Source organism: Cajanus cajan, chromosome 2 (assembly GCF_000230855.2).
Source record: "Cajanus cajan strain Asha chromosome 2, NIPB_CcT2T_4, whole genome shotgun sequence".
NCBI classification, from domain to species: Eukaryota; Viridiplantae; Streptophyta; class Magnoliopsida; order Fabales; family Fabaceae; genus Cajanus; species Cajanus cajan.
The window spans coordinates 118,521-179,468 of record NC_138518.1 but is presented as its reverse complement, the minus strand read 5'-3'; the positions used below and the strand labels follow the sequence as shown (position 1 = coordinate 179,468).

The following is a 60,948-nucleotide window of genomic DNA, read 5'->3' as shown; positions in this document are numbered from 1 at the left end:
TAATAAAGGGAGAGTAACTAAAACAATTTAATCAATTTATACGGCTAAACTTGTGCAAATGTTGAGATCGATAGCAATCTGCCATTGAAATAATCCCGTGAGAAGAAAAAAAAAATTGAAAGGAAAAAAGTGGTAAATTTTCAACGCTTCATACATATAAGCCCATTTGTTTTCTGTTTTTTTATTTAATTTTTAACTCTAAAAAATTCAATTCTGAAATTTAGGCGATTTTCTGTTATTATAAATCAAACTCACGTGTACAAAATATTAGTCTGAATAACTTTAGAATGAGAGCCCGTTTTGTAAATACGTAAAATATAGGAACTCCCAACAATTCGTGCGTAGATAGTCCGTGAAATTGAATATACCATATCATTTGGCAAAGCTGTGTAGCTACAAGACACTAATCCATCGTCATATTTCCCCAAAAGCATTGAAAGAAAATCATACAAGAATATGCAACAAATAGAAATATGAACGGCGCCACTCACTATGCATAACGGCACTTAAAGCGCCATAACAAAAATCATGAAATTTTGAAATAAGATTAGACAGGCAGTAGTATGTTATGCCACATATTAGGTTAGTTGTCCAACGGACTGAGATCTTCACATTAAGCAGATGACGACAGGTTATAGTCAGCGCTGTGCAACCATCAGCAGAGGGTGACATGTCTCAAGCTTTGGCTTTCGTCTCGGAATTAGCAGTTATCAGTGCCTCCACTACCATGAATTTTAACACCAATAAATGTACATACAAGAAAAGGCTTCATTCGACGCCAAATGACATTGCACAAAACTATTCGATGGCTTGTGTAGAGGTTTAAATCTTTAAAATGCACAAAACCCCCCAAAAGCACCGGCAAAACATCAGCAGCAGAAATAATTGAATCAGGACAGGATCACGAAACATCCTGCAAAGCCAGATTTAACTCGTGTGCAGATTTTGCAATTGATCCTCCTCTTCTACAGGTCATGAGAAAACAAATAATGAGAAATTAGCACCAGAAATTCTAAATAACCCTAATATATCAACTCATTGAACCTCAGTTACTTGAAAGTGCCTTTTGAGCTTTCAAAATATTAATGTTTCTAGGTTACTTACGAGGATTTCATGCTAAAATATTTGAAACTGTTTTCTACTACTAGAATTGCCAAAAGCAGCTCAAATAAAAGGAAAATATTTTTTGGAAAAAGCCAAATAAATAATCTTGAATACCTTGAAAGAGAAGGCAAAAGACGTTTGACTTTTTCAAGCTCTATGAAGCAGAGGTTGCAACGTTCTAGCCTGAACCTCATTAACAAGCAAAAAATGAATGAGTACATAAGCAATGTATTAATATATATATATATATATATATATATATATGAAAAGCCTTGAAGATCTGACACCTTTTCTCTGCCTCAATATCGACACCAACGGGTTGCGTAGCTGATAGAGTTGAATAGATTACTGAACCAAATATTCTGACCAGTTTCAATAGCATTTCCAAGGATATTTCTAGATGTCTGCAGATATATAAATATCAAAATTGTCAACACCACTAAATCTATAAATGTAAATATATAAAAACACCAAAATTCCTCATGTTTTCTATATGGATATAATCACAACACTCATCAAAACTTCTTAACTGGAAAAAATTAAGGGACAATGACTCAAGTTGATCTAAACATAAAAAGCCCATGACACGCGTTACAGCAGAATTTATTAGAAAAATGGTCATATATTATTGTAGTTGCGCTATAAAACACGCAATAAAGAGCCAAAGAGCTTGTAGCTCAATAGACACAGCTCAAATAGACTTCGGTGCATGAAACACCAGCTCTCATCCCCAAAATAGGCGCTTATTCCTCCAATGTACCTCCCCCACCCTCAAAGGTTAAATTATTTGTTAGGTCTTTATAATTTTACCAAATTTTCAAATAGATTCCAATTTTTAAAGTTTTAACAGAGTCCTTGTATTTCTGTTCATTTTTAAATACGTCGTACTCACTGGCAGCCATTAAAACTTTCACTAAATTATAAATACCTATTAGAAAACACAGATAAAGTCTAACATTCATTAAATTGTGCTGAGTGTCAAATAAAACACCAATGTTATCTAAGTTTTCAAATAAGTCTTTATAATTTAGCAAATAAATTGTTAAATGGGTCTTAATGACCATTAGCTAATAAAGAATTATTTTTGAAAAATAAAAAAAAGGTTGAAGTACAGGGATTCTGTTAAAATCTTTCAATGGATTAAATGTTTATTCCTTAAACTTTTGTTGATTTTCACTTTCAGTCCTTGAAATTTTTTTTTAACAGTTTTAGTCCCTAAACTTTTGTCAATTTTCGTTGTTAATCCTTGAACTTTTCCTCTTGTTAACATGTTTGGACCTTGGCGTCAAGATTTTTTGTTTATGAAGAAAAATTTAGAGACTAAAATCAAATAAAATTAATTCATGACTAAAAGTGAAAATTGACAAAAGTTTGGAAACCAAAAAACATATTTAATCCATCTTTCAAAACTATAAGGATAAGGAATATATGGACTAATTTATCCTAGGAAGAAAACGATAGACAAGTCATAAGATCCATGAAAGAAATAATCATCATCAGAATCCAGCATTTCCTTCACTTGAGTGATTGATTTCTTTCAAATAATAGGTGTTAAAAATATGAAACATATTTAAAGCTAAAAATTCGAAATTACGGATCCTTTTCTTAATTTTCTTTCCTAATATCCTTGATTGTAATTCATTATAAATATAAATAAAGTAGAATATATGTGGATCATGAAACACAATTCCTGCAATTCTTCTTTATGGTATTAGTGATTTAGGTTTTTATTTGCCTTTGTGCACACACTTTCACAAGGTGAATAGTACCTATCGCACTGCAGACCTCCTTTAGCCACCGTCAAGTCTTTGTTTCATCAACATGACCATAATCAAGAGCCCCATCATCAACCACCACTCAGCATTACCCATCACTAGGGATGGCAAAAATACCCGCACCCGCGGGTATTTGCGGGTAAAACCCGTTACGAATAATAAATGGATAGGTTAATTGGATACCCGCAGAGAATGAGGACGGATATTTTTTTACCCGTTTATAAACAGGGCGGGGGTGGGTATGATGATATCCATACCCGCGGGTACCCTTTTAATAATATTTCTTAAATATCCTAATTATCCTTGTATCACATAACCCTAAAACTATACTCTCTCATCTTATTTTTTTTACAAAAGTGATATTGATGAAGTTACCAACATGTGTTAAGCATGTTGTAGAATTATGTTGGATGTAATTTGATTGATTTTCTAGCTTTGATTGGACCAATAAAATTTATGTATTGTAAGTTATTTACTTTCATTTGAAATTATGAGATTGAATTATTATAGCTTTGTGAAGAGGCTTTAACTTACTTGTGAGATTAATGTATATTAAGTTATTAATTATCTTGCATTTTTATTATTATTTCAACAAAATTAACGTTAAATACAAGTTCAAAATTAACAATGAATTTTTATTTTTTAATATTTTAATGACATTAAATATAAACTTAAAATTATTTATAATATAATTTTTTTAATTTATTAAAAAAATTATAAATATCCATGGATATCCATGAATATCCGTGGGTATTTAAGAAATTCATGGATACTCGCTTAATGGATACCCGCGCAGATATGGGGTAGGTATGGGACCAATTTTCATCTGGCAAGGCGGGGGCAGGTTTACTATTACCCGCCCCCACGAGGCCCCATTGCCATCCCTACCCATCACCGACTACCACTCCACGTGTCTCCACAAGCCAATTTTTTCCAGCGTGTCAAATTCACACACCTGCACAGATTCAGGATTACCCACTCGTTACTACCAGGCCCTGTTTGGCAAAATTTTCATGGCCTCCACTGGATTTGCTTCCAACCTTGACTTTGTTGCAACGTTTACGAATCTCCTGCTGATTTCATGTGAAAAGTTGACTGGAATAGCAAACTACAATACCTAGGAAGCACTGCCCAGCTATGGTTCCTAGGTCAAGGTCGTGTCACTACCAACCACTTGACCACCCGATCCACGGATATTCCATCCACGAATGGAACCTGTTGGCAGCAAATTTGCGCTTCTTTATGCAGCGTTCTTTGGTGTTCTATTGCTTCCATCCTTCAACCTCAATATCAAGTGATTCCAACATGCTAAGAGGTTTGGACAATGCCAAGAAGGTCTACTCCAATGATATCCATCGTCTCTTTAGCGTGGTAATTGCTATGATATCCACCAAACTTAAGAATATGGATCTTGGTAAGCTTGACCATTTGATTGTTGATTATGCCAATCTAGTGCCTTTTACTAGTAATGTAGAGACATTTTGCCAGCAGTGTAGCCAAATCTTCATGATTCTTTCTCTTGCTAGTCTCCCACCTTGATTCGATGTGTAATCAAATACTCTCATGCCCTATTGTTCCTTCCTATGACATGATTAGTGAACAACTATTGCACCTCTCTACTCCACATGCTTTTGGACAACCTTTTGCCTTTTCTACAGATTCCCAGCCCTTGTCTCACACTCCTCTCACCGTGGTTGACGCAACGGGGGACATGGTGGCAAAAGTCACCTTTGTTGCAATTATTGTAATCAATATAGCCACATTGGAGTGGAATGTTGTACCAAAATTAGAGAACAATCAAAATCAACTAATGTGGTCCAAGTCTTTGCTCCTGCCCCACCTAAGGAAGTTACTATTTAAGTCGTTGACTATGGTAATTTTCTCCAATTTCAGGTAGCTCAACAACTTGCCTTGCTTGTTACTTCCATGGCACAGTTTGGTAATCTTGTAGTCTTTATCTCTCAATCCTCCTCTCTTGGTTCCTAGATACTTGACTATGACGTCCTTGTTTCTGGTTGTCCTTTCAATTTAATTTCAATTAGCAAGCTCACTTGCTCACTTAACTTCTTTGTCTTGTTAGTTAATCATTTTGTTCTTGTTTAGGATCAACATATCGAACAAACAATTGGAGCAGGATATGAGTCTGGGAACTGTATCAACTTTCGACACAATTGTGTCTCCACTACCTCCACAAATATTGCCCATCAAATCTAGGTCATCCCAGTTTGGAAAAATTGCTTCTTTTGATTCCTAGTCTATCTACACTTGAGTCTTTATAGTGAGTTATATCAGTTAGGAAAACATATTCGTCATTCCTATAATCCTCGTGTCAATAAAAGTGTTGTGTAACTTTTACCTTAGTTCACTTTGATATTTGAGGCTCTGGTCATGTTTGTTCAACTTAAGGATATTACTATTTTGTTACATTTATTGATGATTTTTCTTGTTATACTCGGGTTTTCTTAATGAAAAATAGTTATGATGTTTTCTCTATTTTTCACAATTTCTCGCATGAAATTTCAAATTAGTTTGGGACTTCCATTAAAGTTTTATGAACTGATAATGCTAGAGAATATGTTTCTTCCCAATTTAATTCTTTTCTAACCTCGTAGGGAATTATCCATCAAACGCCATGTGCTCACACACAACAAATAGTGTTGTTAAAGGAAAAAGTCGTCACCTATTTGAAACAACTCATCATACCCTTCTTCACTATAATGTTCATCTTCGCTTTTAAGGTGATGTGCTTCTGATAGCATGTTATCTTATCAACCACATGTCCTTGCCTGTCCTCCAAAATCAAATTTTGTACTCCATTTTGTACCCTCTACAGGACCTTCACCATGTTTCTCCTCGAGACTTCAGATGCACTTATTTTATCCATGACCTAACTCTTGGTAAAAAAGAACTTTTTGCAGAGTCACTTAAATGTGTTTCTTGGTTACTCTCGCCTTCAAAAAGGATATTGTTGTTTTTGCCCTCAACTACAACAATATTTTGTCACTATTGATGACACTTTCTTTGAGTCAACTCCTTCCTTCTATGTCGACGACACTCCATTATTTTTTTTTGGATGATCCACATGTACCAACATCGATACCCCACTGCCACTACTTACATATCAATGATGATTCTAACCATTCATGTTGATTCCACCCACAAATCCCCCAGCATCACCTCTTGGTCCAAACACCCCTCCACCAATGTCTTCTGCCCTTGAGCTTCCCATCACTCTACGGAAAGGAATTCGGTCCTCTTGTAATCCTCACCCTTTATATGTTTGTACTCTTTCTTATGACTGGTTATTTTCATATTTCTCTTTTATCTCTTCTTTGGATTTTGTGTCTATTCCTAAGTCTACAAGTGAAACCATGGCCAATCCCCATTGGCAACAAGCAATGTTAGACCAAATGGTTGCCTTACATGCAAGTGAAACCTGGGAACTAGTTCCTTTGCCTCATGGCAAGAATACAATTGGTTGTCATTGGGTTTATACATTGAAGATTAGACTGAATAGAGATATTGATCAATTCAAAGCTCTTTTGGTGACTAAGGGCTATACTCAGATTTTTGGTCTCGATTATGGGGACACTTTTTCCCCAATGGCCAAGATCACATTTGTTTGTCTATTTCTTGCTATGGCTGCCATTCACCATTGGCCACTTCATCAGTTTGATATTAAAAAAGCATTTTTGCATGGTGAGTTGTAGGAAGAAGTTTATATGGATCAACCACCCAATTTCACTATTTCAGATGGCTCTCACCTTGTTTGTGGTCTTTCTCATTCTCTATGTTAAGATAATTCTATAAGATATAGTTTAGATATACTAGTTTATGTTAAGATAATTCTATAAGATATAGTTTAGATATACTAGTTTATCTTCTCTTGATTTATAGTCTAGTTTTCTTTAGTCAGATTTATCTTCATCCCTAAACTTTAGGGATTGATTATGTTACATGCCTATTTATTTGATTGTACCCATCAATTCAGAATAATAAGAAATTATTCAGATTTAAGTTGATACTAGAGCTTTCTGGTCCAAGAACCCTAATCCATAAGCCACCGAGGCATCTAGGGTTTTTCGACTTTGGTTAGCGGTTGTTGGAGTTGACGCTGCCTATGTGTTCAGAGGTCGCCGATCGGCCTCTCCGTCGCGAGCCACCTCTAGTTGGTGTCTCACACGTGGTTTTTGTCGGAGAAGCTCGCCGACACATGGTGTTCACACGCTGCCCTCCAGGCCTCCGTTTGCAACGTCGTTTGCTCCGTTGGACTTGTTGGCTCTCCCTCTTCTTGTTTTGACCCTTTTTAGGTGGTGGGTCACACTCTAGGTGGTCTCTTGGTGGTCGTTTGATTGCTGCCTCGGGATTCCATGGTTGTTTGGTTGCTACCGCGAAATTTCAAGATTATTTGGTTGCTATCTTGGAGGTCTTTCAGGATTGTTTGGAGATGTTTTTGCAGTTTTTCTCCTTTTTCTCTTCATGGCAAAGATTCCCAAGAATGGCACACCTTCTAAGGAGAATCCAAAAACTGAATCTTCCAAAAGGGGGCTAGCCTCCTTTGACTTTTCTGGATCACCTACTATCACATCTAAAAAATTGAACAATAAAAATTATTTGGATTGGTCCATTGCCATTGAGGTGTGGATTTTGGGCCAGAGTCTTTATGATCATCTTACTAAGAAGGCGTCCGAGGTTGATAAGGAGGTGAGAGATGAATGGTAGCGAGCAGATTATCAACCTGTATCTCTATTGTGGCAATCCATCGAGCATAAATTAATGTTGCACTTTCGTCCATACAAAACATGTTATGATATTTGGAAGAAGGCCCAAAATGTTTATGCCAATGATATTCAGAGATTGTATGAGTCTGTTCGTGGTCTGACAACCCTTCGTATGGTTGATAATGATTTGCCGTCGTATTTGAATCGTGCTCAATCCACTATTGATGAGCTCAAGCTAGTGTTAGTTAGTGATGATCTTTAGCAAATGTTAAGCAAGCTTGATAATATGTTTATGGTGTTTATCCTTCATGGCCTTCACAAAGATTACGGATCTGTTCGAGATCAAATTTTGACAAACCTTGTCATTCCTACAGTGGAAGAGCTCATAGATCAATTGATTTGAGTCCCTTCAACGGAGGCAAAACCTCACACAGAATCTGAGTCCTCTGCTTTTATCTCTAGTACAGCTAACCGTGGAAGTCGAGGGCGTGGTCGAGGTTTTGGTCATGGTAAAGGAGGTAAAGGAAACCTCCATTGTACCTACTACCAAAGAGATGGACATACACGAGACAGGTGTTATTCCTTGCATGACTTTCTGAGCAAGACAGTTAATGTGGCTCAATCCCCGACTTCGACTCTAGAAGTCAAGATTGAACCTGAGGGCAATCATCCAATCACATTATCTACCGATGATTACAAAGAGTATCTTCAACTGAAGGCAATTAAACAGGCCCCTTCCTCTGTCACTGTTGCTCACATTGGTAATTCTACAATCTGTCTCTCTCATTCTACATTTATTGGACCTTGGATTTTGGACTTCGGTGCTTCTAATCACCTAACTGGTAATGTCTCCATTTTTCCTAGCCTATCATCACCTAAAACTCCACATCATATCACTCTTGCAAATGGGTCAAAAGTCCAAGCCACTGGTATTGGCCAAATATCACCTCTCCCATAACTACCATTAAAATGTTTTACTAGTTCCTGGATGTCCCTTTAATTTGATTTCTATAAGTAAGTTGACTCGGTCACTAAACCGTGTCATAACCTTCACTTCTGACTCTTTCTCGATACAGTACCGGAGTCGGATCTGAATCACATGGTCTCTACTACCTTCAGCCTTCTACCTCTACCATATGTGCATCTATTGAGTCCCATGGTTTAATCCATTGTCGCCTGGGTCATCCAAGCTTGAATAAATTAAAGAAAATGGTATCTCATCTCTCACGGTTGGAGTCCTTTGAGTGTGAGTTGTGTCAATTAGGGAAGCATGTTAGAGCTTCTTTTCCTAATAGTATTAATAGTCGAGCTATGTCTCCTTGTGATGTTATTCATTCTGATGTTTGGGGTCCTAGTCGTGTTCCTTCTCTTTTAGGGCATAAGTATTACGTCACCTTTATTGATGATTTTTCTAGATGTACTTGGATATTTTTAATGAAAAATCGTTTTGAGTTATTTAATATTTTCTTAAGTTTCTATTCGGAGATCAAAACTCAATTTGGCAAAGTAATTCGGATTTTACCAAGTGACAATGCTAAAGAATATTTTTCAAATTGCTTCAAATCATTTATGGCTTCCCATGACATTCTACATCAATCTAATTGCCCTCATACACCTCAACAAAATGGTGTAGCCAAGCCAAAACATAAACATATTATGGACACTGCTCATACTATTTTATTAAATGTCAATGCACCCCCAAAGTTGTGGGGCGATGTTGTCCTCACTGCAGGGTATTTAATAAATTGAATGACATCGTCTGTCTTGAATGATCAAGTACCTCATTCCTTATTATATCCATTGGATTCCCTTTACTTTGTTCATCCTCGTGTCTTTGGTTGTACTTGTTTTGTCCATGATCTTTTCTCAGGATGTGCTAAGTTGTTTGCTCGAGCTATCAAATATGTGTTCTTAGGATACTCCCGTGTCCAAAAGGAGTACCGTTGTTACTCTCCTGCTACGAATCGATTTTACACTAGTGCAGATGTCACTTTCTTTGAAGATACACCATATTTTATTGTTACAAATGTCTTTTTGGTTGACTCAGATCTCCTTTCTCAAGTATTGCCTATTCCTCATTTTGATCATAGTGGGCCTCCTACACCTGCTACTTTAGAGGCACCAGAGATTTCTCATACACTCTCAGGGTCTGGCTGTCCTCTACACCGATTTGGGATAACCTATGAGCGTCAATCACTTACTGTTATTCCTCCTAGTGCTTCTACAATTGAGCCATGTGATTCTGCTCCTGCTCCGATCTCCTCACCTACTCCGGCCCCACCTACCTTAGTTGACTTGCCCATTGCTCTTCGTAAAGGTAGTCGTTCTACTTGTAATCCTCATCCTATTTATAACTTTCTTTCATATCATCATTTTTCTCCTACCTATTATGCTTTTGTCTCTGTGATTTCCTCTATTACAATTCTCAAGACAATACAGAAGGCCTTAACACATCCAGGATGACGACAACCAATGATTGATGAGATGACAACTTTAGACTCCAACCACACTTGAGTACTTGTCCCACCTCCGCCTGGAAAATTTGTTATTGGTTGTCGGTGGGTATTTAATGTTAAAGTGGGCCCTAATGGACAGGTGGATAGATTGAAAGCTCGTCTTAAGACTAAGGGATACACGCAAGTATATGGTTTGGATTACAGGACACTTTCTCTCCAGTTGCAAAGATGGCTTTAGTTCGTCTCTTCTTAGTCATGGCTGCTATGAGGCATTGGCCTTTGTTTCAATTAGACATCAAAAATGTCTTCTTACATGGTGATTTGGAGGAGGAGATTTATATGGAGCAACCTCCTGGGTTTGTTGCTCAAGGGGGGTCTGGTCTTGTGTGTAAATTACAAAAGTCCTTGTATGGCCTCAAACAATCACCTCATGCTTAGTTTAGTCGGTTTAGTAAAGTTATACAGGAATATGGAATGATCCGCTGCCAGGCAGACCACTTTGTCTTCTTTAGATGTTCATCAACACATAAATTTGTCTATCTTGTTGTTTATGTACATGATATTGTGATTACAGGTGATGATCAGGAGGGCATCAAGGCTCTAAAGCAGCACTTATTTAAATACTTTCAAACTAAGGATTTAGGTCCTCTATGTTATTTCCTTGGGATTGAGGTTGCTTAGTCAAAGTCCAATATTGCTATTTCTCAGAGAAAATAAGCCCTTATATTCTAGAGGAGACCGGGCTTACAGATTGTAAGCCAGTTGACACTCCCATGGATCCCAATGTGAAGCTTATGCCTAATCAGGGAGAGCCTTATCCTGACCCAGGGAGATATCGGAGATTAGTGGGAAAATTGAATTATCTCACCATGACCAGACCTGATATATCCTTTCCTATCAGTGTTGTAAGTCAGTTTCTTAACATGAAGCATGCAATTGTTCGAATCCTTAGATACATCAAAAGCTCACCAGGAAAAAGACTTGTTTACAATGATAGAGGACATACAGACATTGTTGGATATTCAAATGCAGATTGGGCAAGTGATGCAAGTGATAGACGGTCAACATCAAGCTATTGTGTCTTCATGTGTGGTAATCTTGTCTCATGGAAGAGTAAAAAGCAAAGTTTTGTTGCACGATCAAATACAAAAACAGAATACCGTGCTATGACTCACACCACATGTGAGCTCTTATGGCTAAAATTCTTAATTCAAGAGTTGCAGTTTTACAAGGTTGGTCATATGGAACTAGTTTGTGATAACCAGTCAGCTTTATACCTCCTCTAATCCAATTTTTCATGAGAGAACAAAATATATAGAGGTTGACTGCCATTTCATCAGAGAAAAGATTCTCTCTAGTATCATCAAGACCTCCTCAGTTTGCTCCAAGGATCAACTTGCAGATATCTTTACTAAATCTTTACGAGGTCCTAGGATAACATATATATGTAACAAGCTAGATGCATATGATATATATGCTCCAGCTTGAGGGGGAGTGTTAAGATAATTCTATAAGATATAGTTTAGATATACTAGTTTATGTTAAGATAATTCTATAAGATATAGTTTTCTTGATTTATAGTTTAGTTTTCTTTAGTCAGATTTATCTTTATCCCTAAACTTTAGGGATTGATTATGTTACAAGCCTATTTATTTGATTGTACCCAACAATTCAGAATAATAAGAAATTATTCAGATTTAAGTCTCTATATGAGATGAAGCAATCTCTTTGTGCCTAGTTTGGCCGGTTTAGTTGTGCCTTACTACGATTTGGTATGACCCACTAAGGCTGACCACTGTCTTTTCTCTTTATCCTCCATCTAGCCTCTGCATTTATCTAGTTGTCTATGTTGATGACATAAGCATTATTGGTGACAATTTTGATGGCACCCGTCAACTCAAATCTCACCTTCAAAGTCAATTTCAAATATAAGACTTGAGACTACTCAAATATTTCTTAGACATTGAGGTTGCTTAGTCCACCTTTGGTATAGCCATTCCCCAGAAGAAAAATGCTCTAGATATTCTCACCAAGACCGTCATTCTAGACTGTCAACCTAGTGACACACCTATGGATCCTAACGTGAAGCTTCTTCTAGGTCAAAGGCAGCCACTGAAAGACTTGAGAAGATATAGTCGACTTGTAAACTTAATTATCTCATTGTCACAAGGCCAGGTATTACATTTGCAATAAGCATGGTAAGTCAATTCCTAAATGCCCCATGTGATAGCCATTGGGATAAGCAAGCTGCATAATACAATAGCTAGATCCAACAATAAAGCTGAATGTTGTGCCATGGGTACAACTACGTGCGAAATTACATGGCTTAGACAACTTCTACAACAGCTACAGTTTGGAGCATAGTAGTCAATAGCGGCCGGAGCGGCCGCTATCGCGGCGCTCCGGAGCGGAGCGGCCTCACCCCGCAATCTGGCTGCTGGAGCGGAGCGGATTTGTGTAGCGGCTGGAGCGGCCGCGTCGGAGGCGGAGCGGAGCAGCCCAAATCGTGGAATCGCGGCGCGATTTCAGACTTACCCTTCATTAAGGGTAAGTCGGTCTTTTCAATGGGGTTTTTTTGCCCTAATCCTCCCTTTCCCTCTCGCGATTTCAGACTCATCCAAACCAAACCCCTCCTTTCGTCTCTCCCTTTCTTCTTCTCTGGCTATCGTGCATGCAGCGTGCAGCTCCGACGAACTCCGGCTCCGACGCACCTCCATCGCCGACGCGCCTCCAGCTCCGACGCACCTCGGACTCCGACGCGCCTCCAGGTCCGACGCAGCTCCGACGTGGCCGAAAGCTCCGACGCGCGTTTGTCTTCTATTCTCCTTCTATTCTCCTTCGAGGATGCCTTTTATGCAACATGCAACATATTTTTTTTTTAATTATTTATTAAATTATTTCAACTGATTTTTTTTTAATTTCTGATTTAATTTAATTGAACAAAATTTATTTTTAAATTCTGATTAAATTTAATTCAACAAATTTTATTTTTAAATTCTGATTAAATTTAATTCAGCAAATTTAATTTTTAATTTCTAATTAAATTTAATTCAGAAAAATTTATTTTTAATTTCTGATTAAATTTAATTCAGAAAATTTTATTTTTAATTTCTGATTAAATTTAATTCAGCAAATTTTATTTTTAATTTCTGATTAAATTTAATTCATAAAATTTTATTTTTAATTTCAGAAAATTCTATTTCTATTTCAGCAGCATATTTTTTTTAATTTCTGATTCTATATATATATATATATATATATATATTATTAATTATTTTTGTTTTTTTAGCTTTTATATATATATTATTAATTATTTAATATATATAAATTAATATTTAAATAGCGGTTATCCCGCTCCGCGTCATCCCGCTATCCCAGTTTTAGGGTCGGCCGCTCCGCGCCGCTATCCGGGATTGACTACTATGGTTTGGAGACACTTAAGATACTGAGCTTATTTGTGACAATCAAGCCACTCTTCACATTGCTGCTAAAAGTATCATATAACCTGATCCAATACACACAAATTGAGAGAAATTATATTTAATAAAACATCAAACTAAGTGAATCATCACTTTCATGATCCACTTTTCACATCTTTTTCCCTTGAATCCCCAAAATGGCCTCTCATTCTTGCTGTTGGGAATAGCCTCTACATTGGTTAGTACTTAGTACACAGAGAGAGAAACTGCTATCCAATGAAATGCAAACAAGGTCAATCTTGGCCCTAGTTACCCCCACAATGGATTAATATTTAATCTAACACTAGTTTTCACCAAAATGGACTTTGCCCTCATTCCCGCAGAAATCTGGTTATTACACGTCTATTCTACCAGTGCAGGTGACACTGAACACATAAAAGAAACATTTCTTAAGCCTTGTATGTAGCTATCATTTTATTTTTCCTTTCTCAATTTTGAGAAATAATATTATGTCCTCTGTTATGTATTTGTTCAGCACAATGAATTTAAAATGCTGTCTTGTGTCAACAGAAGAGATATCGCTCACCTGTCCATTTCACTTTGTAGAAGGTCAGCTAGAAGTGGCAGAAGACCCGTGCATATATCAAGGGTGATGGTATCAATTTTTTCCATTATAATGCTAACAACATCAGCAATCACCTGGAATAAATACCAATAATAGCAAAAAAATAATATCATGCATCCATATATTGATACCACAAACATGAACACAAAAATAATGAGATGTTGTATTGACTGAATATAAGCAAACTCAATGCTCACAGCATGATCATCCATCTTTGCCATTATGCCAATGACCTCCTTAACATCATTTCTTTCCCAGCATCTGAAGACCATCTGCAATATAATGCTTTAAAAGTTCAGCCAACCTATAATTGCTAGTAGGTTTGGTTAAGTTACCAAAATTCTATTTTAATTTATAGAAATCATAAGGGTTTATTTTCTTTTTATATAGAAACCATGTTCTCATCTTGCCTGTTCAGGAAAACTGGCTGTGGATCCTTCAAATTGGTTTTAGGCACAAGTTCAACTCGCCTAGGAAAAAAAATCTCAAACTTCAGAATGGTTCAGTTGGTTGTAGTGAAGAGGTATATCTACGATTATAGAGGTTTGATAGTATTCTCTGGGATAAATATTTGCTATTTCCTGGTCTAAGCTTCCCTATGGTGCCTGGCAAATATCTTTCAAGAGGGGTTTCTCATTTAATATGCAAAGATATTAGCAAGAATTGCCAAATAGATTATTTTTTCTTGTGCACTCCAGGTTACTCAACTATATACGATTGCATTGTAAGAAATAAAATATCTAGAAAATATCTCATAATGTCATCATTATTTCATGATTGGTTTCCTCATTCAATTTGGTGTACGAGTCTAGTTACAGTTGTCTTTTACAACACTTCAATAAACACCATATATGAATATTATATTCTATCATCGGTTGCTTGTTCTCTCTTTTTCTCATTCCTACCTAAATCCCTATAATTTCAATTTTCATCAGATATATTATCCTCTGGTCTTGAAATTCTCTCCTTTTCTAGAGTAATTCTTTTTCTATAATTTAAAAAGATGCTAAAGCACATCGTGTTCTCCATGTTACCTTCCTGCGACCCTGATCTGTTGACATTTAACAACATTCAAAGCCCTTGTGCAGTATACATATAACGATAGCCGATACACAAATAAAAATAAATTCAAAGGACTTAATGAAAAACATATTCATCAAATCATAATTAAATCAACAATACCTGTAACTTAGCTGAACGAGCCAGCATTGAACTGAGAAATTCATCATGCAGTTCCATCACATCTGCAATGGAATCTTCATCGGTAGCAGAAACTGTAGCCTTCTCAGTGGATATAGAATGTGCTCTCTGTTTAAATTTGAGGAGTAAGAAAATTACATCCTCCAAGGAAAAGAAAACAGGGAAAAGTACACAAAATACAGTAACATCTGTCTCCTCAATACAATTAAATCAAACATTAAATTGACTCTAAATCTATGAACTTTACTAAGGCAACACAACTGTCCTAACTCATTAAGATTTTGCACACATTTTGATAATAGAAATGTGCACAAGCGAGTAAATTATTTTTCAATAGATATCCCTTTTAAATAAGAAAATTCATTAAGAGATACAAAAGTATAAAAGAGGATGAATCCTCCTGGATCAACCAAAAGAGGAAAAAGTTTAGATTAGATAAAATATAACAAAGAGAAAATCCAATTACCTCTCAATCATATATAAGCTACATTCATTTAGTGTTAACGGTAATGAATTGATGTATAAGCACGGTAGAAGATACACTCTCTCTCTCTCTGTGCTTCTCTTACAAATGAATTTTAACAAGACAATAACTAAAATATCATAAAAGCTAAAAAAGAAACAAGGTGAATGGGTAATCACTTATCAAAGTGGTCATAAGTGCATGATGTGGCCCCATCAGGTTTGAGGTCAGGAATATCTCATTGCCTATGTATCAGGTAACATGACTTCCGAGTGATATGCTACCCAAGCAAAGCAGCATACAACTGAGACCAAAGCATCTTTGAGACGGGTTATTAAACTTTGAGAATAAAACTCTAGAGAAATGTTTGCAACGCACTCTCTACTCTACTATTGACTAAAATTTATTAGAAATCACAATTTTGTGAGTCCCACTCTTTATTTAATAAATCGTGCTAATAGTTTTGTAGTTTACAATAAATTTTAACCAATAGTAAAAGGTATGTTAGAAGGAGTGTATTGATAGCACTCCTCAACTTTAAATAAACTCGTAAAGGAGAGTAAACAAGTTTACAGTTTACATACATAAAAAATTAAACAAAAAAAAGTACTATAATAAAACCTGAGGATCAATAGGCTTCTAACAATTTAGTGGCTGGGATTCATGTTTAGTTGAGGTGTTAGCAAGGACCCATGTGCCACTCAAGCAAACTGCCAGATTGTGACAACTAATATACACTTAAATGGCTGGAATTTCATAGTTTACATGACTATATATATATATATATATATATATATATATATATATATATATATATATATATATATATATATATATATATATAAAATAAAATAAAAAGGTCACCAGTAAATTTTTTTAACTAAACAGATACAACCATAAATTATAAAAGGAGGAAATTATTATACATACACTATCCAATAGAAGCCAAGAAATTAATCTTCCTTTTTTAGGTAAATAATGAGCAATGCTTTCTCTAGTAGTTTCTCAGTGTATACTTTAAGTGGATGCAATTATCCAATTAAACTACATCCTAATGTTTCAACAAAGGAAAAATGTACTAATATTCTGATCAAAAGGTTCCACAAGATGCCAAAATTGCAAACATGTAATACCAGCAATAATAAAATATAACAAGGGGATAAAAAAAATGTGCACATCTTAAACATGTTTAGATTTTGTATAATGACAAAGCTATAAACAATGTTTATACTTATATACTAGGAAGAATAACAATAAGAACAGAAGCAGAAATACAAAGGAGTGGCAGGTGTATGAAAGAAGGAAAGAAGGCTACTAGAGTAGTACCATTAAGAGTTTAAGAGACAAGAGAGGTGCAGTCAATTGAGGAGTTAGTTATGGGGCAAGGAGAAATAATGAATTGAGAAGGATGGAGATATAACAGTATGAGTGAAGGGGGATTTATATTAAAGGAATGGCGGATGAGAAAGGTAGGAAAAGAATGTAGTGATAGAGGTTAGGTAAGCCTATGCATAGGCCAAAAGTGAGGTTCTAGAGTCCATTAAAGTGCTGTCGTCTTCATCCTTCCAGTAATATTAGGTTGCATTCTGAGATTTGCAGAATCTCATTCTTCTGTAAGGAGCTGAGCTCCTAGTGTTTCTTATTTGTATTTTTTCATAATTCACTAGTTCCCATCATATTACACACAGAACTTTCACAAGCATAAGCCAAAGAAAGCAATAACAGTTTACCCCTTATAGCAGAAAGGGTACACATACCCATGAAATAACTTGAATGCCCACTCCCAAACAAAATAAATTTCTGCATATTCTTGCAGAAGAAGGGAAGTTTGATTATACCAGCATTTTTTTTGTGTTCATGTCTGTAAACTAAGTTTTGATGCATTAATCATCATATCTAACAAAAGGTAGAAATAGAAAGGCAAGAAAATGATCATGAAAAACAATGCGAAATAGCATAATACCCCACTGAAAGGGAGAACATGAACTGATGATATCCTTCCATGAGAAATCCCTTGTCTAGGTCCCTCATAGTTAAGAGATCGTTCCCTCTTTTCTAAATTGAGAAGTGAGCGCACTCTACCTGTATATATATATTATGAAGAGAACAAATTAAGAAACCATTTGTATGAATGAAAAATTCATCAATTTATACAGAGAAAGATACCTCCTTTTTGTACTTCGGCAGAACATACATCTCTGTTCACTTTTGGGGCCCGAGCTTCATCTGGCACAAGATAGAACACTAAACAGTATTAATACACCACCCAACAGAACAAAGACATTCATATTTTAACTAACAAATGCTCATCAATCATTTTAACAACCATAACATGGTGTACTGGACTTTCACACCTTTTTGGTCTTTAGGTTACATTGGCTAAGTTTATATTTTGTCTCAATATATCCTTGTATTCAGTGTCCATGTAAATTCACACAAATAAAAACAGCTACATGCATAACACCAAAGAGAAGACACAAGCACATGCCCTTTCCATGACAAGTTGAGACACATTGATACACCCCTAAACATTCCTAATGAGCAAATCACTTTGGAAAGTTAAAGCTTCCTGCAAGTTAACAATTTGTCTTGAGATATATGCCTGACAAAATTATTAACGGCACATTACTTTTAGATGTTAGAATGACTCTGAAAACATGTCATCTTTTCTTACAACATCCCTTATTCATGGTGGCACAAAGCATAAAACAATAATGGCTTGCTATAGTTATTAAGGGTCAATTTCTGTTATTGCAGTTTGGGGCTTCTTGTCACAGCACAGAACTCACTTGTACACAAGGTTTTTTTCACTGGCATGGTATATATAAATCGATCTAATTTTATCTTCAGCAAAACTAGTTTCCATCTGACACTTGTATTACTTTCTTATTGTGAGTAACACCAGGAGATCTTTTTGGCTCGGGAACATGACATGTATTGAGGTAAGATAATATCTAGAAAAAAAAAGAAAAAAAATATATTATCCATCAAAAAATTCACTTAAAAGCATAAGTCAAATAGTCAATAAGTACTTAAAAATGTTCTTGATTAGACATGTATTACCATCCACATGAAAGTGTGTTACAAGTAGATAAACCACATACTCACAACTACAGTGATTGAGACTCAATACTGCTATATACAGAAATTTATTTTCAAAGAGCACTGCCAGTGATAATCATACAATAGACCTGTTTGAATTATAAAATTGGATAAGGAAAGAGTAAGCGAGAGAAAGTACGTTTGGGTAATTGGTATCAAACTATAGATTAATATGCTATGATGATAATGTATTACAAAACACTAACCCAATGCTCCCACTTATATCAATAATCAAGTCAACTACTAGTGTAGTATTAGTATCGTTGGAGATTTCATATTGACTAATGATATGGCTAAATGATGTGTATATAAATGGGGAGTAACTTTCATCCCATGAACTAGCTTTTAAGGTTGAGTTAGTCCTAAACCCAAACTCTAAGATGATATCGAATAGAATTAGTGGTTTTGTTGTTGGGTTTATTTGGCCGTTATCGGATCATTCACATATGTGTATTCCTACAAACTTCAGGCTCAACATGTACAATCCTATATATGAAGGAGTGTGTTGACGATCTCACATTGACTAACAATATGGCCAAAATAGTACATGCAAATGGGGGGCAACTCCCACTTCAAGCTCAAATTATAAGTGTATTACAAGTATAAACCCAAGCACACAAACAGTACAAGATTATTTGCTTAATCAGGTTCCAATACTATGTCAGAGAACCATTTTACCAAAAAGTTAAGAGTTGGACAATTGCTATAACACTAACAGTACAAGTTACAATTAAATAGATTATGACTATAAAGCATATTGCATAAATATCAATCATTGGAAAACAAACATAGTTGTGTTCTGGATATAGGATGTGTAAAAAATGTGCTGATTAATAGCACTTGGCTCTATCAATTTATTGAATATTTGCCAGTTTCATAACACCTAGCATGATTTAAGCCTTTCAAAGATGTAGGAATACCTTGTGTTGAGCTTACAGAAGCAGGGAAATTGTTTTTATCAGCTAAACTGCTTAATTCACTACCCTTAGAAGCTACAGATTCGGTTACAGGAGGGAGGGGGGCCTTATCCACATCATCTTTGTTGTTTGGAAATTTACGTATATCTGGTGGCTTTGACTGCAAGGGGAATGGCATTGTTCTTCCAGCAACACCAACTTCTTTTCTAGAATCAACTACAGGCTCTGACCTTGTGCTAGTTCTGGGAACAATTACCGGTATAATATCTGATTTATTGATGAGTGGAACACTGGATGTTGTATGAGATTTCAAAGAACTCCTTTTCTGAGATGTTGTATTAAGAACTGTTGTTGAACCAACAGGTGCTGTTTTTGGACCAGAGTTCAAATTGATCCTTTGAGGAGTACTTGGTGCACTTCCTGTGGCTTCATGCAATCCATAAGTCACATAGTGAGAAAGTAAGGATATTAATGGAGAATAGGACCCAAATGGGTCCAGATACAATAAAGATTAGACAAACAATTCAATCAAAACAAATGCAAAAAAATAAAATAAAAAATTGAAAAAAGAGGAAGGATATATAGATGCCACACATTTTCCCTCCTTTAAGGGGTCTGAATCTTGAGAAACTGACAACCTTCCAAGAGACCTTGTTTCCTTTATTAATTGATCTGGATTTTGAGAAACAGATAGCCTAGCCTTAGCAGTGATCTCATTCAGTACAGTCATATTTCCACTTGAAGATTTAGTTTCTGAATGGCCATTTAGATGGTTCACATTATTAGGTGCATATGGTTCTATACGCTGGACAAGATATCAGAAATGTAAAAAAGGCACATTAGTATTAAATACAACCACTCTGTAAGTAGCAAAAAAATTCTCTTGAAGACAAATGCATTTACCGAGATGTCCACAACCCAGACTCCGACACAGCTTTGATTGTATGAGCAGCCAAGAAGTTTTCCTTCATGAACGTTAAGATCTGACAATCTAGACCAACCCACATCCACCATATCATGGCATCTAATAGGTTCCCAAGAGAAAACCTAAACAGAACCAAGCAGAATATTGTTACCTTGATAAATGATTACCTCAAAATAAATCAACCAAAAATAGAGCTTACCTTCAAACTCTCATGTAAACCACAGAGCAGGGTCCTCCCATCAGGACTAAAAGTAAGAGAACGTACTCCAGTTGTCTAAAGTACATAAAAAATATAATTCCAAATAAACCATAATTAACTTGACTGATTGATCCTAAACTGATCATCCAGGAGAAAATGGTAAATTTAATAAAACAAAAGGTACCTCAGGACCAGCTGAACCAATAAGCTCAAATGTTTCAAGGTCCCAGAATTTAACTGTTCTATCTGCCGAGCCTAAATGTGGGAAAGAAATAAATCAAATAAAAACTAAACTTGACTTCATTCAAATAAAAAAAATTTTAAAAAAAAAGATACTTCCAAAAGAAAACACAAGAATCCAGCACTGTATGTGATGTGGTAACCATAAATATAATAACATAAAATTGTCAACAATTATTAATATTTGTTTATTTATTGATAAGAAAATTTCTTAGGTTTTAAACTTAGGGTATTCCGTATCCCATCTTAAATTTTATTATCATGTTCAGTAAGTTATATTCTGTTATATGTTATTGATTGGGTTGGGAGTGTGTGATGTGGTATCCATAAACATACATAAAATTGTCAATAATTATTATTGATAAGAAAATTTCTTGGGGTTTAAACTTAGTGTCCCATGTTAAATTTTATCATTGTGATCGGTAAGTTATATTCCATTAAATATGATTGATTGGTTGGGTGTGTATGTTTGGCAAGCCAATGTGCAGGACTGCTGGTTTCTGTTAACTAAAAGAGTTTTAGTGATTGTTAGTTAGAACTAACAAAATATGACAAAGGCTAAAAAAGAGATAGGGAGAGAAGACCCTAGGTATTCTCTTGAAGACCCTTTCTCTTCTTAACCTGGGTTCATCATTGATCCAGGCCTAAGGGAGATTATTGAAACTTAACATATACAAAGAATTATTGAATGGAATGGAGTAAATTTGAACACTTAAAAGCTCAGGCTTCACTCATTTTTCAAACGAGCCAAAATACAACTTATTAAATTCTTAATGTACTGAGGTGACAGGTGAGTTGCTTGTAGGATCATAAGTTGACGTCATTTCCAACCCTTGAGCTTACCAAAAGTTCAACTTTTTAGAGATAAACTAGGCTTAACTCAGCCCTAAAAGCTAGCTCAAGGGGGATGAGTTACCAAAGTCCTATAAGGACTACTGTACCTAATTGATGTGAAACATCTTAACACGCACCCCTCACACCTAAGATTGGATATCCACGGATGGCTCAGACTAGATAGATTCTAACACCATGGGGACAAGCCCTATGCAACCCTAAAACCTAGCTCAAGGACGAGGATTGCCCAAATTTTATAAGATCTATTTTGGCCATATTCCTAACTGATGGGGAGCATCTTAACGATTTTCATTAGCTAAAATAAAAGTTTATGAAAATAAGTTATTGCAAAAGCTTAAAACAGAACAGCCACTGCAGCAACACATTGAGAGTGGATAGGCTCTAAAACCATGTTTGTTGTTTTTATTTTTAATTGACATTTTTTCACTTATAATTGCAAAAATGCAACCTTGAGAATAGGAAACAAAATGAAAATAATATGTTTTTGTAATTATTAGAGAAAATGTATCAACTAAAAATGAATTACAAAGAACAAACCAAACACACTACACAGTACACACCCTTGCTTGTTAAGGTAGAAAGGTACTTAATTCATGATTTCATCAGAAAAGTAAGACTAACCTGTTGCTAGTAGAAATTCATTGGGATGAAAGTCTATACATTGGATCTGGCCCTCGTGACATTTAAAATCATGCAAGAGTTTCCCCGCAGTCAGATCCCATAACTGCAAGTATATAAATTATGATTTACATAAAAAAATAATAATAATAATAAAAATAAAAAAAATCAAAGAAAAATCAATAGATTCATATTTACAAGTGTAGTACAACCATATAAGCCAAATTTACATTAGTCACAATCCATAACAAGATTAAGATAAATATATTGCAAATTATGCACCAAGTCCATGATAATGAGTCAAGAACTTAACAAACTTTCAAGAAGTCATATACTAAAGTAAGAAAATATTAAATAGCCTCCAAAATACAGCGGCAAAGGGGTCATTTCTTATATATATATATAGACACATACAAAAAGGAGAAAAAGACACAAAAATTAAATATTATAATTTATTAGTAGACTCAAGAATGCAGCAAGGCTGACCAATCTGTCTTCATATAACTAGGAGCAACTTCTTGAAATAATAGGGCAATATATCTTCCAAAAACAAGGGGAAAAAGATATAAAAAGTAATAATAGTAAGTAGAGTCAAAAATGCAGTAAGGCTGCCCAATCTCTCTATAGGTGACTACGAGCAAGCAACTCCTTGAAACAGCCATAAGCTCAACAGCAAAAAAGGCAAATAAATATTATCCTATCCTAAGGCAAGTTTATGGCTAAGGACATCTTTTAAAATAAATGCAATCATTTCCCTCGAATCAAATGCACCAAATGACCACACAAACACAAAATTTTAGCCTCCTTATTTTTGCCAAACCTTTCAAAAAGAGTTGTGCAAAGTCAAGGAGCACATTCCATGTTTACAGAGAAAATTATCTTTTTCTCTTGTATTGTTTGGAATGGGTAAGGTAGAGTGCACGAGAAGGTTCAAAAACACCATCCTACACACCCCTAAAGAGCAGCCACCTCAAGAAATCTACAACTAAGATGGAGAGAAAAGGGCAACCTTGCCTAACACACCAAGATTAGATTCCCAATCACAGTCAATGAAGTGCCAGTCCACAAAAGAAAGCACTAGGTGACTTGTACACCTAGAAAGTTGCAAAGCCTGACATGGACAGCTTAAATTCTTACTTTATCTTTACTACCATTACCATGTGTATACCCTCAAATTATCATGTTTATTATGTTCACCTTTTTATTTGTTCTCTCTTAGTGACACAGCATCTCATGAACATTACACACACACGCACACACATATATATCGAAGATATCTATTTACTCTAAGAGTAGATCTTGGTAAAATTACTCCACTCCACTCAATAACTCATATTCTACATCAAATTTCAATGATTCAACTGTTGAATTAAAAGTCTTTAATATATAAGTCAAGTCTACAAATTTTTAAAAAATTTGAAAACCATATAATACTTCATTATATAGATTCAAATCAACATATAAAAAACTTTTATGATTATCCATTAAACAAAGTATCAAATCAAATAGTTTTCAAATTTTAAAAAATTTGTAAAATTGATTTATACATTAAGAACTTCTAATTTGATGTTTGAATCATTAAGATTAAATGTAAAACATTAGTTATTAAGTGCAATAAGTCTACCAAGACTTACTCTAAGAGTACATAGATCTCTTCTCACACACACACATATATATATATATATATATATATATATTGGTTACAACAGTAGAAGCCTGCACTTCATCTGTATTTTTAAGGTATCCATCATCATGTTCATATATTTCACCCAGCAGTCTTCATTACATCCTCCCCAACATGGACAAAGCTTGAACCATAATTCTTAATTATGGTTATTTGAGGAAAAAAAAAAAAAACATGCAAGATGCAACTATATATGGCTCAATATGACTGGCTACTTTCTCCTTTCATAGTTGACATGCAATATTTAACAATAATAAAAACTATTTCAGCTTTTCTTTGAAAACTGTCATATAAGTTTGAAGGGTGGCTTTGTAAGCATGTTGATTTCAACAAACAGATAATAGATAAGTTTAAATTATTTAACATTGAGCATAAATAACCTTGTTATGGAATCTGACTCCGCTAATATCATGAAAAAGGAAAGTGATTCTAACCTTTACAGTGTTGTCCTCACCGCCTGAAACAACCCAGCGTCCATCTGGGGTGAACCTAATAGCATTTACCCCTCGAGTGTGGCCTTTGTATGTATGGATACAACCCTTCTTTCTGATGTCCCATATCTTAAGATTAGTATCTAGAGAACCAGAAGCAAAGAACTCTCCAAAAGGATGAAAGTCCACTGATGTGCAATTGGACCTATGACCAGTAAGCGTACGTACAACTACCAAACGGACATAGAAAGCTCAACATATCAGTATGGGCAAAAAACTTAAGGTAAACATACTGAATAAATTTTATGAGACTACTCAGAAGTCAGATCTCTTTCATCAATGTTTTAACACCATTAAAGGAAATGACAAGCAACTGCATACTTTTTGCCTCTTCTAAGTCCCAAAGTTTGATAGTACCACTTGCAGCTCCAGCAGCTACCAACACTTCAGAGGAATCAAAGCTTACAGAATCTATTCCACTTGAATGTCCTGATAGACTCTGCAAGATGAGAAACAACACTTACTGAAAATAGATTAAAAAAAAAAAAAAAATTCTCTCTTTTCTATTAAAGGAATATGTTTCTGTGAAATATGAATATGAGACAGACAAAAGTAAATAAAAAAATGATAGCAGTACCATCTATTCCCTTTATAAAAACAAGAAAAGCATCTAGATAACAAACCAATCACTTGTCCACAAGGATCAAGGGGACATCCCAATAGCTAAGAATTGAGTACCATCTTGAAGATCTACCGGGGGTAGAATATATCAGAAGGGGATAAGCTACCCCTGTTGTGTTGTCTTCAAATAAACCCAGAAAAAATTGGAATCCACTCCCTTTAAACATGTAATAGAGGAATCCCTTTCATTCTCCATGAAATAAATACCATAAAGATGCCAAAAAGACAACAGAACAAGGGGATAAATTCTAGCATTAATTTTTTTAGCGTGTTTACATTTGTTCCCAACCAAGTGACCAACTACACCAAAGCGCAGCATACAAGGAGCATATTCACAATATCCTGCCAGCCAATTTCCTCTCTAAACACCTAAACTGAATGATCAAGAATTGCTTAAAGTCTCAAAGTGCCTACGTCATACTCACATGTAAATATCATATAATAACATAATTATCAATTAAAGAATGAAGTCCTCAGATGCACACATGTCAGGTGGCAGTGGCAAATATACTATAGCTATGGCCTGCGGCTCATATGCATATACAGAAGTTAAAGAAACAAAATCTACCATTATGTAAGAACAAGCCAAAATAAAACAAATAGAAATGACAATGTTATGATGACACATAAAGCATAACTGAAATCAGCCTACACCATTTTCCTCAGTCCCCATTTACCTTGCAAGTTAGCTTCGAACAGCTCCAAATAATTAAAATAACTAAAAGTAAAATTCAAATGTGAAAGGGCACAAAAAGCCCAACAAAAGGAAAACAATGCATATCAACAATTAAATGACATGAAATCCTTGTCCAGGGTGAAAATAAGCTAATAAGCAGTTAAAAAAAATGAGAGGAGAGGAGAACGAACCAGTATAGCATTAGGTTTGCCAATAGCCCAAAGATTGACCTTGTGATCTTCACCTCCAGTGACAAGAACCCTGGATGATTTTCGTCCAATCTTGAGGCAATTGACGGTGGAAGCATGTGCTACAAATTCCTCTGAGCACAACTCGTCAAGGCCAAGACAACTAATTGAGGTCACAGTCATAACTCTCAAAGAGACTCTAATAGAAGAATAACAAAGTAAAGTAGACAGTAGAGAGTAGAGAGTAGAGAGATCTACAGATAGAACAAGTGCATTGCCCACCACAGACATAAAGGATACGAAGTTTGTAGGCGCGTTTGGTAGTCATCGGCACAAATCAAAAACCCTAGCAGTTGCAGTTGCGACAGGAACAGCGGCTCTTGATTTGAGACATTCGAGAGATCTAATTCGGTCCTTAAGGTTTCCAGATCTTCACTACCCACAGACAAAATAAATGTGTTAAAATCTTCGGTTCCACTTAGATCCAAATGGAGAAAAGGTGAAACTGAAATGAAACAAGAACGACGAACCTAACCTTTGTTTTTAATTCTTGTTCTAGAGCGCGGTTGGTTGCAGAAGAGATAGCTTCAGAGTACACACAACATGATACGAACAAGTAACTCAGATAGATACATTCACTACAGCCTGCTCTTCTTCACAAATTTAGCGCAAACACAAGCAGAGAGAGAGTGTGTGTTGTATAAGCATGAAAAATTATGAGTCAAGAAAGAGTAATAATGCTAATGCCGCCGTGGCATGGAGCGAAGGCTTCAGTTTCCTCTACCAATCCAAGGCTACCGCAAGCGCAGCTAAGATCTGTGACTGTGAAAGACCAAAGCTCAAACTCAAACTGAGACAACAAAGAAGAAGAGAGTACAGGGGCGCTTTCACGATCTGTGACTGCGTCCCTCGGTAGTCGGTAATGATAATGCTTATGTTCAAATTAACCTGAGAGTGGGAAGGTTCAAAATGTATATATATAAAAAATGAGAGAAAAATGGGTAAATATATAAATATGTGAAAGCTACGTTCCACGTTTTATCCTTTCTCCCTCCTTTCGCAAATCAAAATTGAAAAGACCACGCAACAAAACTCAACTCCTTAACTTCGTATGGACTCCCTTCACCCTTTCTGATCTTTACTTACCTTCTTTAATCATTCGTCTCCGAGTCACAAGCACAATTTCATTACAGCTGTTGGCATTGCTTTTCCATTTATGTAATTTGTTAAGACTTTTTTTTCATTTTAATGAAACAAGTAACAATAAGAATGAGCTACAAACGAATATTAAAAAAAATAAACAGAACAAAACAAAGTTATCCTTGTATTATAAATAAATAAATTAACATTTTAAAACACATTTGGAGAGTGAGATTCTAGATCTTTTAATGTGTATTTTTTAATTAGTTAAAAATTCTCTGCCAGTCTTCTTATTTCTCTTTCAATTATCTTTCTATGTATATTTGATTTGATTTTCTTTGTTGTCTATCTATAGTAATTTACTCTCTTTTATTTTTATTTTTAAACTAAATTATATCTTATATCACAATTTAAAATGTTTATTGTAAATTCAAGATATAATTTTTATATTAAAACATATTTATTATAAATTTTAACTATATAAAAAACATTTATTTTTTATACTACATAAATATAATATTTTTTTATTGTTTATATATATATATAAAGAAAATAAGAATTATTAATAATACATATTATATTAAAATAAACAACTCAAATTAAAAAGATTATAAATAAAATTATCATATATTATCACCAACATAGTTGTTTATATTATAATCATCATTAATTAATTAAGATATTGTAATTCAATTAATTATAACTAATATCAATATCATTTTCTTAAAAGAAATATGGATTTCTAATTCAAAATATTTGTGGTTAAGCAATAAATATATATATATATATATATATATATATATATATATATATATATATATATGTGTGTGAATAAAGGATAAATATTTAAAAGATAAATATCAAAAAGATAAGGATAAATAAAAAAAATATATATGATAAGATATTAGTTGTTGTTGTCGTTGTTGTTACCACCATCAATAGAAGTGGTGTCAATCAATAGTGATGGTAGTGACTACGACAGCGGTAGTGGTGGTTGTAGCGGCAACAATAACAATGGTTGTGACAACGGTGGTAATGATATTAACAATTATGATAGAGATAATTACATGGTAATTTTGTTCGTAGTCTTTTAATATGAGATGCCTACTTCAATCCAATAGTATTATCAATAATTTTTGTTTCTTATATTAAGAAATTTCTTATTTGATACATCCATCCCCTCCCCTCTATATATGTGTGTATGTGTGTGCGTGTATTAGTAAAAAAAATACAAAGAAAACAACAAGAAAATTGAACTCTATTATGAACATGTCCCATTTTATCCAATAAGAGTAAACTTAGATAGATAATTAATCTAAGAAAGAAAAGTCTCGTATGAGTGACACAACTGGTTAAGTCACTTTGCTCTTATTAGTTAGGACATCCATAATCACACTAAAAATCTTCAAAGAGATTGGTGGTTAGCTCTAACCTTGGATGAGGGAATGTCTTGTCCTAATCCTAATTTTCTCTACCCAGAAAAAATAATCAAAGAAATAAAAACATGGTGGTGGACCTACATAATAACCAATGTGTGAAAGTGCACCTCTTCAATTTGAAAAAAACACTTATAAATATCTTGTTTTTTAATATTTTGCCCATTTTAATTTTATACATTTGAACTCGTTGTATTTAATGTCCTTGCTAACTTAGATCCTCCACTTTGTAGCACCAAATTTAGTGAGTGAATTTGCACACATAATATGTTGGGAAAAGATGGACCTATGTTGAATAATAACACTTATAATCAAAAATAGTTAGAGGAATATAGGGTGGAAGAAATTAAAGTCTTTTTAAATTAAATTTCAACCAACTTGTGAGTCAATTTCACAAATGACAAATCTAAATCCATCATTCCAGGCTTTATTGAGTCCATGGCAAATAATGAAGATGATCTCTAATGGTATTTTAAAATCTAAGTCACCAGGAGTACCAAGTGAACTTCTATTAGTGTTTAATTTGACAAAAAGGTTCCCATGGTGGTTTCCATTTTCCAATCGATATAATGCTTAAGTTGTGAAAATAATGACATATAAGTGTTAATTATTTCATTGTTATCGTTTGCATGATAATTATTTTATTACCATTGGTATTAAAAGTTTCTATTACTTATTTGTCAAATGGACTAATTGTTTATCCACTATATAAGAAGTGACAAAGTGAGTCTAAGGCTATAGAGGCAGTTTCTATTTCATATATTTTTCTTCATACTCATTATTCTTCTAGGTATTGTTTATTGTGACACCCTCTACCCCACACATAAATATATAATTATATAAAATAATAAGAGTAAATAGAAATCTTTGTAATTAGAACAACATCTCAAATAACATAAGGGTAAAAGGCTCACATTCACATCTTAAAACACTTTCATAGTGAAGTAATTCAATTATCAAAATAACCTAAGTAAATAGACAATTTAATTATAATTAATGAACGGAATAACATATAAGTAATCCAATTTACAAAGTAATAAAATACATCTTATTCTATCCCTTGGTTTCACATGTCATAATCAGAGCACGCCCAATACAGAAGCCTAAGTTTCATCACTAACAACCACCTGTTGATGATCACCTGCAATACAATTTTAAACATACACAAATAAACAAGAGAGTGAGAAACATCTCACTTGGGTTCAAGTGCAAAAAAAAATTGTTAGATAACACACACAGAAAGCAATCACAAACAAGGCACACATATAAGCCATACATAAAATAATAACACATGCACGATCACTTATCATGCAATAATGTCATGGACTTGACACATAAATGCATGTATGTGGCGCCAATCACATATCACGTGGTATGCTGTTGAAGCAACATACCTGAAGTAGTTTAGGAGTACATGTCGGCTCAACCGCGCACTCTCAACTAGAAGGATCTACTGCTAAGGTCTTGTCGGGATAGCGAAGTCACACTAGATATGTCCCATGCACACAAACAGGTAGAACTGAGCCTTCCAAACCGCGCTATCCCCTAGGACTCCTTCAAGATGTTTCACTCGAAGGGTTTTCCCTAACTATGTACTCGATATTGTACCCCCTGTCACATAGATGCATATGATGCATGTCACACATTCACATGTTCATGGACTCAACAATTCACTTGTCATGTCTCATCATGTCATTTGTTCTCATATCACATTATCACACTCACAATCACATGTTTGTCCTAGTGTACTAGAATCTAGAATGGGGGTTGAATAGATTCTATCATAAGATAACTCTTTTTTCGCACAATTCTTGAAAACAACCTATAAAGAATCTAAAATACAACTTTTATGCAATTTGAATAACAAAGAACATTAGATTACAAGGTTTATTACTGACCTTCTTTTTAATCAAATTCAATTACAAGAATCATAATCAAAGTTGGTACTGTAATTGAAATTTTGTTTTTCACAAATCTTTAAAATCTTTAAACAAGAAATCAACAAGATTCTTAAAGATAAGGGTAAGAAGATAAAGAACACAGAAATTTATACGGGTTCAGCCATCCACTTGACCTACATCCAGTTTTCCCTGATTTAGCACCCCATTAAACCAAAGATCAGTCACTATAATATTGTTTTACAAAGACCTTGCACACACAATATTACAAGAATTCAAACAAATATCAATCTTGACATCCCAAGATTGAAAACAATCAAAAATTTTGTACCCCACATAAATTATTTAAGAAATCCTACTCAAAATTTAAAAATCTCTTGTTGAGACACCCTATCTCAAGAGATACATCAATCAAAACGAAAATACAAGTTTAAAGATCATAGTAATATCACCTAATTCTGTGAAGATATTGATCTTTCACTCTTGAATACAGTTCTTGAATTTCTTCTTTCAATAATTCATGTTCAGTCTTTGTACTTCTTTAAATTTCAAAAAATTTCTTTGGTAACACTTTAATATTGTTTCTGAAAGTATTCCTTTTCTAAAATGTTTTCTTTTCAGAAGATTTCTAAAAGTTCTCTAAAAGATTATTTTTAATTTCAAAAAAATTGTTTTTATAAAGTGCAAGACGTGATCCAGTTATAAAAAGTAATAACAGAAGTAATTTATTACCTGTGATGGTAATCTGTTACTTGCTCTTTAAAATTGAACTAGAAACATAAAATTGTCCAGGGTAATCAATTATCTCTAGGGATAATCGATTATCATGTGTTTATAAAGTCCTAGAATTGCCTTTCATTCTGTGGTAATCGATTATCTCTTGTGGTAATCAATTAACATGATAACAACTTCATTTTTTTAGCCTGATTCCAAGCAAGAGACTCTATTTTAATCTATTACCAACTTTGGTAATCTGTTACCTCAGAGAGTTCTTGAAAAACATGTTCAGTAACAGACGTTGTAATTTGTTACCTCGGAGAGTTCTTGAAAAACATGTTCAGTAACAGACGTGGTAATCTATTAACACAGAGAACATTTGAATATCCTTTTCCAGTAACAAGTTTAGAAATCTATTACCCTGAATGGTAATTTTAATTAACAAAGTTACCTTGAAAACTCTTATTTGAATCAAGTCATATTTTTATGTTTAAACACTTGGTAGTAAATTACCATTTTCAAGGTAATCTATTACTTTATGTTTACTCATAGAAATACTTAAAAAACAAATTATTGGTTTCTTTAAAAACTTGACAGGTTCTTGAATTAAGCATTCATTGTCATCATCAATTATAAACAAAACACACACAAGCCTATATCCATTACAATCAATACAATATCCTTTTGCATAGGCTCAAACATCATTTATACATTTATATCATAAAAACTAAAACTTCTTGATGAGTCTTCTTGTCATCTCAATGATCTCCATCATCTCCAACATCACAAGGTCACATAAAAGAGATTCTCATCCTCATCATGCTCTTAAAAATACACATTTGCATTAACACCATAATAAGACAATCTCATTCCTTATAGGGTTTCTCACATGAATAGAGCACCCTAATTCATATCAAAACTTATATATTTTCAAAATTAAACACATATTCACACTCAGTGAACACCAAGGAACACAACAGAAAACTCAAACATCAAAATAGAAAACATTCATATTTTGTTCATTTCTCATAGGGTTTTTGGTAGGAACCCATAGAGCACTCTAATCCATATCAAAACATATCCAAACTCAAAATTAAACATACATCCATGCTTAGTAATCATCAGGGAATACAATAGAAACCTCAGAAGTCAAAACATAAAATATTCAAAATTTGTCTATTTCTCATAGGGTTTCGGTAGGAACCATAGAGCACTCTAATCCATATCAAAACATATCCAAACTCAAAATTAAACATACATTCATGCTCAATAATCGTCATAGAACACAACAGAAAACTCATAAGTCAAAACAGAAAACATTCAAAATTTGTCTGTTTCTCATAGGTTTTCCACAGAAATCCATAGAGCACTTTAATCCATATCAAAACTTATTTATTCTCAAAATTGAACACATATTCACACTTAGAATCACACAAGGAACGCAATAGAATAATCAAAAAGCAAAACAAAAAACTTTTATAAAATGCTTGTTCTTATACACATACATTTGGTAAGGGATTGGGGCCAATCCGACTACCTAACAATTATTTCCACACTTCCGAGTGAGATTTCTCACTCCCCTTTACCTGGATGAGCAAAAGATGGAGCGCGTATGATTCTTTGTTGATCTCCTCCTCCTGGTTCTCTTAAGTAGGAATGAGAAATGAGTAAGAAACGTGAAATAAAAACTCCGAACAACTCGCTTAACTTCTGATAACTTCTCTCTCTTAAAAAAAATAAAATAAAGGATAAAAACCTATTTTGGTCCCTTATAATAATTAATTGTTTCAATTTAGTCCCACTTTTATTTTCGGTTTCAATTTGGTCCCAAACTAATTAATTGATTTCAATTAGGTCCCTAATAAATTAATTGGTTTCAATGTGGGACTTCCGTCCAAATTTCTTTAACGGTGTTAACTGTTGGCCATGTGGATGTCACATAGATGCATAGGTGGATTCCACGTGGATGACACGTGGATGCCAATTTTTTTGAAAATAACTGGAACCAGAACGACCCGTTCTGAAACCAAAACGGGTCGTTCTGGATGCACTCTTGGTGTGTTAATTTTGCATCTGAAACGGGCCGTTCCAGATGCAAAATTAACACACCAAGAGTATAGCAGAGCGGGCCGTTCTGAAATCAGAACGGCCAGTTCTGGATTCAGAACGGCCCGTTCCAAAACTGAGAATATAATATTATTTATTAATTTTATTAAAAAATATAATAATTTTGAAAAATATTTTTTTATGGTAAAAATTTTAAAATTACTTATTTTTATAAAATACAATTATCTTATAAATAGAGTAATAACTTTTTCTTTTTCTCTTTCTATCTGAATAAATATTTAAGTGTCACTTTATAATTTTTTGTAACTTATTTAAAATTAGAGGAATAAAATGATAAAAATTAACAAGATAAACATAATAAAATTATTAATTTATTTTCTTTTAGTTTCCTCTAAATTTTTACATTCATTTAAAACAAAAATATTTTGTATGTTAATTTGAATTAATTTAACGAAGTATCATATAATTTTTAATTTTTTTAAAATTTTTATAAATTTGATCTATACATGAAAAACTTTTTAATTTAACAATTAAATTCTTAAAAATTTGATATAGAACATTAATTATTAAATAGAATAAATCTATCAAGACTTATTCTTGAAGTAAGTAAATTTTTTCTTCTTTAAAAATGAAAATAATTTTACCACAAAATAAAAAACAATTAAACAATAAAATAAAATATAAAAAATTATTAATATATTTATTATTTTAGATATAACAACATAATTAAAATATAATTAATAATATATATTTTATAAAATTATTAATATTTTATATATAATTAGTTTGGGACCAAATTGAAACTAAAAATAAAAGTGAGACTAAATTGAAACAAACAATTATTATAAGGGACCAAAATAGGTTTTTAGCCTAAAATAAATAGTAGTAATAATAATAATTTACAAAAGACCATTACATCCTTTCTTCCCTTCTCATAAAATAATTAAAAATAATAAAATACATTTTCTATTTTTAATACAAAATAACATATGCTTAACTTTTAATAAAATATATTTCATAAAAACCTGTCTCATATCAAATAATTAAATATTAATTAAAAATCATGTTTTATATTAAAATAGAGCTCACATAAAATAAATAATATAAAATATATTTCTCCTTTTTAAAAAAAAAATAATATGTTTTATATATATAAAAAATAAAGTTCATATCAAATAGTTAAATAATATTAAAAATCCTTTTAAGAAACACATTAAAAATTTAAAATAAATACTACCATATTATTAATATAATTTTATGAAAATCGGGGTATTACATTTATGAGATTCTAACGTGTTTTGGTCTCAAGTACATTAGTTTAAACATGATATTGTGTAAACTTTTGGGAACAAACTAAATTTTGAATTGCACCAACAGTCTACCAGAATTTGCTTTCAAGAAAGTGACTAGTATCACGACATAGTATTATATTTCATTCTTTTTGAGTTGTATGGTGAAAAACTTCAAGGATGTCATAGTGAAGAGTATAAATGTGATTTACAACATGTCACATAACCCAAGTTTTTCCATTCAACATAGCTTCTTCCTAGTTTTCCAGAAACTTTACCAAGCTATAGAAAAATTTGTTCCGTTAGAGCTATTCATATCATTTATTCTCCAAGCGTGTGGTTCAGCGGTAGGGGTTGATCCACGCTTAAATAAGGTCAGGGGTTCGAATCCTGTCTTGTGTATGCAGCCGCGTTAAATCTTGGGGCCAGCTATCCCACCCTTTGAGGTGCCTCCAACGTACGAGAAGATTAGTCACTGCTATCGGCGGTGGATACTTCAGGGACGAACCAAAAAAAAGATATCATTCACCAACCAATTATGTTGGATTAATTATTTAATTAATCCATTTTATGGATTAGCATTAATCAATTATTAAAAATTATTCTTTAATTTATTAATATATTAATTATGGTCAATAATTATTTTAACACCTAATTAAATGATGAGTATTATACCTGGTTTGTGCTCTAAATGGCCTATGATGAGTGGTTGGGCTATTCAATTTATGTTTAATGGGAGGTCTTTGTCCTCTTATGACAGGTCACTTAATTGTTGTCTCATTAGACGATTAAGATGGAATAATGAACTAATCATGATTAAGGAAAATTTTATCTTCCAATACTTATCGGCAATATGTTGTGATTTGTATCTACTTAATTTTAAGGTTAATAAAATTTCACAATTGTTATCAGAGTTTTAGAGATACGTGTTACGTACGATTATTTTCTTTTTGACTGAAAAACTCAAGTCTCACATTGACTAGAGATTAGGCAATTGAATAGTATATAAGTGGAAAACAACCCTCACCTTACAAAACCGGCTTGTAAAGTGAGGGTTGTTTTCCACTTATATACTATTCAATTGCCTAATCTCTAGTCGATGTGGGACTTGTGTTTTTCCCAAGACAACTGATGTAAGGAATCGTAAGTTTTCAAAATAGTATATATGTTCCACTGCATTTTTTCTTCACTAATCATGAAACTTGTTCGATTGTTTTTGGAATTTGATTTAGGGGTTATGTTCTCCCATGAATTTTAACTAACACAGTTTCTTATTTATAGCATTTTGTTAATCATACATTAAGTAATTAAAGTTTTCTTCTATGTGGTGATGAATTCTTATTCTGCCAGATTTATTAAAATTCTTAAGCATGGTTGAACAATTTGCAAAATACGTTGGCGGGGAAGCTACTATAAAGAATAAGAAAAAAAACGTTTCATATTTTTTGGAAAATTGAGTTTTTAGACCATGATCTATTTTTAAATAAAGTGATAGATACTTATTGGTATGAAAATGAGTACTTACAATCAAAGTTTTTTTAAAAATGATAAAAATTGTTAAGACCTTAAATTTTTAGTGTTTTATATATATATATATATATATATATATATATATATATATATATATATATATATATATATAAAAGCTTATGAATTGTGTCTCTTTATCTCAAATTACAAGATATTTATAACTAAAGAGTCAACAAATGGATCTCAAAGACAGAATTCAAAAGTAATTAAATTACAATTACCAAGCTTATAAAAGATATTTGTGTACGATAAAAGTTTGACTTATGTTACTTACACCTCTTTATTTATTAGATGCCCATTGTCTTTTTTTTTTTAATATAAAATTAACTTTTTTATAAAAAAAACTCAAATAATCCTCTAACTATATATTTTAGAATAAACATGTAGTATTCCACAAAATAGTTCTTGAAATGATATTTTAAGAAAAATAATATAGCTCTATAAATTATTTTTTATAATATATATATATATATTTTTTTTTCTTCATATTTTTATTTGGAATGATATGTTTGTTTCAGAAAGTACATTTATAAATAGTATATTTCTAATCCAAAAAATAATTTTCAAAATGATATCCGTTTATTTTGGGAAAGTAATCTTCGATAATACCAACCAAAAAGTTCAATTATATGAACATTTGTACCCAAAAAAAAAAAACAACGATGATTTATCGAAGAAAATACACATTTTTTTTTTTAATTTTATGTGGCTAATACCACCAAATATGTTAAAAGTTATATTAAATAAATTACAAAATATCATCCATCAAAAAGTGAAAATGGGCACCTTTTTAAGCAAAATATCATATTTGAGACTTTTTAATAAAAAAAAATGGTTGGGAGACTAGAATCCATTAAAAGTGATTAGCAAAGTCTCCCAAACAAAGATTAAGAGTAAAAAAAGAGTTAAACCTATCGTGTTAACCTATCTAAGTGTCAGAAATGGCATGTAGGTTAGGCAGTTTAATCAATTAACCTGCCTTAATTTGCTTCGCCTAACTTGTAACACTATTTTTAATGGTTTTATTGCATGATGATGTAATATATATTGTTATATGATGTTATGTTGTGATTGTAGTTGTTTTTAGAACTTTAAGGGTTAAGAGTTCCTTAAAAGTTAAGTTGTTTAAAGATGTTTGGGTCAAAGTCAAAGTTGACCAAGATTAGGGAAGGTATATAAGGTTTTTAGATAACTTGAACTTCATAAGTTAATTTCTTTGAATTTTAAAGAGAGGTTTTAGAGGGATAAGTTCTAGAGCTAAGAAATACCTTTTCGTCTTCTAATTTCACTAGGAGTGTTTAAATCCTTCCCTATAGTTAAGGTAGAGATTCAAGTTGAGGAGCTAAGAATTTGAGGAAGAAGTCATCGTACGAAAGGTTTCGAGATTTCTCAATCTTTCCCTCTTCTTATTGCTTTCTGAAGCAATTAAGGTAAAGGGAGTTTGTTGTTTGAATCTTTATGTTGTCTATAAGTTGTGATAATAGTTGTTTAGTCCATTGGTGGTTCAATTGTTAAGTCTTGGTATTGTTTTTCATAGTTGAAAGTTGAGAGTAAGGAAACTTGTAACCAAGGAAATTGAATCCATGATGTTTTGGTGTTGCATGAAGTTGATATTGAATTCATGATATAGACATGTTTGTGTGTGTGTGTGTTATTTAGATGTCTCTTAATGGTTTGTATGTAGGGAAACATGCTTGTGGTGGCTGGATTTGACGAGAAAAGATGAATCTCCATGAGAGTATCCTAGTAGTATATCTTTCTAGTAAGAATGTTGTGATGACTTGACCTAGGATGTACTCTTAGACTACTTAGTCTTTGGACTGGGATAAAGTGTTTTACTTATGCCACATGCATATAGTTAGGAGAGTCTTGTCCTTGCATAAGCTTTGCATATCCCATTTGTTTAATGTGATATTAATATATGACATCATGTGATGTGATATAAAATGTGATTGAATTATTATCGTTTTAATTGTTATAAATGGAATATTAATGTTGATTATATGAATATTGTATATTATATTGTTGTATGTGCGACTATCTGACCTTATTTTACATCAGTAGCTAGAGTGAGATATGTTCTTACTCCCTTATTTTTATTGTGATTGTTTTCTTTGTGATTGTAAGATATTTCTTTTTTGGAGGAGTTTAGTTGATGAAAGAGAAAACTCTCATACTTATGACATTAGGGTTATTAGTAATATGTCTTTATGTTCTAAGCACCAGGAATTTTAGTTTATTTTCTTCAAACTTGTTTCCGCAATTTTTTGTAATAGTTTGAGCTTTCATTTCCTTTTATTTAAGTGCTTGAGTTTGTAATTTTTTTTTCAAAAGTTTTATTTTATAGTATTATATATGAGAGGTAAAGGGTGTCACATTTATTAATATATATTTATATAAAACTTAAAATTGTAGTGATAATTTTTAACAATAAAAATAAATATGTTTATCTTACCATAATCTACAAATTAAAATATGCACAAATAAAATTTTATAATAACTGTTGATTATTTCATTATTTATAATTAAAACACAAAATATAAAATAAAATAATATTAATATTTCTTATTAAAATTATACACATAAATGTAAGTACATGAGCATCCACACACATCTAAAAAATAATATAACATATATGTGAATATAAAATAATTTTCATAATTTTTTTTAAATATTTATACTCATATTTATTGGTGTATATGTATATCAAATTAGATAAGTGATTAAGAAATATATTTAAAAAAAAAACCCTTAATTATAAACTACATTAATAACAATACTTATATATTAAACTTGAAAGACCAAAGACCATGTCGTGTGAGAGTAATTAAGAGGAAAGTAGTAAAATATATGAATTCTAATTGATTAAAAGAGGAAATAATATTAATTGTGAGAGGAAAGTAGTATAGGTATGCACTCTAATTGGTTAAAAAATAAGTGCGTATTTGTGAAGAAAAGATAAACATTAAAAGGAGTTGAATAGTGTTACTTAATAACTCTCATTTTTTCATAGAGCAATGAGTAGTAACGTAACAGATATGAAAGGTGTTCCTGCATAGAAACACTCCTCTTGTCGCTCCTGCCTGATGATCTTCCAAGTCTTCGGTGTCGGCCGAATACTGCCTCCAAGGGGTGGGGAGGGTACCTGCAAAGGCACTCCGACGATCAAGTAAGTGTTCGGTATAGAGCAATAAAGCTTTTATGCTAGATAAACCATACCTGTTCAATCAGTCCCATCAATACCGTATTTATAGTGACGTTCTTGGGCCTGGTGGGCTTTCTGGATTATTGGGCTAGTGCACAAGGTTTTGCACACTGATTACAGCTGACGTGGATGTGTTTAATGTAATTAATATCTATTTTTCTTTTTCTCATGGAAATTCGTTATAGCTGAATACCCATTCGATATGTTCATCGGCCGAGGGGGTATTCGGCATGTTCATTGACCGAAGGAGTATTCGGCCTTCCCCTTGGACGGAGGGGTATTCGGCCTTTTCCTTGGCCGAAGGGGTATTCGGCCTTCCCCTTGGACGAAGGGGTATTTGGCCTTTTCCTTGGCCGAAGGGGTGTTCGGCCTGTTCATTGGTCGAAGGGTTGTTCGGCCTTCCCCTTGGACGGAGGGGTATTCAGCCTTTTCCTTGGCCGAAGGGGTGTTCGGCCTTTTCCTTGGCCGAAGGGGTGTTCGGCCTGTTCATTGGCCTGAGGGGTTATTCGGCCTGAAGGGGGTATTCGGCCCATGGGGGTATTCGGCCTATGGTGGTACTCGGCCTATTCATTGACATGATGGGTATTCGGCCTGAAGGGGGTATTCGGCCTAAGGAGGTATTCGGCCTATGGTGGTACTCTGCCTATTCATTGGCCTGATGGGTATTCGGCCTGAAGGGGGTATTCGGCCCATGGTGGTACTCGGCTTATTCATTGACATGATGGGTATTCGGCCTGAAGGGGGTATTCGGCCCATGGTGGTACTCGGCCTATTCATTGGCCTGATGGGTACTCGGCCTGAGGGGGTGTGTTTAGTGTTGACTTTGACCGGGTGGTGTGTAGTCCCAGTACACTGCCCCCCCAAGCCCGAGGATGAAAGACGAAGGGATTCAAAGTATTGGAAAAGATTTGACTTGTATGAGGGGATGTGTCGGAGGGCGAAACATGGTACTACCCTCGAGAGTTGCGTCCCTTGACTAACCAATTGTGATCGTTGCATGATGTGCTGCCCTAGGGTTTCGTGCCTTGGTGGAGAGGTGTGGCGTTTGGCTTTTCATACCCAAAAAGCATTTATGAAGGTCTCCTCGCACCTTGGTATACTTCTCCTCGTCCTTAGCCCAGTGTGAAGACTTGGGAGGGAATGAGATAGTCCTCCGTGGCCGAGTATATGCACTCGGGAGGGAATGGTATTGGTCAACCTTGGCCGAGTGTGTGGACTCGGGAGGGACTGGTGTTGGTCAACCTTGGCCGAGTGTGTAGACTCAGGAGGGATTGGTGTTTGTCAACCTTGGCCGAGTGCATGGACTCGGGAGGGAGTCTTTTTTTTCGTCCTTAGCCGAGTGGGGTAACTCAGGAGGGGATTGTGTATTCTTCCTTGACCAAGTTGACACTTGGGAGGAACTAACTTCCTTGGCCGAGTGTAGGTACTCGGGAGGGAACCTTTTTTTCGTCCTTAGCCGAGTGAAGGAACTCGGGAGGGAATTATGTATTCTTCCTTGACCAAGTTGGCACTTGGGAGGGAATTAACTTCCTTGGCCGAGTGTAGGTACTCGGAAGGGAATCATTTTTTCGTCCTTAGCCGAGTGCAGGAACTCGGGAGGGAATTATGTATTCTTCCTTGACCAAGTTGACACTTGGGAGGGAATTAACTTCCTTGACCGAGTATAGGTACTCGGGAGGGAATCGTTTTTTCGTCCTTAGCCGAGTGCAGGAACTCGGGAGGGAATTATGTATTCTTCCTTGACCAAGTTGGCACTTGGGAGGGAATTAACTTCCTTGGCCGAGTGTAGGTATTCGGGAGGGAATCATTTTTTCGTCCTTAGCCGAGTGAAGGAACTCGGGAGGGAATTATGTATTCTTCCTTGACCAAGTTGACACTTGGGAGGGAATTAACTTCCTTGGCCGAGTGTAGGTACTCGGGAGGGAATCATTTTTTCGTCCTTAGCCGAGTGCAGGAACTCGAGAGGGAATTATGTATTCTTCCTTGACCAAGTTGGCACTTGGGAGGGGATTAACTTCCTTGGCCGAGTATAGGTAGTGGGAGGGAATCGTTTTTTCATCCTTAGCCGAGTGAAGGAACTCGGGAGGGAATTATGTATTCTTCCTTGACCAAGTTGACACTTGGGAGGGAATTAACTTCCTTGGCCGAGTGTAGGTACTCGGGAGGGAATCGTTTTTTCGTCCTTAGCTGAGTGAAGGAACTCGGGAGGGAATTATGTATTCTTCCTTGACCAAGTTGGCACTTGGGAGGGAATTAACTTCCTTGGCCGAGTATAGGTACTCGGGAGGGAATCGTTTTTTCATCCTTAGCCGAGTGAAGGAACTCGGGAGGGAATTATGTATTCTTCCTTGACCAAGTTGACACTTGGGAGGGAATTAACTTCCTTGGCCGAGTGTAGGTACTCGGGAGGGAATCGTTTTTTCGTCCTTAGCCGAGTGAAGGAACTCGGGAGGGAATTATGTATTCTTCCTTGACCAAGTTGGCACTTGGGAGGGAATTAACTTCCTTGGCCGAGTGTAGGTACTCGGGAGGGAATCATTTTTTCGTCCTTAGCCGAGTGGAGGAACTCGGGAGGGAATTTATTATCTGACAAGTTTGAGTGCGAGTTTTCTGTGGGGGAACACAAGTAAATGAGACTGAATTGTGTTTCATTACTGGGGTGTCTCGAGCTCTACAATTTTTGTGGGGGTCGGCCAAATTGGACTGAATTGTTGTGTGGGTCGGCCAATGTTTCCCGTCAAGAGATAATTGGTGATGTTAGTCATCCAATTTTTGTCTCCTTGCCGAATTTCTAAGCACTTAGACTCTACAATGTTTGGACTTTGTAGCTCTTGATGTATTGCACTATAGAGTTGGTTCGTCTTCTTACTACTTTCCAACTTTGCCCATTGGTTGGCCCTCGTATTGAGCTCTCTAGGGGTATGACTTATGTGGACCTCTTCGAAGGTAGCCTTGAGTTTCTGGAAGGCGTGGAAGTACTTGAGCAATGTTGGCTCCTTGACTTGAAATGTTCCATTTATATGCTCCGTGACTACCTGGGAGTCACTCCAACACTTAACTCTCGTGATCCCTTATTCTCTTGCCAGACGCAAACCGGATAGCATGGCTTCATATTCGGCTTGATTATTGGAAGTCTTGAAGTTGAAGCATAGTGATTGTTCTACCACCATGTTGTCCAGTCCTTTAAGTATGATCCCGGCTCCTCTACCCTGTTGGTTTGATGACCTGTTTACGTGTAATGTCCATACTGCCTTTTTTGACACGATTTCAGGGTGAAACTCATTTAATAAATCAACCATGCTTTGAGCTTTGATATGACCTTTTGATTCGAACTAAATGTCAAATTGCAATGGCTCTATTGACCATGCTACCATTCTACCTGCGAGCTCGGACTTTCTCAAGACTTCGGCTATCAGATTGTCCGTCCTTACGACTATTTTATGGCTTTGAAAGTAGTGGCATAAGTGGCGAGCCGCCTGTACCAAAGCGAAGATTGTCTTTTCGAGCTGCTAGTATCGAGTCTCTGCTTCTTGCAGGACTCTACTAACGAAGTATACCAGAACTTGCTCTTTCCTTTCTTGTACCAAGGCGGCACTAATGGCCTTTTTAGAGACAACTATGCAGACTATGAGGTCTGACTGAGGGTTCTGTTTAGACAAGAGTGGTGGTGTAGCAAGCATCGCTTTGAATTCTTGGAATGATAATTCACACTCCTCGGTCCATTGGAATTTGCGGGCCTTCTTCAACAGCGACATTATTGGCCTAGAATTGTCCGCCATGCATGGTAAGAAACGCACCAGTGATGTTATCCTCCCAGCCAAGCGCTGCACTTCCTTGACGTTGCGAGGTCTCCTCATGTCGATGATAGCCTCATCGAACACCTGCCTTAGGTCTTTGATGTGATCGTCCATGGAGTCAGACTTTACCACCATGTCGTCTACATACACTTCTAAACACTTCTCGATCTGCTAGTGGAAGATCTTGTCTGAGTCTTTGGTAAGTTGCCTCCGCGTTCTTCAAACCAACCGGCATGACTCTGTAATGAAAGTTAGCCGAGTCTATGATGGATGTTGTTTTCCCCTCGTCCGGTGGATACATGGGTATCTGATTGTACCCAGAATAAGCATCAAGGAAGCTAAGTATTTGATGGCTTGCTACCCCATCTACCAATGCGTCTATGTGTGGCAGGGAATAAACATCTTTCGGGCATGCCTTGTTCGGATCTGTGTGGTCGGTACACATCCGCCATTTGCCATTGGCCTTCTCGACCATTACCACATTGGCCAACCAAGTAGAGTACTTAACTTCTCTGATAAATCCCGCTTGAAGTAGCTTGGTTGTCTCTTCTTTTATCGCCTGGGCCCTTTCTCCCCCCATCTTTCTTTTCTTTTGGGCGATGGGCTTAGCGTCTCGGCACACGGAGAGCCGATGGCAATGGAAACTTGGATCGATGCCTAGCATATCGGCCGCCGTCTAGGAAAACAGGTCCGAGTATTGCACCAGAATTTGCTTAATGTCTCTCGCTTCGTCCGACAATAGTTGAGAACTCAAGTATGTGACATGTTCTTCATTTTTCCCGAGTTGAAACGAGATTGTCGTCTCAATCGGCTCAACGCGGTGCTCGTCTTCTATCCGGGGATCAAGCTCCAGGTCTATGACCGGTTTCTGTTGGCACACATCGCTAATGGCATTGACTTCCCATCTCGGCTTCAAGGTTGGCTGCATCTTTAAGATGGCGAGATAACATTCGTGGGCCGACTTTTGATCGGCGTGCAGAGTGATTATAGTTCCTTCTTCATAGGGGAATTTCATGGCTAGGTGTGGAGTGGAGACGATAGCTCGTAGCTTGTTCAGGGAGGGTCGACCCAATAGGATGTTATACGAAGTGTTAGCATGTACCACCACGTACCGCACTCTAATCATTCGCCTTTGCTGGTCATCCCCGAAGTAGGTGTATAGGTCTATCATCCCCCGAGTGTCTACTCTTTCACTTCCTTGATCAACAAACGTCTTTTTCACAATACAGTTGTTGATCTCCACACTGATGACCATGGGATCATCTTGCACTAGGTCGACTCCTTGGAAATCACGGTCGGTAAATGTAATAGGTGACATATGGATCGAAGCTGCCCGGTCTACGACGTTTACCGACTTGATTGCCCTTAAGTGTCTTTTACGGGCTGAGGACGTGCTTCCTCCTCCTGCGAATCCTCCCGCAATGGTGTTTATCACCCGTCTGGGTTGATTTCGGTCTTGTTGTCGGTTGCTTCTTTCTTGAGACCTGCTTCGTTCACGAGATCTGTCCCTCGGAGGTGCTCTGTCTCGGTTCTCTCTTCTGTATTCCCTTTTACTAGAATGGTAGTCATGCTTTCTTCTGTCCGAAGGTTGAACGAAGCTTTGAAGATGTCTGGCTTTGACGAGGTCTTCGATGCGGTCTCAAAATGCAGAACATTCCTCAGTGGTGTGCCCTCGATTTCGGTGATGGCACACTTTTATTTTATCCGCATGGGGCAAAGTCATAGCTCTTCGGGGTACAGCCAAGACTTCTGTGGCTAAGGCCTGCTCCAACACCTTGGCCCTACTGGTGTTCAGTGGCGTGTAGTGCATGTATCTTGGCCCCCTGTTATTCTTCTCGCGGTCAGGTACATCGCGGGGGCGGGATCTGAGGGCTCCTTGTCACTTTCTTTCTTTTCGTAAAAAAGGTCGGGTCGGTTTTGACTCCGAAACGCGGCCAATTCCTCCATTTGCATGTATTTTGTGGCCCTATGCCTCAAGTCGTCCAAGTCCTGAGGTGGCTTCTTACATAAGCTGTTGACGAAAGGGCCGGGCCTTAGTGCCGTGGTCAGGTGGTGCATTGCCACAACCGGGTCCAGGTCTCGAATGTCATTTTTCCGAACCTTTCCATGAAGGTTCTTAGAGGTTCCTTCTTCTCTTGGCGAATGTTGACCAGTGCGATTGAGGTGAGTTGATGAGGACGACTCGTGGCAAACTGTATCGCGAACCGGGAAGATAAGGTTGTGAATGAGTTTACCTATCCCGGTGGGAGTCTCGTGAACCAATTAAGTGTTGGTCCTTTAAATGAGGTGGGGAAGACTTTACACATGATAGCATCGTCGTCAGTATATAAACTGACTTGAGTAACGAATGCATCCAGGTGTTCCTCTGGGTCGGTGGTTCCGTCATACTTTTCTAAAGCCAAGTTTTTCCAATTGTCGGGCAGCCGGGCACCGACAATGTCTGGAGTGAAAGGCGTCTTCCCTTGCCTTCGTTGTTGATCCAAGGTCATCCTTGTTACGCCACCAGTCGGCCGGGGGGCCCTCGTCTCTTTGTACCATCTGAAGACTCCCCTAATCTCGGGTTGACTGAGCGTTGGGGGTACCATGGGATGGATGCCATGATCGGTTGTCGCTTCTAAGCTCTGCGTTCTCTTTTCTTAGGACCGACAACTCGTGGGTGTCTTTTTCTCGGAGCTTCTTTAGTTCCATCATTTTGGCCTTCAATTGCTCGATGCCCGATGATGGGTTGGGTGGTTGAGACCGGGTTACATAAGACTCCTCTACTCCTTCGTTATGATTCGTCTGTTGCCTGGGTTCTCGGGGCATACCGAGGTTGTGAGCTGCGGCGTTTTCCTGCTGACTTCTGGTTGCTACCATCTTGATGACTCAGGGTCGAGAACCGTTTTGGTTTTCGGCCCCACGGTGGGCGCCAAAATGTTCCTGCATAGAAACACTCCTCTTGTCGCTCCTGCCTGATGATCTTCCAAGTCTTCGGTGTCGGCCGAATACTGCCTCCAAGGGGTGGGGAGGGTACCTGCAAAGGCACTCCGACGATCAAGTAAGTGTTCGGTATAGAGCAATAAAGCTTTTATGCTAGATAAACCATACCTGTTCAATCAGTCCCATCAATACCGTATTTATAGTGACGTTCTTGGGCCTGGTGGGCTTTCTGGATTATTGGGCTAGTGCACAAGGTTTTGCACACTGATTACAGCTGACGTGGATGTGTTTAATGTAATTAATATCTATTTTTCTTTTTCTCATGGAAATTCGTTATAGCTGAATACCCATTCGATATGTTCATCGGCCGAGGGGGTATTCGGCATGTTCATTGACCGAAGGAGTATTCGGCCTTCCCCTTGGACGGAGGGGTATTCGGCCTTTTCCTTGGCCGAAGGGGTATTCGGCCTTCCCCTTGGACGGAGGGGTATTTGGCCTTTTCCTTGGCCGAAGGGGTGTTCGGCCTGTTCATTGGCCGAAGGGTTGTTCGGCCTTCCCCTTGGACGGAGGGGTATTCGGCCTTTTCCTTGGCCGAAGGGGTGTTCGGCCTTTTCCTTGGCCGAAGGGGTGTTCGGCCTGTTCATTGGCCTGAGGGGTTATTCGGCCTAAAGGGGGTATTCGGCCCATGAGGGTATTCAGCCTATGGTGGTACTCGGCCTATTCATTGACATGATGGGTATTCGGCCTGAAGGGGGTATTCGGCCCATGGTGGTACTCGGCCTATTCATTGGCCTGATGGGTACCCGACCTGAGGGGGGTACTCAGCCTAAGGAGGTATTCGGCCTATGGTGGTACTCTGCCTATTCATTGGCCTGATGGGTATTCGGCCTGAAGGGGGTATTCGGCCCATGGTGGTACTCAGCTTATTCATTGACATGATGGGTATTCGGCCTGAAGGGGGTATTCGGCCCATGGTGGTACTCGGCCTATTCATTGGCCTGATGGGTACTCGGCCTATTCATTGGCCTGATGGGTACTCGGCCTGAGGGGGTGTGTTTAGTGTTAACTTTGACCGGGTGGTGTGTAGTCCCAGTACAAAAGGGCAGACAAAGCAAAGAATGAACTCATAGATTTATATTGGTTCGTCTCAACCACTAACGTCCAATTCTTGATCTAACCACATCAAGTTCCACCATCTTATTAAAGATACAAGTATTTTTACCAAACCATTCTTGGCTCAACCCTAAGGATCCTTTGAATTGTTTCTTTAATTAAGCAACTACTAAGGTATTCTTACAAGTTTTTCCAAGCTCAAACAATAAGTATTTTTTTACAAACAAGCCTCTCCAAACTCAAACAATAAATATTCTTTTACATACAAGCCTCTTCATACCCAAACCCAATAACTTAAAGTTACAAGGGTTCATAAAGTTGTTTTGTCTTCCTTTTAAGACTCGATACAATAGGTTAAGTGCAAAGATGATTACATAAGAATGAAGAAATAATATATTGTCATCACCGATTGTTGTCTCTTTCTTTATGAACTTCAAACTTCCTTTTATAAAGTTTCAATGAAAATGACTGTTACAAATCTAATGAAGGACCATCCTTGAAAATCATAGGATTTTTGACAAGGTCTATAGTTAGGAGGTCAAAAGAAGCTAATAGAGGGGATGTGCTTCTTAGACATTTGCTTATCATGAGTATAAAACATGTGTTCTTCTTTTAGTTGCTTAGTCTTCTATTGTATAAAAAATAAAAGTAAATAAATAAATAAATAAATAAATAAACAAATAAATAAATAAATAAATAAATAAATAAATAAATAAATAAATAAAAAAAAAAAAAAAAAAAAAGAAAAGATACCAAATAAGATGCTTGAACTTGTTGAATCTTCGAATATAACGATCTATTAGGCGCTTTTTGGCGACCTAACACACTACAATATTCCTCACAAAATCTCAAGAAATACAGAGGAAATAGAAAGAGAAATTTTGAGCTCTAAAGGGTTTTGGACGAAATTTTCTCCCCCTGCCCTGAAAACTGTGCCCGAGACGTCTATTTATAGACGTCAGACCTGACCAGAACGGCCCGTTCCAAAATCGGAACAGCCCGTTCTGAAAATGGACGTTATGTGTTAAATGTGAATCTGGAACGACCCGTTCTACATTCAAAACGGTCCGTTCTAAAAGCGCAACGACCCATTCTGAAACTCGGAACGGCCCGTTCCAGATAAGGAAATTTAGCCCTTTTAACTGACTTGGAACGACCCATTCCCATTTTGGAACGGCCCGTTCTCAGTTAGGGTTGCTGTACTTTTTTGTAACTAGGAACGACCCCTTCCGAATTTGGAACGGCCCGTTCTGGGGTACTTAAGATTTTTTTTTTGGCTTTAAACTTCCTTGTTGTCACCTCCATACTTTGATAGCTCCTCCTCTTCATAATAAATGTCCATTTCATTATTTTTATTTTTTATTTTTATTTTATTTAATAATTGTATGTACATAGTGAATATGATTTGTTGTCTTTAAAATAATTATTTAAAAAGTATTTTATTATACAATAAATAATAATGTTAATTGAATAACATTTTTATCTTTAACATTATTTGGTTCTAGGAGTTTAATGACTAGTCATTTGCTAGCTTAAACTCTCCTGTACAAAACTTCTTTTTAAAAAAAAGTAAAGATATGTTGCAACCAATAACGTTAATTAAGTAGCACTTCTATTTTTAACGTTATTGGAGGGACTTATTGATTAACCATTTGCTAACTTGAATCCCTATGCAAAATTTATTTCTTTAGATAAAAATATTCATGTATACTTACTTTTATGGTTAATGATATTAATTGAGTAGCACTTCTACCCTTTCATATCATGTAAATCATAAAAGTTAATAGAATAATTATTCATTGTCCTAAGTTTTAAGCATAATTTAGCATCAACAAATAAAAATCAATAACATTGATTGAATAGCAATTCTATCTTTCATATTATTGGAAGGGTTTATTGATTAGCCATTTGCTAACCCAAATCCCTATAATTTTCTAATAAAAATATAAAAAAAAGGTTTTCTGAGGAGTAAATTAAATATTTATAAATTTATATAATTTTACGCAATTAATTAAAGGTACTGTTTTTACAGGCGTTGTAGGGTGCTAATACGTTCCCTATACGTAATCGACTCCCGAACCCAACTTTAATTTTAAAGATTACCTTTTAAAGGGTTTTCCAATGTTTTTCCCTTAAAATAAAATATTGGTGGCGACGCCATTGAAAAATAAATGTTAGCATCATCCCGTCGTGATCCCGGTTACGACATTTTCTGATGCAAAACATGTCTTTCTTTCCTTTTTGTAGAACTTTGATATTGAGGAAGTATTTTTAAAATTCAATTTGTTAAGAAAACATTTAGACATAATCAATTTCTTGTTTAGATATTGTAAATAGTAAATATTTAATGCATATATCTTTTTATAACTAAGGATTCATTTTATTTATTAACAAAATTATCTTAATGTAACGTACTTTCATCTTATACCAGGATTCGTCTTAGTAACAAATTGTGTCTTAGTAAAAGATTAATCTTAATTATTTTTAAAAACTTTATTCTATTGATCAAAATTCTTTATGTTTGTTAACAATAAAACTGAAGATCGTAAGAATCTAAGATTATTTTTTTGACCAAACAATATTAATTAAGATGGAAAAATAGTAAAAATGTAATTTTAAAAAAATAAAAATATAACAAATTTATTGTTATCAACTAGATAAATTACTTTTTTTAATATTGATAAATTAATTATTTAGATCTTATATATAAGAATGGAGGTAATACTATATTTTAATATATAAATTATATTTAAAATTGTATATAAGTATTTTTAAATATATAAATTATATTTTAAATTTAAGATAAATAATTTATATTACAATATATCTCTTTAATTAATGATAAATTATTTAAAAAATATTAAAATTTAGTTCATAAATAAATATGATAAAAAAATGAATTTAGATAAGAAGTTTAAATCAACACCTATATAATAAACACAAATTTTTATCTTGTACAATAATGTTTTGAGCGACTTTTCTTTAATGAAAGAGTTTGTAGAATTATTTTTAGTTTCTTATCTAATTTAGTTTTATTTATCAAAATTATTTATGAATTAAATATTAATATCTTAAAATAAATTATCAATAAATAAAAATATTTTTTTGTTACAATAAAAATTATTTACTACAAATCTAAAATATAATTTGTGTATTTAAAAATATTATATATATTAATTTTAAATAAAATTTATATATTCAAACATAATATTTATATATATAATTTATTATGAATTTTAATTATATGTAAATTTAAAAGAAATTATCAAATTAGTTAAATATTTTTTTACTAATTTTAAACATAATTTATATATTCAAGTATAATATATATATATATATATAATTTATTATAAATTTTAATTAACTTTTATATATTAAACATGAACCTCTAAAATATTTTGAAAGATTTTTTTTTTATGAAAGGAGTTTAAGAATTTTTTTAACTTTTTATCTAACTAGTATCTTAGTATATGCAATATACAATCATGTTTATTATATATAATTTAAATTTATAATAAACTATATATAAATAAATACTATGTTTGAATATATAAATTATATTAATAGACAACTTTTTAAAAATATATAAATTATATTTTAGATTTATGATAAATAATTTATATTATTATAAAAAGTTATTTTATTTATTGATAATTTATTTTAAAATATTAATATTTAATTCATAAATAATTATAATAAATAAAAATTAAATTAAATAAGAAGTCAAAAAAATCTCTACAAATCTTCTTCTTGAAGAAAATTCCCTAAAAATATTCTTGCACAAGATAAAGATTAATATTTAATATATATGAATTGATTTAATTTTTATTTATCTTAATTATTTATGAATTACATTTTGATATTTTAAAAATAAATTATAAATAAATAAAAAATATTACGTTATAATATAATTTTGTTATCATAAATCTTAAATATAATTTATATATTTGAAATTATTTATTTATACAAACTTTAAATATGATTTATTTATTTAAATATAACATTTATTTGTATATTTTATTTATTCTAAATTTTAGTTCTCATAATAAATATTTAGCCTTGAATTACATGAGATAAAATATCAATAAGTTTTAAAAGCGTCATCATTTTTTAATATATAACAAGTGATTATAGTGAGGTATAATATTGTTTTTAATTATTAATAATTTTATTTTAAAATATTAAAATTTAATTAATAAATAATTTAAATAAATAAAATTTTGTAACCAAAAAATAAATAAATTTTAAATTATATAATAAATTAAAATAATTCATAAAAATTTTCATGTTGAAAATAGCTCTAAAAAAATATTCTTGTACAAAGTTGTGTTTAATATATAGTGATTCATGTAAAATAATTTTTAGCTAATATTTTAGCATGTGTATTTTATAATTAAAATAATAAATTATATATATAAAAAATATTATATTTAAATATATAAATTATATTAAAATTTTATATAAATAACTATTTTAATATAAATTATAATTTCGGCTTAAAGATAAAATATATTATTTATATATTGAACATTGATCACTAACTTGTATGAGAGTATGAGAGTATTTTTTGAGAGCTTTTATGAGAGTACTTTTAAGAATTCTTTTAACTTATTATCTAACTCAACTTTTTATTTATCATATTTATTTATGATTTAAATTTTAATATTTTAAAATAAATTATCAATAAATAAATATAATTTTATATTAAAATATAAATTATTTTTATAAATTTAAAATATAATTTATATATTTAAAAAATATATATCTGTACAAAATTAAAATATAATTTATTATAAATTTGAATTATGTAAAATAAATATTCAACGTTAATTATAGACTAAAATATTATATATGTAAAAAATAAGTAAATTCTACATATATCATCTCATTGTTAAAAGTAATTTTAAAGTAATATCATTTTTTATTGTATAAAGTAATATTAAGTTAATATTGTAAAATGAAATTGACAAGAATAATACTAATAATTAATAAATATAATGTGAGTTGGAGAAAGAAAATCCACGATATTCAAGTGAGTTGGATTAATACATGATCACTAACTACTATTGAGTTTGAGCTGGTACAGTGGCAGGTGTTGTGTTTGTTTGGGATTGAATAATTTAGTATTAAAAAAGAAGAAAAAAAATGTTGTCACAACTCATAACACACTTGGATGACGGCAAAGGAAAGTGGTGAGTTCGTTGTTGTTGAGGGATCCTGGGCGTCCATTACAGTTCAAGCCTTTTTCAAGCTCTGGAATCAGGCCTGTGCTCGACACGACTCGATCACTGCTTTGGTTTGGTTTGTTACTCTCTCCTTCACCCACTCTTGTATTTTTTCTCCAATTTACAATTTACTGCTTTTAGATTTATTTCATATTACCCAACTGACTGTGGAACTAAGATAAAGAGAGCTGATTGACAATTTTTCTCTCAGAAAGTTTATGGAGCAATTTGATTTGATTGCTTATAGATCCAGTCTTCGATTCGCGATCTGAGCTGCAGAGTGCCAAATTAAAACCCTAATTGTGAACCTTCCACCGTAATTGGGGAATTTACCCTTTCCTTCAAAGGTGGCTCAGCCCTTGCGTCATGCCCTTGCGCATGTTAGGTTCTCCTCCTTACGTCTTCTTGAGATTGATGGTACTGGTAGTATGAGAGATATGCACCGAAATTCTACTGGTAGTACTAATAACACCAATACTAATAATAAGATACCATCCGCACTAAGGCTCTCCTCACCTCAACAATCTCTAAGACGCTTGGGATTGTGTTCCCAGATAGCAACGGGGGAGCACTCCTCTCCTATCGTCTTCCCCGAAAAACGTGCCAAAGTGAAGTCTTCTAGGAAGAGCAGCGTGCCTACTACCATTGATCAGGACATAACCAAGAATTTTGAGCATAGGATTGACATTGGCGGAGGTGGAGGAGGAGATGAGAAGTCTGATTTGCTAGGATATGTTGTACTCTCTGGAAAACTCGTTTTGGATAAGAGAAAGATTGCTACAAATAATAATGCTGATGCACAACAGACTTCCGATATCACCAACGGGAACGCCGTAGATGCCAAACTAACAAGCAAGGCCTTGGCCTGGGGCTCCCAACTGCTGCACCTTGACGATGTTATTTCGGTAAAGCATATGTTTCTATGTCAGATGCATGGCTGAATACTTTTGTGCTAGGTGCTAGAAGACTAATTATTTTTAGCCCATGTTCTAAACAGGTTTCTTATTATGCTGGTCTCAGACATTTCACAGTGCACTCGTACCCATTGAAAAAAGCTTCATGTGGGCTTTCTTGTTTTATAAAATCTCGACGAAGTCGCAAGGATTTCCGCTTTGTGGCTTCTAGCATAGAAGAAGCACTGCAATGGGTTGGTGGATTTGCAGATCAACAATGTTTCGTGAATTGTCTTCCTCACCCTTTACTGTCTTCGAAGAAGCAAGCATCCTCAGAATTACTTCATACTGATACCCCTCCTGAATTGCTCTTTAGATGTAAAACTCCACCTAAGATGCTTGTAATTTTAAACCCACGATCGGGCCGCGGGCGTTCAAGTAAAGTTTTCCATGGCATTGTGGAACCAATATTCAAGGTATGCTACACTCTTTCCTGTGTTCTATAACCTGCATATGATTGTTGTTATTTTCATCCTTGTGGTAATGTGCATGTTTTATGGTTTCAAATCAGCAATGAAATTAGAAAGGTTTACTGTGTAAAACAGCAGGACATTCTATATTAATAGCTATATTATGTGTAGTTTCTCAACGTCTGTCAACATATTGCTCTTTCATATTATTACTATTATTATCATTATTAATATTATGTCATTTCAGTCTCTGATTCCAATATTCAACCATATAGTTGAAGTACTTGCACTATTTTATTTATGACATGCAATAGACAAGATAGTGTAAAGCAGTGTGTGACTTTCTTACTTATATGTATGGCATGTACTGTGACAGCTTGCTGGGTTTAGATTGGAGGTAGTCAAAACAACATCTGCTGGTCATGCCAGAAATCTTGCATCAAGTGTAGACATCAGCACTTGCCCTGATGGTAAAATCATTTTCCTATAGTCTGAACATGTGTTGATTATTTACCTTTAAATGTTTCCTCATGTATACCACTTTTCTGATGTTTCTTCCAGGAATTATCTGTGTTGGCGGTGATGGGATAATCAATGAGGTCAGCACACTATTTTAATGATTTAGTTTTATTCCATGTACTGCTTTGTTGATGAAAATACTAACTTCTTTGTGTTTTACCTCTGAAAAGCCTTTCATATGTTGTTTGTGACCAGATTATAAGCTATTTAGGACTGACCAAAAAATATTGGCCACATTTCTTTTTAATTCCAGTGGCTCCTGGCTTCTTTCATCATCACATTAAATGTGATAGTGGAGTTATTAATTGCTTTGATAGGAACTGTATCAGATTCACACACACAACGCAGAAAATGATATATGTGGGGTCTAGTATGTGCATTTTAGTATGAAAACTAACATAGAATGGAAAGAAAACCCAATGACAGTGCAGAAATTCAATCATCTTGGTTCTCTATACAATTGCACCACTGATTCTTTCTTTTTGTCGCTCTCTCTGCTCTTATATCCACATGGATCATAGCAGAATTTCAGCCCTCCTTCCCACTATTCTGCCAAGCTGGTAGTTTGCTCAGCTGTGGTCATGTGTCCTGTGCCCCCTTGAGCATTTGATTTCCCACAGTCCATATCCGTCTTTTGCACATACACTTTAGTGATAGGAGGCTTGCTGTTCAAGGAGGCCAATGTGGAATAATCTGATGTTCAATAGCATACGTTACTGATCAGCTGTTGTAGAAGTATGTCTCGAGGCTTCATATTAGGTTTTCTTTAGATTCTTGTTTCTTTTATTTGTTTCTCCCTAGCACCTTCTCTTATTAAGAAAAGAGTATACAAATAATACAATACTTACTTAATATTAAATGCTGATCCTTGGGAATTTTTTGATCGAGTATCATAATTTTGGGATTGTTAACATGAAGCAAATGGCTATAAATGAGTTTCAAATTGGAAAAAGGTGTTACAATTTTACACGTTGGTAAATTCTGAAGTCTTCATTCTGCTTTCTTGATTTAAGTAGTCAAGTCAAGTATGAGTGGAAGAGATTTTAGTTTCTTTGCCAAAATGAAGATCTCAAGAAAAGACAGGATTCTGAACAAAATAAAAGCTTTTTATGTTAGAGATAAGGGTCTATAGAGTAGATGATGTCAAAAACTCACCTAAGGTAGTTTGGTCATTTAGGAGATCATCATTTTATGGTAGAGATAAGAGTCTATTGAGTAGATGACGTTAAAAACTCACCTAAGGTGGTTTGGTCATTGAGGAGACCATCATTGAAGACTCCAGTTAGAAAGCTTTGCTCTAAATGTAGTTGACAAAAAAAAAATCTTCATAAAAGCCTAGTGGTGATTTTTAATTATACAGCTGACTCCACTTAATAGGTTAAGCTTGGTTGTTGTTGTCGTACAGGAGAGATATGGGTGGTTGATAGATAACAGAGATGTGGAAAGCCTCAAAGATTAGAATATTTCCTACTCAAATATTCTCTCAACATTTGATATGAGAGCCATAATCCCTCCAAAGATCCTGGCCCGTGGATTAGCATCCAAATAATTAAGGTAGCCTACTTAAAGACTTTACAACCTGCAAAACCATTGGCAGAAAGGTTCTGTTTATAGAGATTCAGAGTTTTAACCTGTCATACCACTCTTAGTCACATTGATTTTCAAACCAGTGATCGGAGAGAACATCACCAAAATGTTTGCTTTCCTCCTTCAACAAGAGAATATTATGATTTGCAAGTTGGGGTGAAAAATCATAGCCTCATTTGAACCTGCTTTGCTACCCTTGATTATATACCAATTAACAGTCTTATAAATCATCCAATTGAGAACATCTATTAGAATATACAAGAAAGGAGAAGATGGATCTCCTATCATGAAGACAAATTGGATATCTATCATCGTTGTGTATATCTTCACTATAAATAAAGAATTGTTCCTTTCATAAGAATCTTATTAGTTACTCATAATTCATATAAATTGTTTCAAATTATTAATGTACCATGTATTGTCACAAACATGGTGTGTTTTGTACTCCATCATCTTTTGAACAGGGATATTAGATGTTGTGGGTTGTGCCTTTTGTAGGTGTACGGCTCTTAACACACAACATCATTAATAATGGGCAAGTTACATGACATTGTTTATTTGTAGGTTCTTAATGGTCTCCTTAGTAGAGACAATCAAAAGGAAGGAATATCTATACCTATTGGAATTATACCAGCCGGTTCTGATAACTCACTGGTATGGACTGTTCTTGGAGTTAGAGATCCAGTTTCTGCAGCAATGGCTATCGTGAAGGTAGCATTTTCTTTCGTTTTTCTCTTTTCAATTGATGGGCATGTAATTAATAACTTCATAGTAAAGAATAGGCATTGATTAGTTTGAAGTTCGTAACCATGTTCTAGATAGACATTGGCCATATTCTCATATTAAGATTTTTCCCATTCAGGCACAATTTGGTTGTCTCTTCTGATAAAATTGTTCGTTCATTGTCAACATTCACTTTCTTTCCAGTTTTTAATAACATGCTGAGGTTTCTCTATTTAGAGTGATCCATTTTAGCCTCATCTGCCTATAAAATACTATTCTAGTCATAGTCTCTTAGGAAAGCAAAAATAAGTATTGGATGTGAGGCATATTCTCCCCATAAATTGGACATGGCTCTTTGTGTGTGTGTGTGTGTGGAGGGGGTTACATCCTCCTCCTACTACAACCTGCATAGGAGGAAGGCTTCCAAATTTTTCTGCAAACTCGCTAGGGTTTGGGGTGATTTTTAATATTTACTTTTTGGGGATTAGGAGTATACTCAATGCCCTTGGATGAAAATTTTGCTTGCTTTGGTCAATTGCATCTCATTGTTCTCTGTTAAGTAAAAATAGAGTTTTGTGGTGACATGAATTAAATGCCTATGAGCATTTTCTTTTTTGGTTAAATAGGTGAACATTTTTTTGGTTTATACGTGACTTCTGTTTTCCATGTCAACAATTGTTTAGATTTCTTGATATTTCACTCTTGTTTCATACTTAATATACCCTTGCATTTACTTAATAGTTAATACACTATTTCTGTTTCTTGGTTCAGGGGGGTCTTACTGCTACAGATGTCTTTGCTGTTGAATGGATTCAGACTAATAAAATTCACTATGGATTAACAGTCTCGTATTATGGTTTTGTTAGTGATGGTAAGTCAATGCAGTGTATAAAATTTGCATTACTGTAGCCTTAATGTTGAATTTATTGTCACAAACCAACCATCCCAGAAGCTTAAGCTACTGGGTGAAGGTTTATGAATAATTTTTATCTCTAACATGGCTCCCCACACAAGATTCCTTTGGGCTTGAAGCATAAGCGATGCACAGGTCCACCTCACCATGTGTTGAAATTCAATTTTGGAAAATGGGCCAGGCAATGTTTTAATTCTTGACCACTTAGTCCTAGAGGTTTAGTACCATGTAAACCAATTGTTCTATGTGAAGTTTCCTGAATGGTTCTATTTTGATAAACTATTTAATTAAAGCCTTTTCTCTTTAGAAGCTGATAGGATCTTTTGGCAATTAATAGGATAGTTATATGAACTCTTATCTGCAGTACACATGGACAAGTCTGACAGTTAGTAAAATTGTGGGTTGGGGGTGGAGACCGAAGAAATTAAGGGATAGGTTCATTAGGAAGAATGGAGGGATTGGATGCCCGCATTTCGGCTCTCTTTGAAGATTTGCCATTATTGACCAATTTTACAATTGGAAGTTTGTAACCCTAATGATATTTTAACAATGGGCACTTGGTGGTGACTGAAAAATGTGAGAAAATAAAATGAGAAAAGGAAACGCTAGGAGAAAATAGAACCTTTATTTAGCATTTGAACTTAAAGGCAGCTGACGAATGCAGTGATACTATTATTAAAGTTTCAAATGGGAACTAATTGTTTTATGTGTTTTTCAGTGTTGGAACTTTCTGAAAAATATCAGAAGCGCTTTGGCCCACTGCGGTATTTTGTTGCTGGATTCCTCAAGTTTCTGTGCTTACCACGCTACAGCTATGAAGTTGAATATCTTCCTGCTTCAAAAAATGAGAGAGAAGGAAAGCTTTCTGGTGAAAAGGAAGTAGTTGACATGTCAGATCTGTATACTGACATCATGAGCAGATCGAATAAGGATGGAATGCCCAGAGCATCTAGTCTTTCAAGTATTGACTCAATAATGACTCCAAGTCGTATATCTGGTGGAGACCTGGATACCTGTAGTAGTACCCATGCGAGCACTGAACCTTCTGAATTAGTGCGCGGCTTAGATCCAAAGTCCAAACGCCTATCGTCTGGAAGGGGCACTGTAACAGCAGAGCCAGAAGTTATCCATCCGCAGCTGCCTCTTTCAACAACTCCAAACTGGCCAAGAACCAGATCTAAGTCAAGGAATGATAAAGGATGGACTGGATTGACCACAACACATGATACCTCTAGATGGGGAAATACTGCGACAAATGATAGGGAGGATATATCATCAACACTGTCTGATCCAGGTCCTATTTGGGATGCTGAACCAAAATGGGATGCCGAACCTAATTGGGACGTGGAAAACCCAATTGAGTTGCCGGGACCATCAGATGATACAGAAATAGGCTCTGTGAAGGAGGTTGCACCTCGTTTTGGAGATAAATGGGTTGTCTCAAAGGGACAATTTCTTGGCATTCTGGTTTGCAACCACGCATGTAGAACTGTTCAGAGCTCTCAGGTGGTTGCTCCCAAAGCTGAGCACGATGATAACACACTAGATTTGCTCCTGGTTCATGGGAGTGGAAGGCTGAGGCTGTTGAGATTTTTCGTGCTTCTACAAATGGGTCGACATCTTTCACTGCCATATGTAGAATATATCAAGGTAATAGCATTTATAGTTGTTTTATTTCAATATTATTTCGATGAAACTCTGTTGAAAATCACTGCTTAATTATTTTTCACGCTATATTCTGATGACTGCACTCTAGTAAAATTACCTTTAATGATGTAACTATGTATATATTCCAATCTTTTGCCTTAATTTTCGGAAGGCTATAATTGACAACTTTGATTAGTTTTAAACAGTGTAACATGTGTAGTTGAATTTGTTAGAGCGATGTCTTGGCCGGCATATGTAGCTATGTTATTTAGTGTGCAGAAGCTACGCATTCTCTTTTATCCTGGTAATTTGTGCATTGTATCTGTTCAATTTGTTTAAATGCTGCGTCCCTTTGGATGTAGGTAAAGTCTGTGAGGATAAAGCCTGGGAAGCACACTCACCGTGGATGTGGTATTGATGGTGAGTTTTTCCCACTCAGTGGACAAGTAATTTCTTCTTTGCTTCCAGAACAGTGCAGGCTTATTGGTCGCTTTCGTATATGATAACTGAGTTCTTTTCAATTCTTTCATGGGTTCTGGGATGTTCATGTACCTTCTCATGAGTCCAGATACCCAATTTGTCTTGCAAATTCCCCATCGCTGTAACAGCTGAGCTTTGTAAATCTTTTGTTCCGGTTATATGTATCTGTTGTCGCTTGTTTACCTGTCTTTATTTTGTTTTCATAAAAAATGAAAAAAAAAAACAGAAACAAGCTACACATTTGTGCATTTCCTGCAACAAGAGGCTGAATGTATTGCTGATCACCATTTCCTCGAATTGATCAATTGATTTTCTCAAATCCAAAGCTTTTGATTGTCACCCTGATTCTCAATATCTGGTTGTCATGTTTGGTCTCGTCCATTTACTGTTCTAGACATGGTGTAAAAGTCGAGAAGGTGTCGGGCCTACATTCGATTTCGAAGTTCATACTAATTTTCATCTTACACAAAGCATATTTGGATTTAAAAAACACTTAAAAGTGATCAACCATTCAGCATCAATCAATGGTGAGCGAGGTACGAATGTTTATGTAGAAATCCATTATGAGTATTTCAACAGGTTCCATAAATTATAAAACAGTGGTAAAAACTAGAGTTCCGATGGCCAAAGATAATATCTTCGGGCCCGTTTAATCAGTTAAACTGCAAGACGAATAACGAGTATGTGGATCTTTATCTAAGCATCTTTTTCCTTTTTATTTTATCATTTCTTTATTATCTCATTCTTTTTTCCTCTTTTACGAGTCACCACTCAAAATAAAATAGGAAAATAAAGCACTTTATTTTTAAGAAAATACTACAGGAAGTATTTGACTACAAAAATAAAATAATATTATTGGAATGGAAGAGAAAGACACCATTAAAATAGTGTTACTTTTATTACACTTGTACAGACAGAAAATATTCAGAGTACATATATATAGGGAATTAATTATCTATATACTGTCAGTGTCATATCTTTTAAAGTTATTTATTTTATTAAATAAGCAACTTATATGATATTATTAAAAGATATGATTGGTTGCCAGTGTAAAAAAATTTTACACTGACAGTGTATAGGTAATTAACTCATATTATATAT

At 34.7% G+C, this 60,948-nt stretch overlaps 2 protein-coding genes across 6 annotated transcripts; one reads left to right on the top strand and one right to left on the bottom strand.

The window, feature by feature from the left end:
• Nucleotides 1-353: 353 nt before the first annotated feature.
• On the bottom strand, nucleotides 354-27,395 carry LOC109818530 (Transducin/WD40 repeat-like superfamily protein). 3 transcript variants are annotated; one of them, XM_029268869.2, is made up of 19 exons: nucleotides 26,815-27,395; nucleotides 26,580-26,714; nucleotides 26,283-26,413; nucleotides 25,116-25,233; nucleotides 24,738-24,964; nucleotides 22,623-22,725; nucleotides 21,091-21,161; nucleotides 20,907-20,981; nucleotides 20,686-20,829; nucleotides 20,377-20,587; nucleotides 19,786-20,208; nucleotides 17,930-17,989; nucleotides 17,727-17,845; nucleotides 15,283-15,408; nucleotides 14,298-14,372; nucleotides 14,062-14,174; nucleotides 1,392-1,508; nucleotides 1,219-1,287; nucleotides 354-965 (listed from the first exon to the last, which is right to left on the bottom strand). In XM_029268869.2, exons 2-19 carry the CDS (start codon nucleotides 26,605-26,607, stop codon nucleotides 902-904), a joined length of 2,274 nt encoding a protein of 757 aa, XP_029124702.2. In that variant the 5' UTR covers nucleotides 26,608-26,714; nucleotides 26,815-27,395; the 3' UTR covers nucleotides 354-901. The 3 variants fall into 3 exon arrangements, with proteins under 3 accessions (XP_029124702.2, XP_020239609.2, XP_020239608.2); XM_020384020.3 differs by having other exon boundaries at nucleotides 26,580-26,709; XM_020384019.3 differs by lacking the exons at nucleotides 26,580-26,714; nucleotides 26,815-27,395 and adding an exon at nucleotides 26,538-26,569 and having other exon boundaries at nucleotides 26,283-26,442.
• A 25,118-nt stretch (nucleotides 27,396-52,513) lies between these two features.
• LCBK1 (long-chain base (LCB) kinase 1) lies at nucleotides 52,514-60,186 on the top strand. Of its 3 annotated transcripts, none has more exons than XM_020351135.3 (9): nucleotides 52,514-52,691; nucleotides 52,863-53,520; nucleotides 53,613-53,984; nucleotides 54,355-54,448; nucleotides 54,540-54,577; nucleotides 56,649-56,795; nucleotides 57,579-57,678; nucleotides 58,439-59,370; nucleotides 59,730-60,186. In XM_020351135.3, exons 2-9 carry the CDS (start codon nucleotides 53,044-53,046, stop codon nucleotides 59,868-59,870), a joined length of 2,301 nt encoding a protein of 766 aa, XP_020206724.1. In that variant the 5' UTR covers nucleotides 52,514-52,691; nucleotides 52,863-53,043; the 3' UTR covers nucleotides 59,871-60,186. The 3 variants fall into 3 exon arrangements, with proteins under 3 accessions (XP_020206724.1, XP_020206723.1, XP_020206721.1); XM_020351134.3 differs by having other exon boundaries at nucleotides 52,831-53,520; XM_020351132.3 differs by having other exon boundaries at nucleotides 52,827-53,520.
• Nucleotides 60,187-60,948: the final 762 nt, after the last annotated feature.

Bases quoted from the DNA above. Each gene is read 5' to 3' on its own strand.
- LCBK1 (XM_020351135.3), top strand. From the start codon at position 53,044: ATGAGAGATATGCACCGAAATTCTACTGGTAGTACTAATAACACCAAT. The intron at 54,578-56,648 runs GTCAGCACACTA...GTTTATTTGTAG, and splicing joins GTGATGGGATAATCAATGAG to GTTCTTAATGGTCTCCTTAG. The intron at 56,796-57,578 runs GTAGCATTTTCT...TTCTTGGTTCAG, and splicing joins CAGCAATGGCTATCGTGAAG to GGGGGTCTTACTGCTACAGA.
- LOC109818530 (XM_020384019.3), bottom strand. The intron at 24,965-25,115 runs GTATGCAGTTGC...TCCGTTTGGTAG, and splicing joins GGACTTAGAAGAGGCAAAAA to TTGTACGTACGCTTACTGGT. The intron at 1,509-14,061 runs GTGAGCGATATC...ATATATCTGCAG, and splicing joins CTACAAAGTGAAATGGACAG to ACATCTAGAAATATCCTTGG.